We start from the raw sequence: 71,795 nt of genomic DNA, 5'->3' as shown, positions 1-71,795 counted from the left end.
GTTTAAATTTGAATTATATGGATTAAAAAGAATAAAATAATGGACAAAAATTACACATAGTGGTCGACCACTAATGAGCCTCACTAGTTACAATTTTACCACTTTATTTCAACCACTTATTCTTCTTTCAATAATACTATATTTTCTAATTTCAATCCTATAAATGTCAAAACTATTTATTTAATAATTATAATTAATTATCAAATAAAATTGCCATTTATATTATTTATTAGTTAGACCATACAGAGTCTCTTAATTAACAAATAAACCCCAAAATCTTTTTCCTTCACAATTAAGCCCTTGCTTGGTCGGACCCCATAGTCCGACCATTGGACCATGCCTTTTTTTATTTTTTTTTTATTTATTTTCAATCATTTTCAGAGAGAGGAAGAGAGAGAAGGGGGCTGGGGCTGGGGCTTCGACCGTCGTTTGGGTTGGGGCGGCGATTCGTGGGTGCCGTGGGTTGAGCGGGGGTTGGGGTTTTCGTGGGTGTCGTGGGTTGAGCGTGGGTGAGGGTCGTCGGGGTTGGAGTTTTCGTGGGTGAGGGTGGTGGCTGCCGTGGGTGAGGGTGGTGGGTGCCGTGGGTAGTGGGTTGGTGAGTTGAGAGAGTCGGCTGAGAGTTTGAGGGAGGAGAGAGAAAGGGTTTGAGTTATGAGGGGGGTATTTTTGGGGTTTTCAAAAAATTGACATATTTTTTGTAGTATAAAATGTATTGGTTTTAATTTTTTTTTTTTAAGTTTAATAAGTATAGAAAATCAAATTTCCCTTATTCTATTACTATTACCATTATATTACACCAAACCAAACACCACCTAACAATTATTTTTTATTTTCTTAAGTTGTAGGCACTAGTGCACAGTCTCGGAGTCACCGGACTGTGTCTTCAAATTCTGTGTTTCTTTCAAGACACTTTTTTCTTTTGAGGTGAGGCATGAAAAAGAAGAAAAATGGTGGGTAGGTAGGTATGCCATTTGAAAAATTGGGGAATTCCCATCCCATTCTTGCTGTATTTCTAATTCTGTGCTCATAGACATAAGACACAGTGATAGTAGTAACTGACATGAGGTGATAATGAAGGAGACTCGTGGTTGGAAGAAGAAGGTTGTCGAAGCTCGGGGGGATTCAGCTGCCCACGCGGTCGGTCATGGAGTTTCAACTTCTCTGAAGAGACGGAGAGAAAGAATAAAGAAGAGACGGGAGCGCTTCGAATTGAATGAAAGTTTGGAAGAGAAGATATATGATGGTCCGGAGTTGAAGGGTAGTTCAAGATGGAAGAATGCGCAGCTGGTGGCATCTGTTAGTGAGAGTGTGGAAATTAAGGTCGGCGATGGAGCTTCAGCTTCTGGGAATAAGCGAGGAAGAAAGCGCGCGAGAGTGAAGCTCTTGAATCAAAGTTTGGAAAAGAAGAAATGTCAGGGAAATGATAGTTCCGTGGAGGCGGTTGATCTAAGAAAGAGGAAGAAAACGAAGCTGGCGGAAGTCCTTGGGTCGAGTGTGAAATGTCACGAATCCTTAATGTGCCATCAGTGTCAAAGGAACGACAAAGGCAGGGTTGTTAGTTGTAAGCAGTGTAAGAGAAAACGGTTTTGTATACCTTGCCTAAAGAACTGGTATGCATTGATTTCCTACTTGTTGATTTCTTATGTTTCTAATGTTTTTGTTCTTTCGTCTTTATTGGTCTTGAAATTGAAAAAGTAAACAAAAGAAGTTTGTGCTGTACCGGATGATTCAGCTCGTTTTTTTCTTTAATGAGTTTGAGCATCATAGCTTTACATAAATTACAGAAGCAAAAATGAAGGCAATGTGGTTGTATCATACCTAAAGATCAAAGTATTGATTTTTGTAATAACAACTTGTGTTGTGATTGCCAATTTGTCATGGAAAAAATGTCAATTATTAATACTGAAAATGTATGAGAGCGATCTTGCAGGACAGAGGTAATTCTAATAACTATGTACATTTTGCTCATGAAGAGAATTTTTGATGATCTTGTCTCTGAAAATGTCAATTATTTTTTTTTGTGGCTGTTTTCATTGGGCATGGCCTTGTGCAGGTATCCTACTATACCTGAAGAGGACATTGCTGAGTCATGTCCTGTATGCCGCAGAAACTGTAACTGCACAACTTGCTTGCGCAATTTACCGGTAATAGTCAGTTTCTCATTTTCAGCACTTCTCATAAATGCTAAAATGACTTGATTTTACAAATGAAGTTGCATAACATTTAGTGTTGTTACTGCAGGTTTGGCCGAGGTACTCTTTTTATCCTAGTTATGATGATGAATTCATGTATTCTGGGTATTTACTTGAACAGCTTCTTCCGTTTATGAAAAGACTAAATGCTGAACAAGTGATTGAAAGAGAGCTGGAAGCTAAAAGACATGGTATATCAACTTAAGTTTATTTTTCCTTCCTGAGGAATTTCTTTTTTACTATTGGACATTGTATCAAATCTTCTCAGGTCATATGTGTAGCTCTCTGAAAAATACAAGAGAGAAACAAATGCACAATGATTGTTTCACTTAAGATGGAAGTGAATATGTCGGTCCTTTGTTTCTCCTTTTTGAAGCTTACAGGAAAAATGTTAATGGAGATTATTGACATGAAAATTTGGTGGGGTGTTCCTATTGGCAGGAATAGCCGAATCAGTACTGAAGATACAGGAGGCAGATTGCTCTGTAAAAGATCATGTGTGTTGGTAGGGCCTCGGCATAAACTAACACGTAACTTTAAAGGTTTATTTGTCATTTGCTTATCTCAAATTCAGTCGTTCTTTGCAGCAACAACTGCAGAACTTCAATTGTTGATTTTCATAGAAGCTGTCCTAAATGCTCGTATAACCTTTGCCTCATTTGTTGCCGGGAGATTCGAGATGGACACCTGCAGGGTGGTGGGGAGGATCTTGTTCGGTTTATTAACAGAGGCTTGGAGTACTTGCATGGTGGTACTGGTTTGCGGCCTTCAGACAGTGTAAAGCCAACATCTGAGTGGAAAGCAAATGGTGATGGAGGAATTCCATGCCCGCCTAAGGACATGCAAGGCTGCAGTGATAGTCTCCTGGAGCTGAGGTGCATTTTTCCGGAAAATTTTTTCGCTGAGTTGGTGGAGGATGGAGAAGAAATAGCAGAAACTGACAGTCTAATTGACATTCCTGAAACTCTTGGGCAACAGTGTTTGTGCTTCAGTGCTAGGCCTAGAAATGCGAGTGATGTGAACAACGGCACAGTAAGGAAGGCTGCTTCTCGAGAGGATTCTGATGACAATTATTTGTATTGTCCAACAGCCGTAAAAAACCAACAAGAGGATTTAAAACATTTCAGGTACCATTGGAGTAGAGGTGAACCTGTAATTGTTAGTAATGTGCTTGAAACTACTCCAGGTTTAAGCTGGGAACCATTGGTCATGTGGCGAGCATGTCGTCAGATGAATCGTAACCAGCCTGGTAAACATTTGCGAGGCAAGGCATGTCGTCAGATGAAGTGTAGCCAGCCTGGTAGAGATTTGCAAGTCAAGGCAATTGATTGCTTGGATTGGAATGAGGTTAGCTTTGTTACCGAACTTCTTTTATTAAATACCAATAATGTTACCACTGAATTTGTTTTGTTTCTAATTGCTTATTGATATATTTTTTTTTCCCTAATTGCTTACTATTACTTTTGCTTGTAGTGATTTCTTAAATGATCTAATTTTTCTTTTCCTTTTAAAATATATAAGATCTATTTTTCTTACAAAAGAGGCAATAAAGATTGGGATATATGTTTTTAGGATAATTTTCTTCTTCTTTTGTATCACTGAATAATTCATCATTTCTCATCAAGAAAAAGAATAGAAAAAGGTTAGGTGATGTTGCCTCATTAAGTTGCACTCCCAATAGCTTCTCTGCTACATCCTTTAAAATACACCACTAAAACTCTACTTTCTCTAACTCAATTTTATAGCAGACTTTTACATTACACATACATCAACTTCTGTATCTTTTCTCTATTTCCTCTCTATATCATTTAAATAATATATTTTTAATACTATTAAAACATTTTTAGAGGAGGAATAGTGCTTCTCCACATGTAGAGAAGAGTTTGAAGAAAATAGAGATCCTTTAAAATAGAGAACCCGTTTAATTTACATCATTTGTTGGAAGATGATTTTTCCATGGTTCTTTAATTTTTTTTTTGAAGAATCTATTTTAAAGGAGCTATTGGGAGTGCTCAATTATTGTGGATTATACATGATTTGATGGAAATACTAATTTCTTTAGGCTTTCATTATCTGGTAATATTCTTAAATTTGAGAACTATACTAGGAGTAAATGGTAGTTGGTCGACATATTTTCAACATTCTACATTTTATCATAAGTATCTTGACTGTTGTATATCTGTATTGCTTTCATTTTAAATGTGACATGGTTTTTGACAATTCTGATTTGAATTCCTGATATAAATCTTCTAATGACATGCAGGCAGACATTAATATGCACCAATTCTTTACTGGGTATTTAGAAGGCCGGTTTGATTATAAAAAGTGGCCTCAAATACTGAAGCTGAAAGATTGGCCTCCAAATAGCTTATTTGAAGAGCGTCTACCCCGTCATAACGAGGAGTTTATATGTTGCTTGCCATTTAAGGCATACACGCATCCTCATTATGGTTGTCTAAACCTGGCAGTGAAACTGCCCAAGAAGGGTATAAAGCCTGACATGGGGCCGAAGACTTCCATTGCTTACGGTGTTCAGCAAGAGCTTGGACGAGGAGATTCTGTAACCAAACTTCATTGTGACATGTCTGATGTGGTATGTTGCCATCCTTAAAATGCATATTTGATCTTAGTCATAGAACTTTTGTTGAGTATATGTAGCTTTGTCCTATTTCCTGACTTGCAAAATTAGTGGTGATTTAATGATTCAGAATGGTAGGACAAAAAAATGGATGGGTGACTTCTTGACTTTAAAGAATTCCATTTGTCCTTTAGGCCCTGTTTTTCTTTCTCTCACTCTCTCTTAGGGGTGAGCAACGGTTGGTTTGGTCGGTTTTTTACACAAAAAAAATCCGAAATTCGGTTTTCGGTTTTCATGGTTATAATCCGAAAACCGACCGACCATTATACAAATGTAAAAAAAACCGACCGTTTTAATCCACGGTAACCGAACTTCATTTTTTTTTTTAAAAAAAAATAAGTTTTTAAATTTTTTATAATTATTTGAAAACTAAAAAAAATTAGAGTATTGTATCAAATATCATATAATTTAAGTATAAAACTTTTTTAGTTAAATAAATAATGTAAAATAAATTTTTTTAAATTTGTTCAAATTATTTGTGTTACTAATATGGTAATGAGTTGTATTAAAAAACTTGTATTATTTTATGAATGTGTATATATAATATGTAAATGCATCAAACTATAATAAAATAAAGCAATAAATAATTGAGACTTTAAATAAAAAAGATATAAGTAAAACTAGTTTAATAAAATTGTATATTAAATATGTACAAAAATAATATATATTATATATAAGATGTATGTTCGGTCGGTTCTCGGTTTAATCAGTCGGTTCTCGGTTTAATCGGTCGGTTTGCCATTGATACTAAAACCGACCATGTTAAGGCGGTTTTAACCGAAGGTGGTTTTTTCGGTTTTCGGTGTTCGGACGGTCGGTGTATTCGGTTTGGTCGGTTTTTTGGATTTTTTGCTCACCCCTACTCTCTCTCTTGAGTTGTATACCGAAGTAGTTTTATGAATCTTCTATACCTTGTCCTTGTATGATTTAATCATTAGTGATCAAAAGATATTTCAAGGTTTGTTTGCAGCTCATAGTTTCTTGAACGACTGTGAAATTTGTATAATATAAATACTCCAAGAGGGCTTTGGATTATAATATATTAAGTTGGCAGGCTATTTATATCTCCAGGTTTGTTTTAATATATTTTTAATGCATGCAGTTGGCCTAAAATGTTAAATCTGATCATGTATTAGCTCTAAATTTTCACTGAGAAGACATTGGCATTCCTGGACAATATTTAATTTTTCTCTACGAGATGTTTATAGAATATAGTTCTTTGAATTGAGATGTCGTATATATAGTTTACAAGGTGCATTGACTATAATGTCTGTCACACCTCTCTGCACTTGTGCACCACTTGTTGTGCAATTTTTGCCTTAGGTTGTGTGATTATCTGGGTCATCATCAGTAGTATTTTCTCCTGTATTTTTTCTAAATATGAATATTATTTATTTTGCGTGGTAAAATTTTAGGTGAATGTTCTGATGCACACTGCCGATGTGAGCTTAACACCCGAACAGCTTACTATTATAGAACACCTGAAAAGGAAGCACAATGAACAAGACCGAAGAGAACTTTTTGGAAATGGTCAAATTCCGGATAACAAAGTTAATGATAGAAAAACTGAAGATAAAAGTGATGATAGTATTGAGCACTTACTAAATTGTGGAAATAAGTTGGAAAACTTGGAAATGGCTGAGGGTGGTGCGCTTTGGGACATTTTCAGGAGAGAGGATGTACCCAAGCTGCAGGAATATCTAAAAAAGCACTTCAGAGAATTCAGGCACACTCATTGTTCTCCATTAGAAAAGGTAATTTCACAGTAAATGGTTACTAAATTGTGAGATTGAAAGTTTTTCATCTTGCTTGATGGTTCAAAAGATTTACTGTAATCTTTGTTGGTTGTTTGTATTTCTAGAGTTTTAACTATTAAGAAATACAAATTACTTTTCTGGCGGTGTCTTTGTATATGTACAAATGGATTATATGACTTGTTTACCTTACCATTCATCAAGACTTAATGAATTTGTTTAAGTTAGATCGTTATTCCTATCAAAATTATAAATACCATGGTCATTACTCATTCCCACTCTGCCATGTTATAGTATGTAAATGGAAGAGTATGAGCATGCTTAATAATTTATTTGTTTTTATTGCTATAACTAAGGAATTGGTATGTAAATATATTGAACTGTATTGTGTATACCATATTTTTATGTAATACTTTCGTTATTTGTTTTTATTTTATTGAACTGTGTTGGTATGTTCTGAAATAACTAAGGATCCTTAGTCAATACCAAACATTTCTTGATTTGCTCCAATGACCAATGCCCTTAAGACATCTTATTTATATAACGAGGACTGAGCTGGATTGTTAGTGTTGCATTATAGGCATCGTTGTAGTCTGTAGTGGCTGTCATGACTCAAAGGATAAATGGACAGCCCTGAAAATCTTACAGAATTCTTTAACCATGTCAAATGAGTTTGGCTTAGGTGCGGAGTCAATTCTTTCATATTCTAAATCGTCAAAGTTGGAAAGCACAATAAGAGCTTTAGTGCTAATTTATTGTTTGTTTCTATTTGCATAATTGTAGGCCCTTCATTTACTTGAGGTTTTGTAAATACTTTTTGGTGTGCTTCTTATTTTTTCAATATATATTGCTTGTTTTGGTGCCATAGGTTATTCACCCCATACATGACCAGACTATGTATCTGACTATGGAGCACAAAAGGAAACTCAAGGAGGAATATGGTTAGTTCATTACAAATGTGTGTGGAATAGTTGTATTCATTCTTCTCACCTGGTTTACTTGCTTGTATGCTATTTAATAGGAATTGAACCATGGTCATTTGTTCAAAGACTTGGAGATGCTGTCTTTATACCTGCTGGCTGCCCCCATCAAGTTAGAAATTTGAAGGTAAAAAATGACTACATCTAGATGTTTATTGTACCAAAGTGACTGTATTATTGATGCAACAGGTGCTATACAAGCTTCTATTCTTTTAATTTTTATAAATTTAACTAGTAATCATGAAGGTTTGGATGCTGCTTGTTTTTGGCAAAAGATAATTCTTACCTTTTACTGTTCTTATTTGACATTAAATTAAATTTGTGGCTCTAATCCAATAAGTTCTTTGAGCTTGAAGAAGGTTGGCGTAAATTGTATGCATTGAAAATATCATATTTACCTATTATCTAGGGCTTTGGTATATTACTATGTTTTCATAATGAAGTTTTGTTAATTTCTACAGTTGATATTGTGTACATGCTTACATCTAGTCATGTTTATGCATTTAAGTTTGGAGTGTCATTTTACAATGTTTATGTTGTGCTGTGGCTTCCGGGAGTTGGTTTGTTGTTTATATGTTAGAAAATTACTACTACTATGTTTCATAGTGATGTTTTGTTTATAGCTGCAGTTGATAATGTGTTACATGCCCAACTACTCATATATATTTATTTAAGTGGGGATGCTTTTTGAATTGTTAATTCTGTGCAGTGGTTGTCCAAAGGAAGATATTGTCCCATAATATTTTGAAGTATATATGATGTGCTGAATATACATATACATTGATATTTGTATTAATCTGTATAGTTTGCTTCAAAAAAATAATTATTATAACTGTATAGTGAAAAATACAAAGAAGAGAGAACAGAGTTGATCTCATTGCACCTGACAACAACTAGAAATGAAATAAAGTAATCAAAGCAACATCAAACAGTTGAAAAGGGGAAAAGGGAACCCTATAAAGCTTTATATACACGGTTTGTGTCTAGATTGATACATCAGAAAATTACCTCTTTGATAAAACGTAATAACTTCTTTCCTAAATTAGCTATATCACAGCTTTACAAGAACTATCCCTGATGTAAATAACAGTTTTCATACACAAACAATGAATAATGCATTATAGAGATATCTAGGAAAGATAATCCCTAAATCCTTTTGCTTTGAAGACCTATGTTGCAACCCAAAATTTAGTCTTCACCCACAGTCCTTCCGCCACATCCTCTTTATCTTCAAAGATTCTGCTATCTCTTAACCAGACTAACCAGAAGATAGCAAGAATGGTTGCTGTCCACAATGTAGAGATCCTCCTGCCCCCTTTTAATTTACACAGGGACAATTGGGTGCCTGAACAAGACATACACCATTGTATACCAAATTATCTGATCATCTTATGCCATAGAAATTGAGAGAAGGGACACTCCAAAAAAATAAATGGGATTTAGTCTCCCCATTTTTCTTGCAGCAAACACACCACCCTGGAAACAGTACCTGATAAGGCCTCCTCTATTGTAACTTCGCATGAACATTCAGCTTCTCTATTGCTGATAGCCATCCAAACTCTTTGATTTTAGATGGTACACAACTTTTCCAAACTGTTTTAGTCCATTTTTCCTCAAGAAACAAATGATGCGAGTTAAGTCATGAAAAACTGATTTACATGAGAAGACTCAACTATATGATGTGCTTAATAAATAAGCCCATATCTGTTATGGGAAAAAAAAATTCTAAAACATTTATGTTATAGTCAAATTTTACTTGGGAAAATTTAGTTCATTGCTAGTTCACATTGTCTGGTTGTTTGGCAGAGTTGGGAATGGCTCAATCACTTCCAAGAAATTACTGTGATTGCATGGATGGAAAAATTGTTCGGGGTAATAATAAAAAGAACAAGCTTTTATGGAATTGGAGTGCTTATTGGTTCTTGTGTGCTCTAAAGAGAGTTTTGTAGTCTTTCCGAGAAAAGATCAACTTTTGAATTTCTGTGTAGATTATGAACGAGAAATAATTTAACCATTTTTCTTTCTCTGAATTGTTCGGAGGCTGAGAAGTTTATTTTAGTTGATTGGGTTTAGGATGATAACTTGTTCGTTTTCGTTGTATTTTTTTTTGTTTCCTTGTTGTAACTTTACTTATATTTTGTGGTTTCTGTGGTGAGACAGATTTACTTATATTTTGTGTGCAACTTTTTTCTTGATAAATATACTAATTTTGTTTTTTATTGGGAAAAGAGTACGATTACTATTGAACTAAAATAAAGTTACATTGCAATATAAATCAATAATAATAATTTATGGATAGTACTTGTAATTGTTGGTTTGTTCTTTCACTGGCATAGTGTAATTCACATTAATTATTTGTCTATTATAAATAACATAACAGGCACACCTTTTTCTTTTCTGTTTCGCTGCATGTATCAAATATACTGATTTTGCCAATTTTCTATCATTTGAAACATTAAAAAATAACGGGTGGTGTTATGATATTTTTTGCACAGTCCTGCATAAATGTTGCACTCAAATTTGTCTCGCCAGAAAATGTCGGTGAGTGCATTCGACTAGCAGAAGAATTCCGAGTCCTTCCCTCAAATCATATTGCCAAGGAAGACAAATTGCAGGTAGGTGATATTTCCAGGTTTCAGGGTTAAATATTGTATTAGGAAGGCCATGGTTCTAGTAGGATGGTGCTATATGGTTAATGTCTATTCTTGCTGTTCTTTGTTTATATTCTGACCACTTTATTTTACACATGCATTCCGCATTAGAGGGATTTCATGCAGGGGTTTTGTGTCATTTGTAGAGCATTGGTTGCTGACAGTGTATTTATGGACACATTTATAACTTACATAAACTCTTTTACCTTGCATTATCGAGTAGGTGAAGAAAATGATCCTTCATGCAATGAATTCAGCTTTGGAAACTTTGGTACCAGAACTAAGGTAGTTTGTCATAACTTTCTGTATGTATGTTTATTGCAAAAAAAGCTAAGGCTTGCCTTAAGCTTATAGTTTTCTTAATGGGTTTACTTGTGTAAATATATTAGTTTTTTTGAGGTATAGTTTGTTTACACAAGTTTTTCGTCAACAAATTAATCAATCAAATAACACTTGCAATGCTGAATAAAATTGCATTTATTGCTACTGCACTGTTCATTTTAGTTCCTACTGCTTTTTTACTTGTGATTCAGAATGTAAATTAGAAAAAATTTATTAATCACAACACTTTGTAAAGAAGGTTCTTATAATATGCTCACGATATTTGCAAAATTGAAAGTATGTCTCTCATTATTATTTTTTGGATAGGTAGTTGGGTATGACTATTAATTGTGGCAGCTCTTATTTTTCATGCGTGACCGTATTACCATCTGAACAGTACTGTTATTTGTCAAATGCCATTTTTGTGCATATTTGCTTTATCATTTCTAGTCTATTCGATTTTGGTTGTGTCAACTCTAATCGAGATTTTTGAAAAATGTTGAGTGTGTCGATCAATATAATTTTAGTTGCCAATATGTTGATTGTGCTATTGTAGTTTTTTAAACAAATTTGAAATGCCAGCTTACTTCCAAATCCTCTTCATGGGACGTCCTCAACTACCTTTTCATCGGCCTCTTTAGTAGTGCCTGATCACTCGGTGAACCTCTTGGACGAGAATAAAAAATCTAAGCCCGTGATCTCTTCTTCTGTCCGAGCCTCTAGAGAAAAGAGAAGCACTGTCGTCGTTGATTCTACTCCTGCAAAGAGCAAAACTGCCGGATCGATTAATCTTGGTGTTGTGGTTCAAGAAGTTGCTTTAACTTCTCATGCCCCTTCGACAACACCTGCCCCTTCGACCTCCCCAACTGCTTCACCAATCCCTATTACTCTACCAGTTCCTGCTACTCTAGAGCCTCCAAAATTTTCTCATGAGACGCCCTCAACTACCTCTGCGCCAGCACTTTCTGTACCCGATCACTCGGCCAACCTCTTGGATGAGAATGAAAGGTATAAGCTAATGATCTCTTCTTCTGTCCAAGCCTCTAGAGAAAAGAGAAGCACTGTAGTCTCTGATTCTACTCCCACAAAGAGCCAAACCACCAAGAGTAATCTCGGTGTTGTGATTCGAGAAGTTGATTTAACTTCTCCTGCCCCTTCGACAACACCTGCACCTTCAACCTCCCCAACTGCTTTGCCAATCCCTATTACTCTACCAGTTCCTGCTACTACAGAGCCTCCAAATCTTGCTCACGAGGTGCCCTCAACTACCTCTGCACCGATCATTTGTGTGCTCAATCACTCGGCCAACCTTTTGGATGAGAAGGAAAAATATGAGCTCATGATCTCTTCTTCTGTCCGAGCCTCTAGAGAAAAGAGAAGCACTGTAGTCTCTGATTCTACTATCGCAAAGAGCCAAACCACCGGGTTGACTAATCTTGGTGTTGTGACTTCTCCTGCCCCCTCGACAGCACCTGCACCTTCAACCTCCCCAACTGCTTCGCCGATCCCTATTACTCTACCAGTTCCTGCTACTCCGGAGCCTCCAGATCTTGCTCACGAGGTGCCCTTAACCTCAACACCGGCCCTTTCTGTGCCCAACCACTCTGCCAACCTCTTGGACGAGAAGAAAAAATGTAAACTCATGTTCCCTTCTGTGCAAGCCTCTAGAGAAAAGAGAAGCACTCTAGTCTCTGATTCTACTCCTGCAAAGAGCCAGACCAGGTCATTAACTTCTGTCCCGTCAACAACACCTGCACCTTTGACCTCCCCAGGTGCTTCACCAATCCCTATTGCTCTACCAGTCACTAGGACAAGCACAACTCTGAGTGATCACCATGCTGACTCCTTAGCTTTTCCTTCCATCAATAGTGGGAGTGCTTCTGTGAACTCAACTACTGTTGGTGGTAGCAGGAATCTTTCAAAATACCAGCTGGAGATGACCCAACAATATGGGAAGGCCTTCATGCAAGCATCTCAAGGGATTTCAAAAGAGGAGTGGAAGATCGCTACGAGCGTGGAGGGTTTTGATCTTACCTCTTATACAGCTAGACATGCTTTGCTGGTTAGCTTTTAATATGATGAGTTGTTTTCACAGTTCTTTCCATTCCCATTTCTAACATTATTTTATACAGGCGGCAGTCGGGATCACGCGCTCAATGACCCTTGCCAGTGAGGCAGCCGAAGGGGAAAAGAATCATCTCAAGAACGAGCTGTTGAAGATGAAGCCTTTGGCGAATAAGGCCAAAGAGTCTTTTAATCAGATTTCTTTAGAGAAAGAGGAGTTAACTGTCCAATGCTTAAGCCAACAAGCTGAAATTGAATCCTTGAAGGGTCAGAATGCTGATCTTCAAAAGATGCAGGTTCGAGTTGCTAAAGTTGAAGCTCGTTTAGCTGAAGTCAAAACATTGAGACATCAGATTGCTGAGCTTGAAGTTTTGCGAGCTCGATCTGCTGAAGTTGAGGCCCGTGCTGCTGAGGCCGAGGCCCTGAAAGCTCGAGCAGAAGAAAGTGAGGCTCAGGTCGCTTTGTTGACAAAGAAGGTTTGCAGCCTGGAGAGGAACTGCACCATTCTCACAAAGAAGACAAACGACCTGGAGTGTGATCTTGAGCAAAAAGCCAAAATCGAGGAGGAAGGGCGTTGTGAAATTGAGAAGGGACTGAGAGAGCTGGAGTCTTCGCGTGATTGCATTTTAGCTTTGGCTACTCGCAATGGAGAGCTCGAAGCTGCACTTGTTGCAGCCAAGAATAACTCTGCTCCCGCTCTTGATGAAGTTGCTATTGAGGAGCGTACTGTCGAGAGCTTGCTCTACACCATATGGCTCCAGCACCCGAATTTTGATTTCTCCTTCCTTGGAGAGGCTGCTGTTCAGACTGTAGCGGGTTGGAAGGTTGAGAACTGTAGACCCAGAGATGCTGACTCTTAGCCCCAAGCTTTTTTGCTTTATTATTATTATTATTATTTTGTAAGGGCTTGTCTTTCTACAAATATTATTTTAGTAAAGACATATCTTTGGTGCTCAATGCTCATAAAAAAGAGTACCCTTTTTGTTATAACTTATATATATGTTATATATTATTGGATATGGTGCTTGTGCTTGATGAGGCTTCTTTTAATTCAAATGCTTTGATCTTTTTATAATTTTGCGGCTGACAAAACTTACTTCATCTTAACATTCATTCATTTTTCTTGAGAAGCATCCTTCTCTGTTTTAGTATAACATTATGCCAAAATAATATTTTAGATTTTTGTTTTATTTGTGATGCCAAGTTAGGTTGCTCGTAGAATTCTTTTGTAAGTTTCAGTACTCTTTTCGCCTACTAATGGTTAATATTGTGCTTTTTGAGTTTGAATTATGATAAGAGTATTTTTGAGTTTATGATGTGGATGAAATAGTTTCTATTTTGAATACATAGGTGTTTTGCTCATATACTTTGGCTACCCTTGAACTATGTTAAATAGTCTCAATGAACTATGATGGCTAGTGATATATGATACTTCTAGTAGACTTTACTAGAATTGTTTTTAAATAATTAAATATTTTACTCTCGAATGGGATCCTCATCATATTTTGCATTCTGAACTTTTAAGTACTCCTAAAAGGAATAAATTAAAGGAGACTTTAAATTTAAAAATTAAATTAGTATATATTATTTTTTTCAAAAAAATTAATAAAATGATCAAATATAATAAATTAATTAATAAAAAATATAAAAATATATTTACTATATATTAATTTTTTTTTAAAAAATAAATACATAATAATTAAATTAAATTATATAATTATTTTAGTATTACATAATAATATATTGTAACACAAAAAAATAAATATATTAAATTATTAAATATATATAATGCATAATATATCTGAAAATTTAATATACCGTAATAATAAAATTATATATCATAAAGAAATTATAACAATATTAAATTAATACTCAATAAAAATATATCATCCTAACAAAATTATATATACCACTATTAAAATATATATACATACTAAAAAATTTATACATAACAAAAATCATATATCGTACAACAAAATTTATATACTTACAATAAAAAATAAAATAAAATAATATAATATTATGAAAAAAAAATTGTATATACCATATTAATAAAATTATATACAACCATAAAATAATTACACCATACTTACAAAATTATTTATCGTCTTTATATATAATAAATAAAAACTAAAACATGCATGATCTAACTTAAAATAATATACTATACAATAAAACATATATACCATATAACAAAAAATATATACCATACAATAAATATATATAATAACAACAAATAAAAATAAAATATATTGTATGGTAATAAAATTATATGTCACGTCAATAAAAATACAATAAAAAATAAAACTTAAATATTATTTAAGAAAAATGATACACCGTATAACAAAAAATACACATAACATTCATCAAAATATATATACTAATAACAATAAATATATATATTACTAATATATATATATTATACTGACTAAATTATATACCACAATTAAAATATAAATTATAAAATAAAATTATATACCACAATTGTATATAATAAAATAGAAACTAATTAATATTATTTAAAATAAATAATAAATCATACAATTAAAATATAAAAAAAAATTGGCTAGTTTGTTCATGATTATTGAAGACTCTTCTTCTTGATAAATAAAAATAAAAAAATAATAATTAAATATATGTAGCATGCCAATAAAATTATATACATACATTAAAATATTTGTATTATATTAACAAAATTATATACCACTATTATGCATAGCAAAATAAAAGATAAATATCATCTTTGAATGATTTTGGCCCACGATTTTAGCAATGCCAGAGATGCCTCATGTTAATAAGGAGCTTGGTGTTAGGCTATTTTTAGCTTATGTTTTGGATCAACTTTATGTTCGCTTTACGTTGTTTTAGGATGGAATTATTGCGTGTTTTCTATGTTTTCAGGTTCTTCGGAGCAATGGAGGCATCGGGATGTAAAAGTGCAGTAAAAGACGAGCGGAGCCAAGAAAAATGCCAATTTTAGGCTTGACGCACTTTTGGCCGCGGCTAGATCATTGTGGCCGCGGCTATAACTCGAAGGCAGAATGCACAATTTTTGATGCTCCAGTCGCCGCGGCGAGATACACCCTCGCCGCCGCCATAACATCCACTACAAAGAGTGGTTTTTAGAGGTTCATCTGGCCGCGGCGAGGAATACTGTGGTCGCGGCGAGAGTCTGTACGATTGGGGGTATTTTTGTCCGACGAACCCTAAAAATCAGATATAAATAGAAAACTGCGATTGGAAATCAGGAGAAGCGATTTGGAGACCTAAAACACAGTAGAAAGCGGCAAGAAGAGCAGAGGAAATCAAAGTGAAGCTCCGGAGTCATTCCACCAATAGTTTCTTTCTCTATTCCTTTTTAATTTCTTTATGCTGAATATTGTTATAGGAATGGTCATGGATAAAATTATGAACTAAATTTCCCATTTAGGGAGGATGATGATTGTTGTTTAATGTTTTTGCCTAGTTAATGAATAATTGCCATTCCTCCATTCTTGATTGTGAAATTATCTATATTTGTGTTTAATTCCATGTGTAAGCTTGATCACCTTCTGTATGTTCTATGATCTCAATTCAAAATTTGAAAAGTGAGAATTAAGAATGCTAAAATTGGATAATCGATGTTCGATGTGAAACGAGAGTATTCACATAATTTATGTGACAAGTAGATTATTGCTTAATGCTTATTTCATGTTAGTTTAATTAAGAGATTAATTAGAGAACATGTGATTTAGAACCTAAAAGATCTGAAAAGAGTTAGGTTAATTTATAATCTGTCATTCACTTCAAGAAAAGGATAGCAATTAGGCATTAACAATTGGGTAAACAAACAACAGGATTCTCCTCCCTATTATCTCATCTTGATCAATTTTTCACTTGTGTTATTTAAGTTTCTTGAATTACTTTCATTCTTTTCGAATCATAAAAACTATTGATTTGCCAAATAGAATTATAAGTATAATCTAGTAGTAATTAATCTAATTCCCTGTGGTTCGACCTCACTTGCGTGAGTTTACTACTTGATTGCGTGCACTTGCGTAGTATTTAATAATTTTCGTAACAAGTTTTTGGCGTCGTTACCGGGAAATTGTATAAAGATTAATATTACATAAAATTATACTAAATTCTGCTTTGGTTTATTTTTTTTTCTGGCTAATTGCTAATTTGTTCTTGCAAGATTGTTTTTATCTATTTCAAGAGTTTTAGGTGTATGCGCCGTCAAGGACAAGGAGTCATATTACTTGTTGATCCTGAAATCGAGAAGACTTGTAGGAGAAACAGAAGGAACAAGAGGCAAGAAAGAGTTTCAGCAACTGCTGAAACACCTGAAATCATGGCTGCTAATGCTGCGAATAATGGAGGCAACAACGGTAATAATGGAGGAGCCGTTGAAGATCAAGCTAATGGCCGCAGCTTGAGAGATTATATTCTCCCAACTCTTACGGGGGTTCAGTCATGCATCAGACCACCAGCAGTGGATGCTAACAACTTTGAAATCAAGCCTGCCATACTTCAAATGGTGCAGTCTTCAGTCCAGTTTGGTAGACTCCCTTCTGAAGATCCCAATCTGCATTTATCAAACTTCTTGGAACTATGTGAGACTTTCAAAGTCAATGGAGTTAGTGATGATGCCATCCGTCTGAGATTGTTTCCATTCTCGTTGAGAGAACGAGCCAAGAGTTGGTTGAACTCCTTGCCACCAAACTCCATAGCCACATGGAATGACTTGGCAACAAAATTTCTGTCAAACTTCTTTCCTCTAGCAAAGTCTGCCAAGTTGCAAGGAGAAATCAACAACTTCTGTCAGCAGGATAATGAATCTCTCCATGAGTCTTGGGAGAGGTTCAAGGATCTCATCAGAAAGTGCCCTCATCATGGTATTGAAAAGTGGATGCTGGTTCACAACTTCTATAATGGCCTGGTAGGTAACACTAGAACTCTTATAGATGCTGTAACTGGTGGAGCATTTATGAGGAAGAGTGCGAATGAGGCTTATGATATGTTGAAGGAGATGGCCCTAAACAATCAGCAGTGGCCAACTGAAAGAAGTCAAACGAAGAAGGTAGCTGGTGTGCTAGAGGTGGATGCCATTACAAATGCCCTAACAAAACTGATGGTTGTGCAAGCCAAACGAGCTCAAGTGGTCTGTGAGCTATGTGGAGGTCCTCATCACTCTTCTGAGTGCCAGGAAGATGTGAATAATTTGCCAATGGATCAAGCAAAAGCCATTAGGAACTATTCCCGAAATAATAATTATGGGCACAACCAACAGGGGTTCTACCAGCAGAGAAATTAGCCCCAACAAAACCAACAACAGCTGCAACAACAAAGTCCTAGTGGAGGCTCCAATATCCAAGCTGATTTATTGCTCCAATTCATGATGGAGACTAGAGCCTCTATTGAAACTCTAGAAACTCAGATGGAACAATTGGCTACTCAAGTGGCAAAACAAGCTCAAGAAAATTCACCTAGCACTAGTGAGGCAAAAGGAAAAGAGCAATGTAAAGCAATTTCCTTGAGGAGTGGAAAGAGTTATGAGGGACCTAGTGGCAAGCAACCAGTTGAAGATGGCGTTCAGGATCAACAGGCACAGACACAGGCACCAAAGGAAAAGAACACTACTGAGGGTCTTGCACCGAAAGAAGCTTCACCTCCGATCAGCATAGATCACCATATTAAAATTCCTTACCCTCAAAGACTCCGCAAGAACAACCTCGACAAGCAGTTTTCAAAATTTCTTGAAATATTTAGGAAGCTACACATTAACATTCCATTTGCGGAGGCCTTGGAGCAAATGCCAACTTACCTGAAGTTCATGAAAGAAATTTTGGCTAAGAAAAGGAAGTTGGAAGAATTCGAGACGGTGGCACTCGCAGAGGAGTGCAGTGCAATTTTACAAAAGAAACTACCGCCCAAGCTTAAAGATCCGGGTAGTTTCAATATTCCATGCTCTATAGGGGGTTCGGTGGAAACTAAAGCTCTTTGTGATTTGGGAGCAAGCATTAATCTAATGCCTTTGTCTGCCTTCAAAAGGCTAGGATTGGGAAAAGCAAAGCCCACAACAGTGACTTTACAACTAGCGGATCGTTCTCTGACTCATCCTCGTGGGATAATTGAAGATGTACTGGTGAAGGTTGGTAAGTTTATCTTCCCTGCTAATTTCTTAATTCTTGATATGGAGGAAGATGTTGGAAATATTTTACCAGGATCTAGATTTACCAACAAGTATGTTTCATTAACATCCTAATATGAATTCTAAAACAATGAAATAAACACATAAGAGCTTAAGGAAACCTTACATTGGTTGCAGCGGAATATAATGACTCCTTCCGTTCAGATCTCTAGCCCTTGATTCCTTTCTGTAGCAGAGCATCACCAAGATCTGAACCTGGATCTCTTTCTCTCCTTCCTTTGATGCTGAATCTCCTTCTTGTTGTTTGGAATTCTCCTACAGTCTTACACACTATGATTGAGATACCACTTGATGTGTGTGGGCACTCACTCATTCACTCAAGGTTCGAAATTGAAGAGGTAAAGAGAAGGAAAGTGGTTCGGCTATAGAGAAAAGAATAGGAGGCTCAGTTTTCATCTGACAAAGTTAACAAAGTTAAGTGTGAATGAGAGCCATCACTATCTATTTATAGATAACCACCTAGGTTTAAGTTAGAATTATTTGGCATTGAAATAATGAAAAAATAAATGATAAAAGCCTACAATAGTGGCTGACCTGGGCTTTGGATAATGGGCCTCACTTATGCAATTTTGCTGTTTTATCATTTCTGCATCTCTTTTCTTTACAATTTCGCCCTTGCTTAGTGAAAATTCACAAAGTAGACATACTCTAACTTTAGAATTATAATTGATTAATTAAAATCAATTAACTGAGTCTTACAAGCAGTATGGTCTCAACTAGTATGGGGACCATGTGCCTATATTTCCAAGCTTCCAATAAGTCGAACCGAATTTACCAAGTAAATTCCCTAACTTATTAATTCCTTATTGAATCCACACTTAGAACTTAGAATTGCACTCTCAGTCATATAGAACGCTCTATATGTTCCACGATATAGATACGTCATTAGTTATCCATTGTTATAATCCTAATTTGATCAATGACCCTCTAATAAATGATCTACATTGAATAGGCACTAAGTTACCGTTACACCTTCAATGTATTTTATCCTTAAAACACTTAGCTCCGTATAAATGATATTTCATCGAAGTGAAATGAGATCTCCACTATTTATCTCTGTTTAGCCAAGCTCGAAGGATATCATCGTTTCACTTCTAAATTCCTATAGAAGTTATAGATTCCTGTTGGGTTTTATGCCCTAAATAAAACTCTTTATAATCTGATTAGTTATCAATATAAGAAATTTGAAGTGATTTACGTTTGCATGAATTTTACATGCTAATGGTTTAATATGTTTATTACATTTACACACAAAATCAGTTAAATCCAGATCATATGTTTATTCACAATTACAGTATCGTCAACACAGTGGAATGTGATTGTGATCATATGAATCAAAAGACTAAGTCCTTGTTTCATCAGTATTTTGGATTTACACTAATGTGATAATCAGCGATGATGTGTACTTACACTTGGAGTAAGTGTTATGTTCTTTCCAGGACATTAGTAAAGTATACTGGTTTCGAATGTATGGAGTATACATTGGACTGGACCGATATTGCAACTTAGTTAAGATATTATAAACTTACCGTTATATCTTTCCAAGTCAATATCAGTAGTTGATCTTAAGATTAAAAGAATCTAAATCTTGATATGCTTAGGCTCCACTCAGGAGTACTATTCATGTTCTTTGATTTATTAGTTAAGCCTACTTTTGGGTCAAGGTGATACGTATATTTTGGGAACATGATAGTATGATTGAGTGGGAGTGCTGAACATAAATATGGAATCTATAGCTTCTACTGGTGTATAGAAGTCAAGTGATTATTCCCTTCGAGCTTAGCAAATAGAAGTAAGTGGATGAGCTCGTGTTTAAGTGACTAATTCTTAGATCACTAAACACCATTTACAGGTAGCTAAGTGTTTTAAGGGGCAAAATACATTGAGGGGTGAGAACGGTAAAATTATCCCATCTCGATGTAAATCATCTATATAGAGGATCTTTGATCACAATAAGATTATAACAATGGTTAAATGAGATAGCATATCTATATCGTGGAACATATAATATGCTCTATATAAGTCTGAGAGTGTAATTCTAAGTTCTAAGAGTGGATTCAACGAAAAATTAATAAGTAGGAATTTACTTAGTTATGTTCTTTCCAGGACATTAGTAATTTATACTGGTTTCAAATGTATGGACTATACATTGGACTGGACCGATATTGCAACTTAGTTAAGATATTATAAACTTACCGTTATATCTTTCCAAGTCAATATCAGTAGTTGATCTTAAGATTAAAAGAATCTAAATCCTGATATGCTTAGGCTCAACTCAGGAGTACTATTCATGTTCTTTGATTTATTAGTTAAGCCTACTTTTGGGTCAAGGTGATACGTATATTTTGGGAACATGATAGTATGATTGAGTGGGAGTGTTGAACATAAATATGGAATCTATAGCTTCTACTGGTGTATAGAAGTCAAGTGATGATTCCCTTCGAGCTTAGCAAATAGAAGTAAGTGGATGAGCTCTTGTTTAAGTGACTAATTCTTAGATCACTAAACACCATTTACAGGTAGCTAAGTGTTTTAAGGGGCAAAATACATTGAGGGGTGAGAACGGTAAAATTATCCCATCTCGATGTAAATCATCTATATAGAGGATCTTTGATCACAATAAGATTATAACAATGGTTAAATGAGATAGCATATCTATACCGTGGAACATATAATATGCTCTATATAAGTCTGAGAGTGCAATTCTAAGTTCTAAGAGTGGATTCAACGAAGAATTAATAAGTAGGAATTTACTTAGTAAATTTGGTTCACTTATTGGAAGCTCAGCATATAGATCAATGGTCCCCATTCTAGTTGAGAATATACTGCTTGTAAGACTCGTTAATTGATTCGTGATTGATCAATTATAATTTTAAAGTTAGACTATGTCTAATTTGTGAATTTTCACTAAGCAGGGGCGAAATTGTAAAGAAAAAAGATTCTAGGTTTATTTATTTATTAATGGACTTTATATGTCTAGTTAATAATTAAATTAAATGACAATATTATTTAATAATCTATTTTAGTTATTAAATAATTAGTTTTGGCATTTAAAAGGTTAGAATTGAAAAATTGGCGTTTTTGAGAAAATAGAAATAAAATTTGTTAAAACTGCAAAATCAAGTCGGCCCATTATCTACACCATGGCCGGCCACTTATTTAGGTTTTTCAAATTGATATTTTCATTATTTCAATGCCAAATAATTCCTAACCTAAACCTAGTAGTTGCCTATAAATAGAAAGTGATGGCTCAGTCAAAATAACAAGTTTTCATTATTCTTCTGACAGAAAATTCTCTCTTCAGAAAACTGAGCCTTCCCTTTTCTATACCTTGACCGAAACCTCTCTCTCTCTTTTCTTCTTAAAAATTTCGAACCCTAGTGAAAGAGTAAGTGCCCACACACAGCAAGTGGTAACTCAATCATAGATTGGAAGACTGTGAATGATCACACTCAAAGAGAAGGACATTCCGGCTCAGATCTTGATAATACTCTGCGACAGAAAGGATACAAAGGTTAGAGATCTGAGTGGAAGGAGACATTAATTTCGCTGCATCAATGTAAGGTTTTCTTAACTTTATATGTGTTTATTTTATCGTTTTAGAAAGTTCATATTTAGGGTGTTAAACAACATACTTGTGAGTAGATCTAAGATCCTGGGAAAATAATTTCCAACAATTCCATATTTATGTTAGTGCTCCCACTCAATTATACTATCATGTTCCCAAAATGTACATATCACCCTGACCTAAAAGTAGGCTTAACTAACAAATCAAAGAACATGTATAGTACTCTTGAGATCGAACCTAATCATATCAGGATTAAGATCATTTGATCTAGGATCAACGGGTGATACTGAATTGAATAGATATTACGGTAAATTTTAATATATCTAATCAAAGTTTAATATTGGTCCCTTCCGATGTATACTCCATACATTCGATACTGGTAAACTTTGCCAATGCCCTGGAAAGGACATAACACTTATCCAAGGTGTAAGAATACCTTTGTTGATTATACCATGTCAGTCTAAATCAAGTGTTCTGACAAATCAGGGAATAAACTTTTGAACATATAATCAAGATTATATTCCACTGTGCTGACAACACTATAATCATTAACAAATTTATATGTTCTGGACTTAAATAGAATTCATACATTATGTATATATAATCATGAAATAAATCATGTGAACCATGCAACATAAATTGTTATTTCTGATCTTTATTAATAAGTAAATCTGATTATATTGAAATGAGTTTTATTTAGAGCACAAAACCCAACAGAAGATTCAACTATTCCCATTATTTTGGGAAGACCATTCTTAGCCACGGGGCGAGCATTAATAGATGTTCAAAATGGAGAGTTAAAGTTGCGAGTGCAAGATGAAGAGGTCAATTTTAATGTTTTTGCCCCAACCAACATTCCTACCTGTTGCAAGATTGAGATGGTGAAGGGTTCTTTTGTTAAAACTGATAAGAATAGAGCAAAGCCTAAAGAGCGATTTCGAACGATTCGGCGTCGTTGGAAAAGATTGATGTGTGGTAGTTCTGAAGGTGAACTTACTCTTGTGCAAAACTCTAAAATCAACACTATTGGTGGTCAATTTTCTTCATTTAGTACGAGAGCTCTTTTGGATGCAAAGGGTCCACCAAACCCCTTCTGATGGGGCTCAGGTAAGTCTCTCTCAACACAGTTTTATTTTCACACATTGGGGACAATGTGCATCTTTAGTTTGGGGGAAGAGACTTAAATTTTTCAGTTTATTTCAGTCTATTTCAATTTTTTTTTCGTGTCGTTTTTAGTTAGTTTTTAATATTATTAGTGTCGTGTTTGATAGCTAAGTTGGAAGATTGATTGAACTACTGTTATTCATTTGTGCAATGGATTGAAATCTTAACCGTGTGCTTGAGTCATAACTCTTTGAATTAAATTGGATGTGTATTAGAGGTTGTTTATTTAGATGTAAAACATTTACTTTTGAGGCGTATCACTTTTGTTCTATTTGGATTGTGGAATGTTGGCTTGACATGGAATAGAATTTGTTTGACATACTCTCTTGAAGCGAAATCCTTGATGATTTTTTTTTTTTTGTTTGGAAAATAATTTAGGCAAGTTTTCTTTGGATCGATTGAGCCTTTCAAGCCGACCTAAAAAAAATTTATCCTTAGTATACCCAAAGTTGAGCCTTAGCCTATTTCAAAAAAAAATTCACCACTTTACTAAGCTGAATTCGTTATCTTTAACTATTTTCCTTCTCAACAAGCCTTATTATGCCATAAGCTGTTAATCAAGTTTTGGGGGGGGGGGGGGGATGAAAGGTTGTAAGTGGGGAATAATTTTGAAAGTAAGAGATTGGAAAATAAAAGTTGTTATGTGATGTGCCTCTATTGTAAAAAGAAAAAAGAAGAAAAAGAAGAAAAAAACAAAAGAAAAATAAATGTGATAATTTCTTCTTGAGAATCAAATGTGAACAATGAGTTAGGCACATATGAAAAAATATGTAATCTCTTACTATCTTCTTTGGGATAAAAAAAATAGATAAGTATGGGTGCTTGTTTGGTATAATTGTGCTTATGGTATAATGTAGCTTAAATGACTTCTCATCTACCCGTTTACCTAAGCCATGTTATTATAACCGAAAAAAACCTATCGATCCCGAGCGGAAATTATCAACATTAGTGGAGAGAGGTATGTCATTCAAGCTTATTGACCATGGGTTAGCGTAATGTCGGAGAGTGTAGAATGGTTGTGATATGAATGTCAAATGCGATGTTTTGTGTCTGTATGAATTGCTTACTTCTGAATTGTGCATCCAAGTTAGTTCTTAGAGTTATCGAGTTGAAATTCTGGTTATTGATTGCTTGAAGTTGTGCAGGTGGTAGTAGTAGTTCAATCATTTGAAGGTTTAGTTATCTATTGCGTTGTTTAATTTTAGTTTGAGTCTTAGCTTTACTCGAGGGCGAGTAAAGATTAAGTTTGGGGGAATTTGTTAGGCTATTTTTAGCTTATGTTTTGGATCAACTTTATGTTCGCTTTACGTTGTTTTAGGACAGAATTATGCGTGTTTTCTATGTTTTCAGGTTCTTCGGAGCAATGGAGGCCTCGGGATGTAAAAGTGCAGTAAAAGACAAGCGGAGCCAAGGAAAAACGCCAATTTTAAGCTTGACGCACTTCTAGCCGTGGCTAGATCATTGTGGTCGCGGCTATAACTCGAAGGCAGAATGCACAATTCTTAATGCTCCAGTCGCCGCGACGAGATACACCCTCGCCGCAGCCATAAGGTCCACTACAGAGAGTGGTTTTTAGAGGTTCATCTGGCCGCGGCGAGGAATACTGTGGTCGCAACGAGAGTCCGTACGATCGGGGTTATTTTTTTCCGACGAACCCTAAAAATCAGATATAAATAGAAAACTGCGATTGGAAATCAGGGGAAGCGATTTGGAGACCTAAAACACAGTAGAAAGCGGCAAGAAGAGCAGAGAAAATCAAAGTGAAGATCCAGAGTCATTCCATCAACAGTTTCTTTCTCTATTCCTTTTTAATTTCTTTATGCTGAATATTGTTATAGGAATGGTCATGGATTTAATTATGAACTAAATTTCCCATTTAGGGAGGATGATGATTGTTGTTTAATGTTTTTGCCTAGTTAATGAATAATTGCCATTCCTCCATTCTTGGTTGTGAAATTATCTATATTTGTGTTTAATTTCATGTGTAAGCTTTGATCACCTTCTGCATGTTCTATGATCTCAATTCAAAATCTGAAAAAGTGAGAATTGAGAATGCTAAAATTGGATAATCGATGTTCGATGTGAAACGAGAGTATTCACATGACTTATGTGACAAGTAGATTATTGCTTAATGCTAATTTCATGTTAGTTTAATTAAGAGATTAATTAGAGAACATGTGATTTAGAACCTAAAAGATCTGAAAAGAGTTAGGTTAATTTATAATCTGTCATTCACCTCAAGAAAAGGATAGCAATTAGGCATTAACAATTGGGTAAACAAACAATAGGATTCTCCTCCTTATTATCTCATCTTGATCAATTTTTCACTTGTGTTATTTAAGTTTCTTGAATTACTTTCATTCTTTTCGAATCATAAAAACTATTGATTTGCCAAATAGAATCATAAGTATAATTTAGTAGTAATTAATCCAATTCCCTGTGGTTCGACCTCACTTGCGTGAGTTTACTACTTGACTGCGTACACTTGCGTAGTATTTAATAATTTTCGTAACACTTGGTGAAGACAAGTGTGAATATGGAATGAAAAAGGGATTCTTGGTGAACACAAATGCCATTGATAAGGATGCAGCTCAACTTGGGAAGAAGTCTTTGGAATCATTTGTTGCTCTGAATAACAAAAAATTAGAGGATGAAGTCTTGATGGAGACAGTGAAGACTGATGTTAATAAGGAGCTGGAAAACAGATTCTTGGTGAAGACAAAGATCAGTCATAAGGATGCAACTCAACCTGAGAAGAAGTCTTTGGAATCATTTGTTTCTTTGAATAACAAAAATTTAGATGATGAAGTCTTGATTAAGACAGTGAAGACTGATGTTAATAAGGAGCGTGGTGAAGAAAAATGTGAATGTGGAATGGAAAATGAATTCTTGGTGAAGACAAAGACCAGTCATAAGGATGCAACTCAACCGGAGAAGAAGTCTTTGGAATCATTTGTTTCTTTGAATAACAAAAATTTAGATGATGAAATCTTGATTGAGACAGTGAAGACTGATGTTAATAAGGAGCTTGGAGAAGAAAAGTGTGAATATAGAATGGAAAACAAATTCGTGGTGAAGACAAAGACCAGTGATAAGGATGCAGCCCAACCTTGGAAGAAGTCTTTGGAATCATTTGTTTCTTTAGATAACAAAAACTTAGATGATGAAGTCTTGATGGAGACAATGAAGACTGATGGGAAACAATCAAAAGGGTGTGTTCAACTTGATGAAGGGTCTATGGAAGTACTTGAGAGCAAGACTTCTTGTGGGAGAAAGACTAAAGGAAATGTCCCAAAGAGAAAGCATTATCGGTGGAAGAATTCTGTTGTTTCAGATAACTTTTATGACAATCATGATGGTGATGATGAAAGTTCACCTCGACATAAAGTAAAGGAGTTTTTGTTTTTGTTTCGGAAGCTCTTGCAGGAAGATGCTGATGCAAAGGAAGAAAGACCTTGCCACAGAAGGGTTGATTATCAAATTGCAGCGAAGAGACTTGAAGATGAGAAAAAGATTCTAAACACAGACTTAAAACTTTTGGGACATGTCCCTGGAGTTGAAGTTGGCGATGCATTCAAATGTAGGATGGAACTTAGTATTCTTGGTCTCCATAGGCATACTCAAAGTGGAATAAGTTGTTCAAAGCATGGTGGTAAGAATGTTGCAGCGAGTATAGTTGCATCTGAAGACCACACCGATAATTTAGATGACTCGAGTGTCATGGTTTATACTGGTCAAGGAGGTAGTACGACAAACTCAGATAAAAAGCTTGAAGATCAGAAGCTTGAAGGTGTAAACCTTGCATTGACGAATAGTATGGTTCTAAAGACTCCTATTAAGGTGATACGATACGTGGTTGTGATCCATATAAGAGGAGATTCAGGAAATTTGTATACATTGGGCTTTATTTGGTGAAAATTTATAAGCAGGTTACGGGACCACATGGTAATCTTGTTTATAAGTTTTGGCTCGAGAGAATTCCTGGTCAGCCAGAGGTTGTGTGTAAAGAAATTGAGAGGACTAGACGATTGAAAACTAAAAAAGGTGTCGGTCTTGGTGATGTTTCTTAGGGGAAGGTTATTCCAATATCTGATGTGAATACTACAGATGAAAGACCAGAAGCTGAGAGATTTCCTAATCAACCTGAAGCTGCCCAAGAAGAAGTGAAACTAACCAACAAATCTAATGTTCATAAAGGTGTCTCTCTAGATGATATGTCTCTAGGGAAAGAGGTGGTAATGCCATTTGGTATGGATACTAAAGATGGTGAGAGACCTCCACCTTCAAACGATGAAACCGTCAAGAGTATTGGTGAAATAGAGGTTGCGCAGAAAGGTGTAAAGAGTAAAAGATTTAGATCGCGAAAAGGTGTTTGTCTAGATGAGGAAGTGATTAATGCGTGGTGTGAATCTAAAGTTGATGAGAGACCTCCATCTTCAAGACACAAAGCATCAAGAGTATTCTTGGTGAACCAAAGGCTGCACAGAAAGGTGTGAAGAGACGTAAAAGATCTGAATCAAAAAAAGGTGTTTGCCTAGATGATATTTCTCACGGGAAGGAGCTAATTCCAATACGTGTTGTGAATACTATAGATGATGAGAAACCTCCATATTTTAAATATGCAAACAATTTGCTATATCCGGATTGGTGCCATATTACTCCTCCTAAGGGCTGTGACTGTATTGATGGATGCTCAGATTCTAAAACCTGCTCTTGTGTTGTCAAGAACGGAGGTGAAATGCCATATAGCTCAAATGGGACTGTTGTTGACGGGAAGCTCTTTCTTTATGAGTGTGGTCCTTCTTGCAAATGCCCTCCTTCTTGCCACAATAGAGTGAGTCAGTACGGTCTCAAATTTAAACTTGAACATTTCAAAACCAAGTTAAGGGGATGGGGTTTGAGATCTCGAGAATCCATTCCTTTAGGTGGTTTTATATGCGAGTACATAGGAGAACTCCTTATGGATGAGGAAGCAAAAAAAAAAAAAAAAAAAAAAAAAGCTGGTTATGATGACTACCTCTTTGATATTGAAAAAAATCATGATTCGAATACCAGCATTGATGAAGGCTTGAATAATTGCGAAGATGTGGATGATGGCAGCGGGGTCACCATTGATGCAGCAGAGTATGGTAATGTAGGGAGATTCATCAACCATAGTTGTTCTTTGAATATTTATGCAAAAAAATCTTGTATGGTCACGAGGATGAGAGCATTCCTCACATAATGTTTTTTGCTGCTGAGAAAATTCAACATTTTGAATAGTCAACCTATGATTACCATTATGTTATTGATCAAGTTCATGATGCAAATGGTAATACAAAGAAGAAGAAGAGTTGCCTTTGTGGCTCTCGTCAATGCACTGGTAGATTTTATTGAGCAGACTAATAAAAGTTTGGACTAAAACTAATAAAAGAAGGTTGCATTTAATCAATAATCTTAAATCGTCTACTTTCAGTTCCAAGGAAAAGGATCATCAGTATAGTTTGAGAAAATAATATGAAGAAAAAGAAGAAAAGAAGTCAACTGCATGGATTATCTTTAGGAAAAAAAAATTGCTGTCCTCAATTCCCTATTCCCACCCTGTGCCACTAATAATTTCAAGTCATTTCATCAAAGTAGTTAACAAATTCATTAACTCTTTTTTAACGTTAACATCCATCCATTAACAATTATTCAATTCTCTCTCCAACTAAATAATTCCATTCTATCTCTCCAATAAAAATAACAATAAATTAATAACCAAAATATTATTCTCTCTCCAACTGTTTAACTTTATATTTTTTTTTAACAAATTTTGTATTCTTAATTTAACATTAATATCAATTATTAGCCTTTTATATTTCTTTTTAAACTGACATTTTTTTTTTCTATTCCTTTCCTCAAATAAAAAAAAAAAGCCAAGTCTACTTATATAATTATATATTGAATAAATTAAAATTATATACTTATTAAATTATTTACGTTTCCAGAATATAGTTATTTTTTTATTAATTTTTTTAATAAAACAATTAAATTTCACAACTAATTTATTGTATAATGACACCATTAATTATTATTCTCTCTCCTACCTCAAAAAAAAAATTATTATTTTCATCTATATATAAAATATCTCAAATGCCTATTCATTAACTAATTTGATGAAATGAATAGTATGCAAGCTTCTATCAGACAAAACAATAAAAAGTATACAAGCGTATTAAGTGTATCATTTCATAGCACTACCAATTTACATATGAGCATTGTTATTAGATACTAATAGTGTCTAACACTTTCTAAACATATCCGTCTCACGATTAGCAAGCGATACTTCTTAAAATTATTACATTAAACTATATAAAACTCGATACTTAGTTGAACCAATAACGATATTAACATATAAAAAAGTACTAAACACTACATTGGTGCGCTTTAACATTCCTCTTTGCATATTGTCTCGCATATAACAAAATAGATGCTCAATCTAAATAAAACAAACACTAATTTTACAAGTTGAACTAGACAACCTTCATTACCAATAAATTAATAGCCCAGAAAAATAAATAGATTTAAAAAGAAAAAAAGATTAGTTGCTAACACTATACTCCAATTTTTTATGTAGTCATAAATATAAATACAAATTGCAGAAAAAAATCTTACAATACCAGAGGAAAAGAATAATAAAGAAAAGATCAAAAATACTTGTAAAGAACCACATATGACAGACTTCAGGATATATTAGGGTTAGCACTTTTTAGTCCAGCAAACAGCTACAAGCCCCTATTCCTCAATTAGTTCAGATCAGAATCACAGCACCATTTTATAACAGAACCTGCAACATAGACCACCTACTTTACCGTTTCGACAACATTTTTTTTCCTTTTTTTTTCTTTTGTTCTAAATTTAATACCAAAAACTGGAAAAGAAAAAAAAAAAACTTTTCTGTTTTAGTTCAGTGTTGAATTTACAAAACAGCAATGTTCAGAAATCAAGTTCTTTGTCTGACCCGCCGACCATTGGTATCACCCCCATCTGATAGTTGTGCCCACACACTTCGGGTCTTCCCTCCACCACTGCTGCATTCCTCATCACATCCTGCAATTGTCTTCAGAAGTTCTGACTGCAGAGTTGGGCAATGTTCTTTAAGGTGCTCGAATCCGTCTGTTCGCATAACAGCTGAAATATTCAATTGAAGATGAGAACACAAAATACATGAGTAGATTGACCCTGTAATTTGCCTTCCATGGGAAGGAAGATAAATCCAGAAAATACAATAAACTCCTCCACTATGCATGTAGTTACAATTATTTTACAAGAAGAATGCATGCAGGAATATAGGATCCACAATTAACTAGTTCTGTTTTACATTTTACCCCATACTTAAAAGACAAACAAATTAATGGGACATTCAATCACAAATACTACTAAAGTTAAAGATTTGAACTACAGCAAGATGTGGTAGGATTATAACATAGCAGAAATTTGACATCAAGTCAAAGTAATTTATTTATAACACAAGCATAGTGAACTTACAACACAAGCCACTGTTCTCCCCTTTCCATTTCTCTTTTGTGCTTGGCAAAACACCCAAAGTAGAAAGAGGATATATAAATACATAAACCAGTATTTTGCAACTTGATGCAACTAACCTTAACCATTAAGCTAAACAAATTTCAAAGAATACCAAATTCAAAGCAGGAAAAAGAAAATGGATAATAAGAAACCTAAGCTTTGGAACCCCAATGTTCAAGTCTGATCAGATGATAAATTATTCAACAGAAGCTAAGTTCAAACGAAAAAAGTAAAACTAGCCTATCTGCCGGAACATTCCTCCTGGAAATTATTAACCAAATAACCTTGATCCACTCCCCCACCTGTATTTTATTAATAATAAATTAAAAAAAGAGAAAAAAAAAACTTATCAATTAGTATTTCAAATAATTCCAAGACAATACAAGTAAAGAAGGGCACGATTCACCAGAACATGAAATTCCATCACAGTATAACCTCTAAAACCCTTTTTAAAAAGGAAACGAGAAAAATGTACTCTTCTACCTTCTATAACCAAACAGCAATCCTATACCTAATCTTTCCCCCAAGAGATCATCCAACCACCAATTTGTATCTAATTGCACAAGCCAAATGCCACCAAATGAACCTTAACACCTTACCTCTAATATTCTTTTCTAAATTCCAAATTACCAACTCAACATTCAAATTCTGTAAAAATAGTCTCATGACTTGGACTTAGCAGTACTTTGTCAATCAGTGATGCATACATAAAAACTCTTATAAATACCTCTTACTGTGTCTATAGTCAGTTAGGCTAACAAACACTGATAGAAAGTGGAGTGACACAATAGGAAGCCAAATATTAATATCAAAGTCCATTCTGTAAAGTATACCATTAAGTTAACCTATCAGACACACTTATATCTTTTGTTTATTATGATACAATGCCTAATATCAACAAGTACATTCTAGGCTATATCAATATTTGAAACTAATACACACAATGCTTAGCACCTCTAATATACATTTCATTAGGCGAAAACTGTCTCATTTGCACAACATTAACTACAAATCACTTGATCTTCTAACACTTCCATGCACTAATTATCCAGTGAACTTAAAACATTAAAGCCCAATATGAAAAGGAAATAAAGACACTGGATTTCCTTGCCTAAAAGCTTTGCAGGCCAAACAAGGTTTATCAATCATAAATCCCAAAAGTAGACATCGTTTTTACACACCAGTTATCCATGCAATTACTATATTCCTTATTTGGCATTACACATCAGTATGGGACAAGTAACAGAACACTAGTTTTATCAAAAATTGTAAAAAAAAAAAATCCAATGTAGCAGATTTATCCAAACTCAAACAAATGAGCATTTCTGTTTCAACTTCAGAGAATCATCCAATCCTTACCAATTGTTTTGGAGTTATACTTTTTTAGTGTTGCATTTCAGAAACTACCCCACAAAGGATAACTAACTCACAGAAATGCCAAATTCCCCATTCACAACATCCCATTTATTTAAGAGCCACACAGAGAAACCATATAACAATACATTCTTCCAATGGAGTAATATGTACACTCAAAATATACATACAAACATCACATAGTTCCCAGTTGAAATAGATGTGATTGGTTAAAAAAACTGTCACGTCACTGTATGTAATGTTTGAGTGCATATTTTAGGTGCACCATTACTCTTATCCAATTTCTTAAAGAAACCAATTATTCATAAACTTTGGCAACTATTCTTTTTTCTCTTTTCTTTTCTTAACAACTAAAAACTGTTTTAAGAATGAAAATCACTCTACAATGTCACTGTGTATATACTTCTTTGGGAAGACATATCCATATAAGTTATCAAATACCAATTTAGAATCACATGCATCCACAATGTAATAAATTTTTAAATTAAGAGTTCCAAAGAGCATATATGTAATTGGATGCAAATCTAATGGATATCAGAGGTTATGCTTGCATAAAAATGGTCTTAGTCAATTCAATTACACAAGATTCACAGGAAAGTCAGATTGTCAAAACTAGTTCGCTAGACTTTACACATCATGTAATCTTTACTATTATAAGTTACTAAAATGCATCAATATCCATTACACATATATTGCATATCTGATTTTAGCATGTTTTGAACTTTGGCTTGCATCATGAAAATAGGAGCTTATACAACAATAAAAAATTGATATAGAAAAGCATACCTGCAAGATTTTCGGCAGCAAATCTTAGACAAACAGCTTTTAGTTCAGAGGCATTGCACCGGTCAGCCAAAGCTAGAATTTCAGCAACAGATTTCACAGATATATCCTTGCAGAGATGAGACTCACACATTAGTCTGAGCCTATCCAGACCATACTTATCAGCTGCAGCTAATAGTTTTCCAGTTAATGAGTCAGATACCAAGGATGTAGGCGACGTACTTGGTGTTTCAAGCTGCACATCCTCTGTTAGGGAATCTCTGTATATAAAATGCAACATGGCCTGTTGAATATAATAGTAAGTAGGAACATTAGGTTAAAATCCATAGAATGACAGTAATAATTCTGAAAATAGACCACTAAAGAAAAAATGAAATAACATTTCTTCAATTGAAATTTCAGACGTACCTTGAAAACTTTAGGTTCTAAATCTGTGATTTCAACCTCTGTATTATCTTCCTCTAGCCCCTCAAAGAATTTAGAACGAAATATAGGGGACCGAGCAGCCAATACCAACTTATGTCCACGAAACTTTTCACCAGCCACAACAAAACTAATATCTGAACCTTCCTTCTTTTCCAATAGCATCCCAAAATGTGTACCAATATCAGATTCTGGGACCCGAATAGAGTGTAATCGTGGACAATCTACCGCTGAAACTACAACTCCAACTGTACAATTGATTTTTAAGCAATCATCTTTCAAAAAGTCTGAAGTTTCAAGTAAAGCTCGTCTGAAGAAACGCTTGTATCCCCTAAAGTACAAACAAAACAAATAAATTAACATCTTAAAGATACATCTACATAGAAATTTTCAATGTGTGCACTCTATAATTCATTGCAGGAAGTAGCAATTAAATTCAACAAGAAATCAAAAGTCCAGGTGATCCAGGTTTGAGAGAACAAGGTAAGGCTAGCGCATGTACACATTTAATAAAATCCTTTCACATATCATTTAAAAAAATAAAAAATAAAGAAAATAAGAATTAAAATATATAATTGTAAATTGTTTTATTTGCATAATTGAAACTTAAATGGTGTGTCCTTCATATAATTTGCAAAATTTAATTTCTTAGTTTTTACCTAAACCTTACACCATAATTTTATATGTCTAAGACAACTCGTCCAAAATTTATTTTCGGGTGCCTCACTTATGGCGAAGGAAAATTGTGGTAACAAACTAAAAATTAAAAATAGATGAAAGCAAGCATAAATACATGAACACCAAAGCTCTCAGTACAATCAAATAAAACTTAGACCATGATAAGATTATCTTGGTGCAAAATAACTCCACATTCTCTAGTGAGATCTTAAAATGACATGGCCTCAAAACCTTTTGACTTCTTTAGTGAGATCTTGAAAAAACAAGCCCTCAAAACCAAAGTTGCAATTGCAACCCAGAATTTGATCTTCCCCCATGCGTCTTCTACCTCATTATTGATTCCTTCAAAGATCCTCCTGTTTAATTCCATCCAAACTGCACAAAAAATGGCAAGAATGGCTGTGCTCCACAGCCAAGAAGTTCTTCTTCCTTTAAGTTTACACAATAGCAACTATCTTCAGATTTGGGCAGTTATTTTTTAAAGAAATTATGAAGATATATTAATTATAGTAATTTGAAGTAAAATTATTTCTATAGGATATCAATTATAAGCGGTAAACAAAAATAGGTGCTAGGGGTTCTATCGTCCTTGTATAAATTACACTTGCACTGGACCCATATAAACCTGGGAGTGGGACAAAGATTTTTCAGTAAAAATAATCAGTCATACCCCTTTAACTACTTGGACGCCAGAAACCCTTCTTACAAACAAGAAACTGATTTTGATGAACGGTTAAGGACCAGTTAAGTGATTCCAAAATTGGCTTAAGCTTTTTGATCGTGTCTGTTGTGTCTTGAACCAGTAGATATCCGCCTGGTCTCAATATGCGATCAATCTCCCCAACAATTTCTACCATGTCACATCTTTGTGTAAGGTTTCCCAAGAGATAGCTGGAATGTAGTAGATAATCTTAGCTTGGTCTAAGTTTTATTTGACTTATAAACCAAAGTTGCAATTGCAACCCAGAATTTGATCTTCCCCCATACATCTTCTACCTCATAATTGATTCCTTCAAAGATCCTCCCGTTTAATTCCAGCAAGAATGGCTGTGCTCCAGAGCCGAGAAGTTCTCCTTCTCCCTTTGAGTTTACACAATAGCAACTATCTTCAGATTTGGGGCATGCACTAATGTATACCAAATTCACTAAGCACTCTAACCCACGAAAGATGATTGGAAGGGCACTCTAGAATTAAGTGGGAAGTCGTTTCCCCATTTTTCTTGCAATATACACACCAACCCAAGGATAATAAATGATAGGACCATCTTCTTTATAATATCTCATGAACATTGAGTTTTTTTAAGAGATAGACCACACTAGTGAATAAGAAAAGAGATAGGATCTCACTATTTTAGCCCACTAGATCCACAAAACTTCCCTCCTGGTCTCCCGTTAATGAAGATCAAATAGGAAAGATAAGCAGCCATCAACCACCTTCTCCACTTTGATCTGAATCCTTCTTCATAAGTACCATATCCAGAAAGTCCTAATGCACATAGTCATAGGCTTTCTCAAAGTCAATTTTGTATTCTTCACATTATGCTATCAACCTTAAATGAAGCCCATTCATACACTAACTCACTATATCCTTTTCGAAACTCTAAATACTCTTTGATTTATACTGTCAACCTTAAAGGCAGCAGCCCTTTTCGGGACAACCTAGAATTTTAGTAACTCCAGCCAATAAGAACATGCTTATTAAAACTTAGGCAAAAAGTTATAATCAAAAGTGATAAGTCTACTTTCAAGCACAGAGTTGTTTAAGTGAACAAACTGAACTTTAATAATCACTTTATTTAATCTAACCCTAAAAGGAAACCGACAATAAACATAGCACTTATATCAAACTAGCCACAAAACATAAACCTTGCCACAGCCCTCAAGTAGATATAATATATTCATGATTCACGACATTGTTAGTTACTAAGCGTGATGGCTTTGAAGCTCAGTGAGCTACAAATCAAAACATGTAAACACTTATCCACAAAACATTATCCTAAAATTGATGTTTCATACAAGAATATCTTAAAGGTGCCACAAATCAAAACAGGTAAACACTTATCCACAAAACATTATGGTGCACTACATGATATATTTTCCTACTATTTAATTACTGCAAACTAAAGAATTTTCACATCCATAGGATCCATATTCCAAGCAGTATCAAAATCACCACAAAAGTATAATGTCCATCAATAAATTAAAAAAAAAAGAAAAAAAAAACCTTATCTTCATACATCTTTGTTGTATGAAACTTAAACATATATCAAGTTATAATGCAAAATCGAATTTAGTTCAAAGATTACTACCCCATCCCCAAAAACAATTCAGCTAATTGAAACAAAAATATAAAAAGTACCAATTACGCAACAGAAATCAGAATTCAGTTCGTACCACATACTGCCCCGATACTTCAACGTGTAAGGGCCACTTTCAAGAGAACGATCGAAATGACTATGAACCTTATGCTTCTCCTTCCCGCTCTGATCGACGAGTGTAAGCTCGAACAGGGCTCTAACATCGGTACCCTCGCTGGCGAGCGCGATGAAGACCGAAACGTAGGCAGAATTGTCCTCAGGATTTTTTCCATCTGGGTAGAAGTAAATAGCCCACTGATAACCCCCAACCATGAAATTATCGCTAGCAATGTGTTTACCGACTCCCATACCCTTAGCCAACGAGTAACCCTGGATCACAAACTTGTGCGACCCGTTCACCGTCTCCGTCACCGACCGAGAGCTCGTCGGCGACAGTAATGGACTCTTGTCCCCCGCTGTGGACCCAGTCATTGATGGATAGGTCACCGGTCTGTGAATTGGAAAAGGAAATCGAAGAAGCTATACAAAGAATTGAGTGAGTGAGTAAGTGATTTAGAGGATTTCAAAGGTAATGAAATTGGGTTGAAGAAAGGGGGGAAATTAGGGTTTGTTGAGTCGAATTTTGGTTTAAAAGAAATGTGTGTATTGTTTGTGTTAGTCTCTTTGGATTTCTGATTTAATTTTATTTTATTTTATTTGTATTGTCCGAGAAAGTGAAGGTAACAGGAAAGAAGTGATAGATGAGAAAGCGTCGCAGGCTCAGACTCTCTCTCTCTATCTCTCTCTTCTGAGGTTTTTAAAGCTTTTAACTAAAATCAGCTTAATACCAATTTTCTTTCGTAAGACGAGGGAAAACATAGATAATTAAACGTTACTTACAAATAATTATTGTATTCAATTTAAATCAATAATAAGTAAAAAAATGTTCCTTTCAAAAAAAAAAAGTAAAATTGATGTTTTTGTAGAGGGGTGAATTTCTAAGGCAAAAGTGAGTCTCTTTGCTTAATTTAAGGAAATTAGACTCTATAGTCTTTTTTTTATATTGTCCTTTTTATTTTTATTCTCTTTTTTAAAATTTATTATTTTTTCCTTTTTTTTAAGAGATTTTTACACCTCATGTCAAAATTGACATCTTTTTTACATTTTTATCAATACACGGTTTTTTAAACTTTTTTAACTTTTACATTTTTCAATTTTACTTTTCAAAAAGTTTCATAATTACAAAATTACCTTTTCCCTTCTTCCTTACACACGTACACGCACGCCACCTCATAACTCCTTTTTTATTTTTTTTTTTGAATTTTTCATTTCTCTGATTCTTCCACTCTTCAAACCGTAGCTTCCCACGATCACCATTCTCAAGCCCTAACCCATTTCTTCTTCCCACGATCACCTTCTCCAAGCCCTCACCCACGTTTTCCTCAACCTACATTGTCATCCTCCACTATTTTTTTCTATATAAATGGCAACCACTAGAAGTGGTTCGAAATCACCATCTCCGGCGAAGAAAGTTTCTAAAAAATCGAAGAAGGCTCCAGCTGTTACTTCCAAAGTCGAACCTAAAATGGGGTTAAAAAAAATTGCTAAAAATTTAGTGGCTGATGTTCCAGAGACATCGGCCTCTAAGAAAAGAGCCCTTCCTGTTAAAGTAGATGCTCCTAAGACTAAGAGAGCAAAAATTTCCAAGTCTGCACGCGATGTAAGTTTCTCTTTGTTGTTTTTAAATTTTTCTTTAGTTTTTTTCTGGTTGTTTTATTTCTGGTTTCCTCATTTTCCTCATTTGATGATTTAAAGTTTTCCCCATTTTTTGTTCTAGGTTTCCTCAGATTCCGATTTTGAGGATGAAGTGCATGGTGAGGACCAAAAGCCCAAAGTTAAATCAAAGGTAATTTAAATTTGCTTGGTTTCATTTTATTGTGTTAATTTTTACATGAGCTTTTTAGGTCACTGGTTTAGGTGTTTATTAGGATGTTTTTATGTTTTTTTTGTGTTCTTTATGTATTTCTGTCATGTATTGTGGTTGATGTTGTTTTGTTGTTTTTATTCAGTTGTTGTTTGGTTGTTGAAAAAAAACCCAGTTCAATTTGTATTTTGTCACAGTTTTTGAGTTGCTTTTCCCCATTGGTTGGTTATATGTTTTTTGTGAATTTGTTTTCGGTTGTTTTACACACTATTGGTATTGAAAAGCATTTTACTAATTTCAATTGCAACCAGATCTTTCAGTTTATTCTTTAGTTTTGTATATGTTTATTGTCAGTTTTTTCTCGGTTGTTTGTCACACTACTATTTTCGACTACCATTTTCGAAATTTCATAACAACGAGTTTGTACAGTGTTGTTTTATTTTAGTTGTTTATGTTTTTTTGAAAGTTGTTTATCTCTTACATTTATCATACTGTAAGGGTTTAGGAAAACGTTGTTTTTAGGTTTTTTATTGGCTGTAATTTGGTTACTACATTTTCATATATTCATTGTTATTGTATCTAAGATTTGTTGCTTTTGTTTTTCTTTTTTGTTGCAGGTCCATGCTAGGACCTCAGTGAAGGTTGAAGGATTTGACCTACCAAAGAAAAATCCTGCTAAGGTGTCTTTTTTTTAAAAAAAAAATATTATTTTTATTATTTGTTTTCTATTTTTTTTTTAGTTTTTTTTGTTTTTGTCCTGATTTATTTTGTTTATATTGCTACAGGAATGGGATTATATATATGACCAGAAGAATCTGTTCATTGCTAAAGCCTTTTCCACTGCTACTTTCCAGGTGATAGAGAACATTAAATCTTGTCTTTCAGATGTACAGCTTGAAATCTTTTCAAAAACCTGTTTTGGTCATTTCCTTGACCTTCCCGATTTTAAAGTTCAACCCCAAGTGTTTCATGGGTTGTTGCTCCGAGAGGTTCAGCAACCTAATGATGCTGAGTTGTGGGTTATGATACGCGGTGTTAGGCTTAGGTTTAGCATTGAGGAATTTGCATTGATTAATGGGTTAGGACCGTGAAGGTGACTGTAGTGTCTTAGATTTTAAGCAAGAGGTTAATAGTCTTTGTGAAAGATATTGGCCAACTTCGTCCTCTATCACTAAGGAATCTGTTAGGGAATGTTTTACCACCAAGAGGTGGGGTGATTCTGATGAGGATGCTGTGAAGTTGGCAGTTTTGTATTTCGTGGAGTGGTTCTTGCTTAGTGGCACTAAGCATAAAAATGTACCCAAGTCTATTTTAGATGTTGTAGATAGTGGGAGGTACAATGAATTTGCTTGGGGCCGGAGTTCTTTTGAATTGACTATTTCCTCATTGAAGGGTAAGCTTGATAGTTGGGTTGAGGGGGTTAGGAAGGCAAAGAGTTCGGGAAAGAGGCCGAGTGTTTTTTACACTTTGATTGGTTGTCCTCATGTTCTACAAGTTTGGTTCTACGAGTGTTGTAAGTACATGAAAGGTAAGTACTGCCAAAAGGAAAGCTCTCGTATTCCAAGGATCACTCAGTGGACATGCAATAGTCAACCTACTTTCAAAGTTTTGAAGACTACTATCTTTGATGTTTCCAAAGATAAGGTATATCTGTTTGTTGTAATTTGGTTTTTCAGTAGTTGTTTTTGTGTTGTTTTTTATTATTATTAATCTTTATAATTGAAATTTTAATTTTGGTATTTTTTGATCAGCTGCAACTTTCAAATATGAGGCCCACGGCTGGTGAGTTCAAAGCTTTGAAACTGAGCAGTTTCAAGTTCGACACCGACTTCAACTCTTACAAGAGTCTTCCTGTCCCCGAAGAGCCAACTGTTGCTCTGAGTGACATTTCGTCAAGCTTCGAGGCCTTTTCCGAGAAATTTCATGGGTTGGAGGTCAAGATCGATTCGTTGCATACTTCCCAACAGAGATTTCATCTGATTTGGTTGAGTTGAAAGAGTTTGTGTCTGCACAGTTTGTTTCTTTTGGTGCTCAGATGGCTTCAATGCAGACACAGTTTTCTACTGTTTTTGCCGATTCCTATGCCAAGGTATTTTAGTTTTTCAATAGTTGTTTTTCGGTTTTTTTTAAGTTGTTTTATACTAATTTAATATGTCATTTCAATATAGGAAAAAGGCAGTGACTCTTCCAATGATGATGATGGAGGTGGTGATGAAGCAGATTTTGATTTAAATGAATCTGAAGAAACTGATGAAAATGAAGAAGAGAATGTTATGGGTGATGACGAAGGGGAGGGTAGTGAAGGTGAAGAGAAGGATGATCAACCCGATGAAGATTCTGACTCAAAAGAAAAAAATGATAATGGCAGTGATGATGATGCCACTGATAGTGAGGAGAAGGTAGATAAGTAGACAATGTAACTAGGTTTTAGTTACTTTGTGTGGTTTATTTTGTTGTAAGTCCGTTTTAGGTAGTGCTCTTGTAATTCTATGTTATTGTTATGTCTCTTGTTGTGTTTTATTTTTCAGAAATTTGCAACTATTTTCAGACTATTTATTTGTATTTATTATGTTATTTATATGGCTGTGTTTGTAGATTTTGTTGTTCGGAATTTATTGTTGGTCTTATTATTTTACTTGTTGTTTTTATTTTGTTATGTAGTTTTTTTTAAGTTGTTCAAGTATTTCACAAAAAATAACTTCACTTTTTTCCATTTTCTTTTTCCTTTATTTTCTGTATCAAGAATTTCGTTGATTTCAATGACGGCCCTACTCAAATAGATGTTGAGGCTACTGTTCAGTCCGGGGTAAAAGCAGTTGAGCTTATGGTAATGTTGCTTTTGTGTTGTTTTTTGGTTGTGTAAAGGTTGTTATTTTTTAACCATGCTCTAATTCCTTTTTAATACCATATTTAAACAGATGTCTTCAGATGGAATTGGTGGTGATCCTTGTAAACAGATTTCAGTTTCTGAAAATGTTGAGGTTACGGATCGTCGTCTTGTTTGTTTTGAGGTATTTTTTTTTTTTTTTTGGTTGTTTTTTAGTTTCTTCATACTTTTTGTGTTTAACACTGTCTATTTTCTTTCATTTTTGTGGAAAAAATATATTAGATGGGTGCAACAGGTCTCAATGTTGATTCTAACATTGAACTTGAAGATGACCCAATTCCCGTTGAAGAAACTCCTCTTGTTGACAAGAGGAAATCTAAGAAACCCATAGCGCTGACGTCTCCGTTTATGGAGTATGACTCTTCCATTTCTAGTTCTAAAGATGGTTCTGGTTATGGAGTTGTTAAGTATGTGGCTGGGTTGTGTCCTCTCGATGATAAGATTGGTGAAGATGTAGAACATAAAGACGAGATTGATTTTGACTTGTGGCTTGGTGAAGGACGCCGATCGAAGAAAGATCCGTAAGTGTTTATTTTCAGCACCTTTGTTGTTTTTTTGTATTTTTTGTTTTTTACTTTACTATTTATGTTTCACTTTTTTTTTTAAAAAATGTTAGGCATGATAAGGAGAAGGTTTACTTGAAGGGTAAGGATAAGATTGTTCCCCCTTTTCGTTTTGGCGTGGAAGATGTTGCAACCAAGATGTGGTTCCACAAGCTTGCATATCCTGGCCAATGTTTGACTAATTCTGTAAGTTAATTTATTTTTTCTTTTGATTTTTTTCAAAAATTTCAGTCTATAGTTTGATTCATGTTGTTTGTTGGTTGTTTTTTAGTTGTTGAAATATAATTCATTTTCTGATTTTCCAACATTTATCATTTTTTATTGTTCAGCATCTGGACATCATTTTTTACTATCTACGTAAAAAAGGAAAGTATGCAAAGGAGCCAAAGGTTAAGTTCACAACCACCGATTGCTTATTCTTCAAAACCATTCATGTTTTGTATGAAAAATTTATTGCACAGAAAAAAAATCTTTCTTTGATAACTGCCCAGCATGCCATTGCTGATTATATAAGAGGTAGAAAAATGTTATGTGGTTCCCCTTGGCATTTGTGCGATCATGTTTTCTTTATCATCCATATGGAGACTGAATCACATTGGATTCTTGGTCGATTGAATATTGAGGAAAGGCGTGTGTACATGTACAACTCCTTGTCGACTGCTATGAAAGATAGTGCTGCCATCAAAGCTTGTCAGCCATTTGCGGTGTTGTTGCCCCACTTTTTTGCTTTGTTTGATGAGTTCAAAAAGGAAAACAAACCGATTTGTTTAGACCCTTTCGAAGTTGTTAAGGTTGATGGTTTGCCTCAACAAACCTCTAAGTAAGTTGTTTTTATTTTTTATTTTCAAATGTTTTTAAAATTTGTAATGTTATTTTCCTTTTCTAAGTTTTTCTGCTGTTGTTTTTTGGTTGTTTTCAGTGACTGTGGTTGTTTCGTTGCATCGTTCGCCGAATACTTTATTGATATGAAACCGATTCCTCCCATATTTGATGTTGAGAAACACCGTGATAGGCTTGCTGTGTTGTTCTATAAGTATGCTCGCATGAAAGAAGTGGAATTTATTGATAGTGAAGATGAGGCTCCTCCAAAGGGTCCAAAGAAGAATTTGTCTTAGTTATCTATTGGTTGTTGTTGGAAATACTACTTTTTTTATGTAGCTTTTGTTTTTTCTATTACGATTATGTTCATAATCATAGACAAGTTGTTGTTTCTATCATGTTTTTTTCTTAATTGGAATTGGTTTTTAATTTGTTCATATTTTTGGATTTTTAATCTTTATATTTACTCTTACTCATGACAGCATACTATTAACAACCTTATTACAACCATCTGATAAACAACTAAATTGCATTTGTAATCACTTTATGTAGTTTATTTTTCCTTCTTATTAATTTCAACCTTCTTCAACTCATTTAATTAGTTATATATAATATTTGATGTTCTTTTGTATATTAATGATAATAATACCAATTCCCTATTATCAATATCTCTCCACATAAAAAATCACAATAAAAAAATGTATGTAACAACCAATCGTAATATGCAGTATGTGTTTTCTAAATGTTTTAATATAGTTGTTTTTTGGTTGATGTGTAGTTGTTTCCACTTCTATGTCCGTAATTCTTCTGCAGGTCTTTTTGTTATGTCCCTTTTGTCCACACTTGCCACACTTGTTTTGTTTCTTTGTTTCCCAAGCTGCTGCCATTCTTCTTTTCCTCGGCCTTCCAGACTTGATTCTCTCCTTTGGAGGCAACACTATGATTTCTTCAAAAAAATCTGGAAGTTCCCATTCTCTTACGTTTCCAACTGGGTATACTGTTTCGTCATATGTTTGCAGCCATGCTTTTGATGTGTAGTATTGTGCACAGTAGTTGTATGTGTTTATGTTCAAGTCCTTCATGACGGCGACTGCATGGTTACATGGCATTTCATCTTTTTGAAATCTATTGCATGTGCACGTCTTCTCCTTCAAGTTTACTATTCTTGTTCTGTCTTCATCTATCACCTCAAACAGGTTCTGGTTTGCTGGTTTCACCTGCAAGTTTTAAACCAACTTTAAAACAACCAAACAACTATGCAAACACAACTGTTTTAATTTTACTTTATGCGAACGATAATCCGAACTTACTGTTAGTCGCAATGACTGTACATAGTTCCCTATGAGTTTTTTCTCAGATGATGGTGTCAGCCTTGTTGTGCATTTTTGTGCCTCCTTTCTATTATTGTATGTCCACTCTTGCATTTGTGCCCTCAAGCACTCCATTAATGTTGTCACTAGTGTTTCCCTTGCTGCTAAATTTGCTGAGTTCAGTGCCTCAGCTATGTTTGATGTCATGGTAGAGTACCTACAATTTGGACAGTTTCTGTCATAGTTCTACTTTTGGAAAAAAAACGCAAACGCAACGCAAAACCAACGCAAATACAACGCTATAAATAGGTGAACATATCATTAATTTTATCCTCCTTATTAGTTTTCACCTGTTGTTTTCTGAATGATACCTTGACCATTTTTCATGGCCAATTTTCTCCGTGTACGGTCTTATGCGCTTATCCAAGTTGTCTAGCTCCCTCATATGGAATTCAAACTCCATTTCGTGTAAGCTTTTGTACCGCAAAGAATGGCACTCCGAAATGCTTTGCATTTTTCTTGAATTTTGTTTCGAGGTTCGACAAGAGGTGGAAGATGCGTAGCCATGTGTTATTTCGGGGAACACTTTCCTAGTTGCTTTGATGATGCTTTCATGTCCGTCCGATATTAGGCATTGACATTCTCGAACCCCGAATGCTTCTCTTATTTTTTTTAAGAACCACTCCCACGATTTATCGTTCTCGGAATCAACTATGCAAGATGCTAGTGGAAAAATTTTAGATTCTGCATCTTGTGTGTTGGCAGTGAGCAACGTGCCTCCATACGCGGCCTTTAGGAATGTACCGTCTACCACGATGATTGGTTTGCAGTTTGGCCAACCTTTTATAGCAGCATTCAATGCAACAAATGCATATTTGAAACTGTCATCATCATCTTTCTCTATGTCTATTAATGTTCCCGAATTTTAATCAAACAGAGTTGTTTCAAACAACATGTACTCAACGAAATAACAACTCAAAAACAACTCGTTTTTCCACAAATATTATCAAAGTAAAATTTTTAAATTTTTTTTACTCGGATTTGTTTTCCGTAGCATGTACAGGTATCTAGGCAAGAGATTGTACGACTCTTTAGCATTTCCATGTAGCTGGGTTTGTGCTCGCTCTTTACTACGCCATGCTTTCATGTAATTCATCTTTATTCCGTATTTGTCTTTCATTTCGTCTTTATGTCTGCAAGAAATGGCCGCACTTTGTTTTCGTGTTCAAGAATTTTGGTTTTACAAAGTCTGCTATCAACTTTGATGTAGCTTGTCGTTGATCTCCAAATCTTATTGTAACTGCACATGTGTGTTCTTCTTCGTAGCTCCTTATTATGAATGTTTCTGTGTTTCCATTTTTTGTAGCCTTTAAACTCCATTTGCAGTTTGTGTCCAAACACACTATGTTGTATTCTTTTGTGCAAGATTTCACTACTTTGTATTGAAATGTCTTCTTGATTGCAAAGTAGCATAGTGTACTTATCAATGTTTCTTTGTCCTTGTAAATTTGCCCCTTCTCTATTGTTTCATGTCGTTTGTCATTGATGATCATCATTTCGTGTTTGTCCACTTCCTCTTCTTCTTCCCGGTTGTTTTCTAGTTGTCGTACCATTTCGCAGCCACAAGCTTTGCGTAGCTCTGGTGAAGTCAAAATCTTCATCTACTGCCGTAGTTTTTTCTCTCGTTGTTGTCCGGTTGTTGTATGGTTGATTCGATGACATCGTTTCCGTTTCTAGGAAAAATGCATCAACTTCACCGGTATCCCATCGTCCGCGCGTATAGTTGTTGCTTGGAAGTTGTTGCCGTGTTGTTTCCGTGTTGCCGCAAGTCTTCCCGTGCTTTGCGTTGTTCTCATACGATTCCATGATCATATTGTTCCACACCATTGTTTGGTTAGGTGGTGCCGTGTTATCGGTTTTGTTCACACACAATGGGTACCTTGTGAAATCAACCTCCTTCGTTAATAGCTTTATGTAGAACAACAGACTTTTGTCATCCTTGATTTGTAGTGGTTGGCCTCCTTCCTTCAGTTGATATTTCAGTTGTAGTTGTGTTGATTCATGGTTGCATTGGAGTTCTTCCATCATTATTCTCATTAGTTCCTCAAAAGTGCACTTGGTCGAAATTAATTCTCCACTTGATTCATAATCAACATAGTTTTTTTTGTCATCCCAATGCCCATTGCTCTGCACCAATATTTGTAATGGTTCCGTTTCCTGAAATAATGTAAATTATTTACTTGGTTCAGTTTTTGTAGTTGCAAACAACTATTTTAATCTGCCAAAACAACCAATAAACAACTCTTTCCAACAATAACTTATGCATCTAACACTTTCAGCTGGCCGACTATTTATATAGGTTAAATCAACTATCAAACAACTATTTCAAAACTGATCACCAATTAATAACAGTAGATTCATATTTTCCAGTTTCTAGATCCCAAACAACTATTATTCCACTGTAAAACAACTTGTAAACAACAGTTTCAGAATAAAACACTGTAGCAACTATTTATATGCCTTAATGTTTATTTTCATGCAAACCGTTGTTGTTTTTTTCTCAGATTCATCAATATTTCATTATTTTTTCAATTTAATCCGGTTTTCATCAATTAATATCAAATTTCTATTCATCTACACTAAAATTTTTTTTCCACGTTCATGAAAAAATTTGTTTACCTTCGATTGTCCTTCTGATTCAATCATGGGTGAGTTTCTTTGATTTCCAGCTCTCCTTCTACTCGGTTCTTCTCCTCTGATCGCGATTTCTTTGTTCAATGATTGTTGTTTTTGAGTTTTTTCTGTACATCAATGGAGGTTTCTTGGTTTTTTTTTTTCCCTTTTCGTTTTTGATTTTGGATTTTCGGGATTCAGCTGGTTTCCTAGGAGTTCTACATTTTTTTAGATTTTGATTTTGCTGGATTTGGAAGAAAAATGGTTGAGATTGGGTTGTTGGGGTTGGATCGTTTGGTCAAGAAGAAGCTGCGGCTGGTCACGAAGAAAAATGGTTGAGAATGGTGGTTTCCGTTTTCTCAGCCGGTATTTTTGTAATTACCAACTTTTTAGTTTCCACTTTTGTTTATTTCCTTTTTTAGGGCCATAAATGTAAATTTCATCTATTTTTGGTCTATAATAGAAAAAATCTCTTTTTTTAAACACTTTACTAATTTTACCTCTGTCACTTCAATATAGTCTCCATATGACTCTCTTATAGTATTTTGGGTACAATAAATATAAAAAGAGGTATCAATTAAATACAAAATTAAAAGTAGATTTGATTAATTGATAAATAAAAGAGGTATTTTTCAATATACCCCATTTCCATAAGCTATCTTTTAGCTTTTAGAATTAAAAAAAAGTCATTTTAAGAGTGTTTGGAAGAAAAAAAAAATAATTTATGTTTTTTTTTAAAATAAACTAGAATTTGTAGTTTCTCATAAAAAAAATTTTGAGAAGTTATTTTTAAAATTAAAATAATTTATATGATTTTTAATTTACTCACAAAAAATCTTTTTTTAATAATATTCAAACACTTTAAAAAAATATTTTTTATTGAAAAAAAAAAACTATTCATATAATACTTATCCAATCAATAAAAATAAGTCAAAACTTATACTTATATTATATTTCTAGCTACAAGTAGAAGTTTAGCCAAACGATTACGACTCACAAATAAACAGCTCAGAAGGTCCCGCCACTACATCACATCATAATCCAAATATTAGCAATCTTAGCTAAATTATAAGCTAATGCATTATCAAAACGAATATAATGCTTAAAGTCAAGAATTCGAACATAATTATAAATAGTGAGAATGTCTGCTAAAATTATAGCAAACCCATCTAACAACTGATTCTTAGCCATAAGAGTATCACACACACGCTAACAATTGGACTCTACCTCAATATTATTATAAACCATCCGAACACAAAGCATAAGGCCATTAAGAAATGCTAACGCTTCAATAATTGAAGGAGAAGGTGAACCAACGAATAGAGAAGTCGATAAAGCAAGGCCCGCTCCTAAGTGGTCACGAACGACAACCCCGCAACCAAACATTCTATCTATAGTACGAAGCCCAGCATACACGTTCAATTTGAGCCGTCCTGACGGAGGAAGCACCCAACGAAGGGAGGAGAGCCCAACCCAAGGATAAAACCCCCTACCGTATTGTTCTCATTAGCAAAGCGATACCAAAAATCTTTAGACCAACCATACACTCCCTCATCATCCAAAAGCTTTTGACCATGTACCCACTAATTTCTCCTATACCAAATATGTCATAGTAGAGTTAAAGGAAGACACGTCTCATCTTTATGCAAAATAGATTCACATTCATGGATAAAAGCATAGAAGTTTATATTAGGCCTAAAGTTCATAACAGTCACAAAGAAAACATTAAAAATGATAGAATGGAGACTAGAGCAACCCCAAACAACATGGGAATTAGTCTCTACATAAACAACAAATCGATCAACATTTGACAATATGGTACTGGGCAAGATTATGCATGGTAGGAATCCAATTGAAACAAGTTTTCCACACAAAAACTTTAACTTTAGGAGGAACCTTAAATGTCCCAAGAACCTTCCACCAATAAGAGGGACCATTTGAAGATGCAAATTGCCCCTACCCAACAGACGAATTACATTTTAGTAGTCATTCTTCACTGTATAACCACCTGAAGCATTGTAATGCCAGATTAATTTATCCTTATGCTGTAAATAACTCAAAATGGTCAAAATTTGATTATCTTCTTTATCGAAAAAAGCTCACCAATCAAATCATAATTCCAAGTACCATTAGCCATCTTTAAAGCACTAACCATATGGACATTCGAATGGCCATGAAAGGAATGAGAAGTAGCAGCCAAAATTTTAGGATTCTAAACATCTGTCTGAATATTCACCCTACTACCATCACCAATAAGCCAACAAGCTCCATCAAGAAAAATCTCTCATGCCCAAAGAATACTTTTTTAGATATAAGAGCCCTTAGAAGTTTCCTCCACAGTAAGAAAATCCACATGAGGAAAATACATACTCTTAAAAACATGAGCAACCGAAGAATTGGGACAAGAAAATAATCTCCAAGCTTGCTTGGCCAACATTGTCTTATTGAAAACAAGTATATCTCTAAACCCCATTCCCCCATCAGCTTTATGCCAGTATAATCTTTTCTAAGTACACCAGTGCATTTTCCTTTTATCACCCCACCAGAATCTAGCATAAAGCCTAAGTAATGTAGTTTGACACAAATTTTTGATGCAAGCATACGTCATTGTAAAGTTTTAATTATAAAAAAATTGTTAAACTCACAGAGATTGATTATTAAATTTTACTAATTAGTATACTTTTTTGATTTTATGCTTTGATTAGACAATTAAAGGTAAATAATAATTAAAAACATAATAATAAAATAATTGAAAAGTAACAAACAAACAACTATTTTAATCAAAAAATAAAGACCTAGAGTATTGATTTCTCTATTTTAAACTATGAATTTCAGTTTACTAATTATCCTAATTTATTCTATAATTTGTAGTTTTGAAGAATTCTAATGTAGTCATTAACCTCTCTCGAGTGATGATAGAATTAACTTAATTAACTACCACGATATCTCTATCTAATATTAGTCAATTAATCAATATGATTCTCTTTAAATAAAATTCATAAAATTAGTAGAATCTCTCAATCTTACACTTTTCTTATATCATGCAATTCTAAGTCCGATTTTAGATTACATCTCTCAAGTGTAAAACCTAAAATATCCATACTGATTAATAGTGACCAAGCATTAAAAAGACAATAATTAACACAAAATTGCATAAAAAATAGCAAGAATAAATATGAGAATAATTTAAAAACTTTAATTCAAAATATAAAATAGTTTCATCAACATGCTAGAAAAAGTGTTTAGTTCATAATGACAAACATAATCACAACAATAATCATCTTCATAATTAAATAACTAAATAAAATAATAAAGAAGAGGAAGAATAATGGACTTTAATGATAGTTGATGATGTAAGCTTGAGCTCTCTTTGTCTTGCTTTTCAATGTGTTTTCTATTCTCAAAGTTGCTTTCTGTACATTTCTAGTCGTCCAAACTCAATTTACATCATTATTTATATAGGCTTAAAAAGATAGAAAAGATGTCATTTAGAATTAGGATTTGAATTTGAAAAGAAAGTCAGGTGATATGTTACCTAAGGCCAGGCAACATGTCGTCTGGACCTTATCTTTGAGATCCCCTATTTTTTTATCTGTCACGTGCAAAAATTAGTCCGTTTTGTAAAAGTGACGACATGTCGCCTAAGGTCAAGCAACATGTCGCCTAAACCTCGTTATCGAGATTTTGCTATTTTTTTTAATCTACATGCGCTGAAATATTCACTTTTTATAATTTAGGTGACAATGTTGCCCAACACCCAGGCGACATGTGACATGAAGCAATATTTTCTATTCCTGACTTCTTTTGATCATGTTTAACTTCCTCACTTTGACATATATCTTGATTATTATTTTTGTGCACCAAATTCATATTATTATCGTCTTTTAAGCTCAAAACTACACAACTACAACAATGTTTAAATTGTAGATTTAAGTCTCATGGTGTTTTTTTTTTTTTTTTTTTTTTGTGACGCAAGGTGTAAGCCTCAAGGTCCATTGAGGTGTAAATTGAGGTGTAAGCCTCAATTATTTAATTAAACTAATAGTTTTAGAGTAATTAAAAATAGCAATAATAAATAATGTTTTATAAATACCAAATACTGTATATCATAAAATATCTCCTAAAACAAAAATATAACATCAAATATCTAATAAAACTCAAACTTAATAAATATATTTTTTGTTTCTAGAACTAGAATCATATTCTATTATCCTATAAAAAAATCCCAACAATAATGGCATGATGATTTAGAAATCACCAAATTCATCATTGTTATTATTGCCCTCATCATCACCATTACTACTACCACCTCCATTATGATCATGAATCTCCTTCCATTCATCTTCATCAACCTCTACCAAGCACTTTCATTTTCTTAAAAAAAAATAATTACAAACTAATCAATAATTAATTAACATAATACAATATGTAAATTAAAACAAGAGATAAAGTTTACGAACCCCCTTTTAAAGTACTTTCTGCCTGGTTTGAGTTGTTAGTGGAATGAGTCGATTCCGATTCTCCAAGTTGAGTATTCTTATTCTTTAGCCTCCTTTCATTTTCATCTTTACTTTACTAACAAGTCATTCATCATCAAATGGAAACACATCGATCAACAAAGAATCATCTTCATTTGAATCTTCATTTGATTGTGTTGTTGAATTCATCTTCAAAAATCTATTTTTCATTCTTTTGTTGAACATTACGTATGCCAAATAATGCATCTTGAGGTAGTCAGTTGATTTCTTTATTTTTTTTTTGGTATGAATTTGATTAAAAGTACTCCAATTCCACTCATATCCCGATGCTAAGCAAGTAAGACCCAATATTTTGATAGCAAATTCTGTAACTCTGACGTTTGATCTCCATATTGAGTTCACCATTCCACTAAAAAAAATAATTACTTTATTATTCATATTACACATTTTGAAAAAATTTAGAAATTTAATTATCTGCTGATCGTTTTGAAATATCTGTTGAGTTAAGGTGAGTCCAAAGAACCCTTCCCTGTTGTGGAAATTGTTACATCGAAGGTTAGCTTTTATTCTGTCTTTGGAATTCGGTATAAGTTTGTCCATAGAATGAAACAAATCCAACTTGATCTCTGGATGGTTAAAAAATCCTTGTGAATAATTACAATGAAGATTCAAAAAGTATGCAGCGACATGCAAACGTCTATACAACTGAAATTCTTATTTCTCATCTATGATTTTTCATATCTCCTTGTAATCATTTTCTTCTCCACCATAAGCTTGTGCTATTTTTTCTTTTGTTGTATCCATAGCATTGTAAGTAACTCATAGTTGGTTCTTCATCACCGTCAACTAGCCTCAACACTTCAACTAAATATTTTGTGGTCTTAATGGCATAAGACACACTTGCCCAAAAATATGTGTCTTTCAAAACTATGTGTCTTGCCTCCTTTCTAATAGCTTCAGATGCCCAAGGACAGGTTGCCTACTCTTAAGAAGTAAATATAACTTCCAAATGTTGCCTCACTTAATATATGCTTTATATTGTAAGAAATGCAGTAGCAAATCTAGTGGCAACAAGTCTTATAATATCTTTTTTGCAATATTTTCTCTTCAAGTTTAACACCTATTGATGATTGTGAAAAAACATGCTCAATTTTTTTCTTTTGGACAAGACACTTTGGTGTTGTGGCAATTCACCAATTTTTTTAAGCACCAAATCAAGACAATGTGCTACATGGAGTCCAATATAGATGCTTTCTTTTCTCCATTAACAATGTGCTCGCTGCTTTGTAGGCACTGACATTATCAATGACCACTTGAACAACTAGATGCTCTCTAATTTCTTCAATGACATCATCCAACATTTTAAATAACTTTTGTGCATCCTTACTAAATGAAGAATCATTAATACTTTTAAGAAACACAATGCCCTTAGGATTATTGACTAAAATGTTGATTATGTGTTGATTTCTAATGTCTAACCAGCCATCAGACATTATTGAAACTTCCATTAGTGGCCATGACTGCTTAATATCCTCAACTATAACTTTTGTAGTATTCATCTCCTCCTTCAATATCCATATCCTAAGCTCATATATACTAGGAGTTTCCAGTTTTCTCCCATAATCTCCAATTGAGCGACACATGTTGATGAAAGAATGACTCTTAGCCAAGTAGAAAGGCAAATCATTCTTAAAGAAACGCCTCTTAATGTACATGCAAACTTTATTACGCAATTATTTTGTATTTTTGGGAGTTACTTGGGTTTGTTCAGTTTCTGTCTTTCGACCATCACTACCCATAAATGTTATATTATTTATTATATAATATAATGTTTAAGATTAAAATTGTGATATGTTATATATATTATTACATATAATATAATTGGGAATTATATGCATGTAATAATCACAATATTATGTGATTGGGAGTTACATATAGTTGTAACATATAAGAGGTGGAGTTAATATTTTGTAACTTCCACATGATCACTAATTAAGTGTGTAAAGAGTGGTTACACAACTTAATTTTTGAAATTCAAAAACTATAATTCAAATATAGTTGTTGGGGATTGAATTTTATCATTTATAATGTGTATAAGTGATATAAAATAAAGTGGGAATGGTTTGGAATATGTTGGAGTGTTATTTGCAAAAGCTGAAAAATTTAGTAACTAGTAACTAGTTACTATTTTTTTTCAGCATTAATAGTAGAACGTTTTTTGCTATTGGGATGGCTTTGAACAACTCCCATAACCTCCAAATCACTCATTTAATCCCATTTACACCCCATTAAGAAATGGTAACAGCCATTGGGTGTGTGATGTTTGAATTTCAAAGTTTGTGATCCTAAACACTATAAATAGAGGTCTTGGTTCATCCTTTGAGACACGCTCTTCTCTTCTATCTATCAAACACAAAGATAGAGAGTTCTAAGGCTTGATAATTCCTAGAAGTATTTCCACAAAGCCCTAATTGTTTCATAGAGGGGAAAATAATCTTCTTGGACAAAGGTGTAGAAACTTTGTTCAAGCTTTTGGTGATCCTCATCTCCACTTTGGGTGTTTGTTCTTCTTTCTTATTTTGTTCTATTCTCAAGTTTTATATTGTTTTCTTGTCCTCCTCTAAACTCTCCTATTTATCATATATATATATATATACTCTATTATATATATATATTCTATATCATATATATATACACTATTATTTATATATGCTTTTATATAGTTTACATTTACTTGTATCTTTGAGTTTTGAGTTGTAACTCTTTTCTTTTATTTGTATTTTGCGCTTTGGGATTGTAACTCTTTATTTAATATATTGTCCTTGTAATATTTTGTTTAGAGTTGTAATTGTCTTAGTCTTTTATTCATCTTATTTTTATTCTTCCATTGTAATCTCTCTATTTTTTCTAACAATAAACATATCCATTGGGCCTCTTACACCTCTACTAGGCATGAGAGTAGAATCATTTTAAAAATAGTAAGCACCCATCGCATTACTGTTGGCTTTTCCATCCTTTCGGGCCAGACGAATCCAAAAGAGACAAGGGGTGTTCATGAAGCCACAATCATCCTCCAGCTTCAACAACATTTGGTAGTTGTGGAAATGGTTCAAAATGTCTTCGATTTCCCAAATCGTTCCTTGTTTTTGCGGGCCCTCCGCTAACTCAAGACATGCAAGTATATTCTGTCGGTGGCTTGCCCGGTCTTCAATGTCCTTTCCGTGTTAGCCCACGAGAAGATTTTAATCTGACATTGTAAGATTTAAAAAGGAAAACGAACATCAAGCAATTAGTACCCAAACTAAGGAAGACATAGTAAGAGTATAGGAAGAGTCCTCACGGTAACTGCTTAGAAAGGTCCCCACTAAACCTTATTTACCGGAACATATAGTTCTTAGACAACAAAATCAAGAACACAAGAAAGAAAACAAAAAAGGGCTCGAAAAGCGTATTGTCTACCGCCTAAAGGGTCCCGGACACAAGGAACTTGTCACAACAATGTCATCCAAGACCTTGACAGACCTCGAAAAATCAATAGTGATGTAGAGTGGAAAAATGTAGAATTCTCAAAATATTAGAGTGTGATTGGTATAGGATTTGAATTTGATTTTATGTTTTAAAACTTAAAAAGTGTGGGACCTATACAGAAAACTTGATTGGTTTATTATTTTTGAAAATTGATTTAAAAAACAAACTCAAAATTATTAGAAGAATTTTGAAAACAAACTTTCCATGTTTTCAGTTGATCCAAAAACATGATTTTTGATTATTTTTTTCTTTCTTGAAATATCAACTGTTACTCTTTGTGTTTTTTTTATTTTTTTATTTTTTTCTTCTTTTCTTTATATTCTTTTTTTATTATTTTAGGGAAAGACTTTATTTCTGTTATTTCTTAATAAATGGTTTTTTCTCATATCTATATTTCTATTAATACACTATTTGTTATTTTTTCTGTAATATTATTATTAGACTATTTATTATTGTAAAGAGATATTATAATAAAATGTAATTATTTTTTCTAATTTATAATAAAATAGATTTATTTGCACCCAGAAAAATACACACTCTAGTTTATTATTTTATTTTTTATTATATATATTTTTAATTTATATTTACTTATATTATATTTTTTTCTTCAATCTCATTTTCTAAAAGGATAAATAACATATAGTTTAAACAAATGTATTTTAAATGCTACGACCAAAGCAAAAACTTAAAATATATATTTTATTTGAGTAATAAAAAATTAGAAGGAAAATATTAAAATTAATACAACTTAATTACAACAATAGAGTATAGGTATTTATAAATAAAAAAAAATAATAAAAATCTAGCTTTAATTAAAAAAAATAATGTTAATGTATTATTCTTATAAATTTATAACTGTAATTATTGTGAAATTAAATATTAAAATTATATAACTAAATTTACATATAAATATAAAATTTATTATCGTAGGTTATTTATTTAAAATTAAAATTATTTTCAGATTCAGTTAAATCATTCATATATTCTAATACTGTTATATTTTCAAATTATGTACCAATCACAGATTCAATTTTTTAAAATTCAAAAACTGTTTACAGACACTAAGCCAATCACATTTTTATAATCATATTTCGAATCACAAAATTAAAATTTTCATTTCAGAATACCAAATTTTGAAAACACAGTTTTTAAATCACGAACCAATCAACCCCTTAATTTTCCTAAGGCATGGCTGAGTTTTCTAAGTTCCATCGTCCCTATCAATTTCTATGTTACTGACAGGCAAACAACCTAAAACGTTGCCCTACACAACGAATCATGCAGTAGACTGTCACCGTCAAAACCATAAAAAAACTCAAAAATGCATGGCATCATAACCTAAAGTACGCTACCCATAAAACAGTTGTATTGCAAGTACAAGATAGAAGCACTTATATGTACGAGTTGATATTGGCAGTGTTAGGTTCTTTTCAGTGGGATGAACCCTCACCGAAAAAGCTTTAAGACACCTTATCAGCTTATCGATGTTCGCGTGGAAGTCTGGCGACAATAATACAGTAGGTCAATTGGTCTCTAAGAGTGAGTCTGCTTCTGGAAAGTACTTTGACCAGAGTTGGAGAAGATGGTGGGGAAGTCCGATCGCGTAATTAGACGTCCACCAAAATTTTTTGGGTGTTTTGGGTGGTTTACTCTCTCGGAAAGCTTGAACAAAAATTCGAAGTAGCAAAAAGTGATTACAAATGAACCCCTCACATATTTATATTCAAAAATGGTGATTTGCGTATATCACATTTAAGGAAACACACCTTTCAACAGTGCGAGAATACTAAAGGTTGTCATTAAATGCGATGTACGGAATTAAGACGTAATGATGATTATATTTGCCTCGACAATCTCACTGACGTCATCAGTCATCAATTTGTAAACTGAGGCCTCACACACTTCCCCATGTCGCGTGACACACACAGACCAAGATATCGATGGCTTGTGTATTCCACTCATGGAATATGAAAGGCTCACAAACCTCCGTGACCTTCCATCTTGAAATTTTCAAAAGGCCTAAGTTGCTCATGGCCCCACACACTACAACGAATCTGGATGGTGGCTACAAGCCTCCACGACTCTCGAGCCCCTAAGACTTGGGAGTAAATCTTATCCATATTTTTTGAATAGCAGACACGTGTGTTTTGTGTCCTAAATTAACTTACGGGCCCATTCACAAAGCCCATAAAGACCTCGACCCAACCCAAGAATGAAGTCGGATGAGAGGTCCAAATTCTCAAGCCTTAGTTACCGGTAAAGCTAAATCGACGAATCTGGAAGGCTAACACAGCCAGACAAGTAGTCCAAGGGGTCGTGTCACGAAAGTCAACCCTTTGGGTATACTCAAACGTGGCATACAACTGACTCTAGATCTCACAAAATTAGGAATTTGTCCCATGTGTCAATCCTTGGAAAGGCGCACAACACAAAAAGCAAATTACCTTTCTAACAACAACTGTACACAACTGTACATGATTGGTGGCGCATGGCCACCTGTCAACATCAAGTTGTACGAGCCCGTACGGATGACGATTACCCTTCAATTGGGCCTCACCTACTCGGCCCAAAGTTAGTATATATTGTATTCAGGGACAGATGTACAGTATAATTGGGGGGCATGGTGTCAATTTTATGTTATTTTATAGAGTAGCCCCCCCCCCCAAAATATAGATAAAACTAGTAATTTAAGAGTTTTTTTTTTATTATTTTGTAAAAGAATGTGAATAGACTTCTCACTTCTCTGACAATGCATTAATTATATTTATCAAAAAGAAAAACAACATATTTACTATACATTACTATTATAATATATATTATTAAAAATTTTCAATAAAATACTACCATCAAAGAGAATAGGAAAAGTTAAAATTTAAAAATTTAACTAATTTATTTTAATATTTATATTAATCACTTTCTACAATATAAAATAATAAAAAACACTATCTTTTTAAAACTTTCAAACACTACTTAGTTTACTCTGCTCTATTCTTTAAAGAAAAAAAATTTGTTGTATCCATACTACCAGCAAAGCAAGCAGAGCTGCACAAGTACAAATACTGACCAAGACCCACCATTTTTGTATTGGAAATTATTTTACCAGGATCTTAGATCTACTCACAAGTATGTTGATTAACACCCTAAATATGAACTTTCTAAAACGATGAAATAAACACATATAAAGTTTAGGAAACCTTACATTGGGTGAAGCGGAATTAAATGACTCCTTCCGTTCAGATATCTAGCCCTTGATTCCTTTCTGTAGCAGAGCATTATCAATATCTGAACCGGGATCTCTTTCTCTGAATCTTTGATGCTGAAACTCCTTCTTGCTGAAAGTCTTTCTTCACGATCTTCCTCACTATGATTGAGGTATCACTTGCTGTGTGTGGGCACTACTCATACACTAAGTATTTCAAAATTTGAGGAAGAAGAAAGAGAGAGTGGGTTCGGCCAAAGATAGGGAGAGAGAGAGGCTCAGTTTTTTCTGAATCAGAAGTGTCAGAAGAAAAGTGTAAATTTCCTGAAGCCTTCACTATCTATTTATAGCATTCCACTAGGGTTAGCTTTGAATTATTTGGCATTAAAATAATGAAAATATGAGAGGGAAAACCCTACAAAAGTGGCCTGCCCTATACATGTGGATTTGGGCCTCACTTTTTGCAATTTTGCAGTTTTATCTTTTCTTCATCTGATTTTCTCAAAAACGCCAATTTTCAAATTCAACCATTTAAATGCCAATTCTAACTATTTAATAATTATAAATAATTATTAAATAATATTTTCATTTATCATATTTATTAATTGAACCATACAAAGTATCATAATTAACAAATATGCCCCTAAAACTCTTTCTTTACAATTTCGCCCTTACTTAGTGAAAAATTCACAAATAGACATAGTCTAATTTGAAAATTATAATTGATTAATCAAAACCAATTACATGAGTCTTACAAGCAATATTATCTCAACTAGTGCGGGGACCATGGGTCTATATAACCGAGCTTCCAATAAGTAGATCAAGAATTTAGCACTAAAATTCACTAACTTATTAATTCTTCGTTGAATCCACGCATAGAACTTAGAATTGCACTCTCAGTTATATAGAATGCTCTATATGTTCCACCATATAGACACATCATTAGTTATCCATTGTTATAATCCTAATGCGATCAATGATCCTCTATATGAATGATCTACACTGTAAAGGGATTAGATTACCGTTACACCCTACAATGTATTTTATCCTTAAAATACTTGATCCCGTATAAATGATATTTCAGCTTATGTGAAATGAGTACTCCACCATTTATGTTCGTTTGGTCAAGCTCGAAGGAGACCATCCTTTGCTTACTATTCGCCAGATAGAAGCTATAGATTCCATGTTTATGATAGCACTCCCACTCAATTGCACTACCGTGTTCCCAAAATGTACGTATCACCCTGACCTAAAAGTAGGCTTAACTAACAAATCAAAGAACACGAATAGCCTTTCAAGATTGAGCCTAATCATAACAGGATTAAGAACATTTGATCTAGGATCAACTAGGCGATATTGACTTGAATAGATATTACGGTAAGTTTAATAAATCTAATTCAAAGTTCAATATCGGTCCCTTCCAATGCATACTCCATGCATCCAACCTGAGCTTTACTTTAACCAATGCTCTGGAAAGAACATAGCATTTCTCCAAATACAAATAAACTCCGTTGTAGATTATCATATCAGTAAAACCCTATGTCTGATAAATCTACGAAACTTTATTCACATAGTCATGTTTACTATCCAATGTGTTGACGGCACAATAAACAGGATCAAGTATGTGAAAAGGGTTTCAGATGAATTTATACATTATGTACATATAATCATGAAATAAATCATGTGAACCATGCAACATTAAATGTTATTTCTGATCTATATTAATAAGGAAATCTGATTATATTAAAATGAGTTTTATTTAGGGCATAAAACCCAACATTTTGTCACTACAAAGTACAATCTACAATATGCACATCATATTTTTTATTTAAATTATTCATTTTTTTTTTTGCTTGACATTACTTTAGTTTTATAGTTTTGGAGTATTTATATTTTTTTCATAGATGAATGATGATTTTTTTTTGTTAATTCTATTATTTTCAATATTTTTTTATTTATGCTAATGCTATGAAACTATGCTATATTACACATTCAGACTTAAATTTTTATATTAGTTTATTTTTATAATAGTGTTGAGAAAATATTTTATTATTCTTTTGTTTTCTTCCTAAGAGATTGAAAATTTAAAAGTATTCATCTACTGCTAATACAATGGTTATTGTTATTGATTAGAGTCTTAAATAAGTGTAAAGTTTTTTTTTTTTTGGGTAACCGATAAAGGTTAAGATAACAACGGTAACAAAAGTTACACAGAAGGAGGGGGGATTTCTTCCATCCAAGAAAGTTCATTGTCTATCCTAAGGGCATGGTTAGCCAATCTATGAGCCTCAACATTAAAGTTGCGGCTAACATGAGAAAGAGATGCCCTAGGAAAACTAGACAATAGGACTTTAATATTAGAAAAGATAACCCCCAGTTCATTTAAATACACAGTCTGGCCCTCCAAAGCTGAGACCAAAGAAAGTGAATTAGAAAAAACTTTCTCCACGGGAAGTCCCACATCTTGAGCCCAACGCAATTCTACTAGTAAAGCAACTGCTTCTGCCTGGAAAACTGAAAATGAACCTGCAAATGAGATAGTTAAACCAATAAGTTCATTTAAATTTAAAACTCAAATTTTTGAGTATAATTGTTATAGAGTCAAAACCAAAGGGAAACCCCTTTGGTTTGACTCTTTATCTAACTTTTAACATGATAATATAATAGTATAAATTTAAATAACCCATACGCTAAAAGGATCATATATCTATTTTGAAAAACCATAACTATTAAAATTCTTTAAAGTTAATCCAGGTAAAAACCATTTATAATTATTTAGTTAAAATATTTAAGTTGTATTCACATTTATTATTATTACATCGTTTTATACCTGTATAAGTAAATTTGAAAACATAAACAGAAAACTTAAAAATAGACCCAAATGATATTTACTATGTTATTTTAAAATTGTATGTATTATCCCTGTCCTTGCTATAAGAGACATAATACTTAGTAAAGTTGGACTGATTTACCTTGTAGTGGTTTAGATAAGGCTGCATTCATTTGTTTATCTGAGGAGAAAATGATTGCTCCAAAACCAATCACATTTTGAGGGGTTGATATCGCTGCGTCCACATATAGTTTATAGCTATTGACTTCTGTCTCTGTATTACTTTGCTCACTAGTACACCCAGTTGAAACCTCTTTTTTAGTTTTATTTCTTTCTCGACATATTTCATTATAATAAGAAGAGATCCATAACTTGATTTGGTGTGGAGTTCTTATAGTGTAAAGTTTATAATTAATACAAAGCAAATTATATTTTATACTATTATCTAATATATGAATTACAAAAAAATAGTCTTCTTTAGATTAATAATATTAATTAACTGTTTATGTTTTATATTTATGTATATATAATATGTATTAAAATGACTTTGGATATTTAAGTACACATTTAAATATATTCTGTATTTGGAGTTTTTTTTATAACATATTCTGTATTTGGAGTTATGATGGTATAATTTGTTCGTCATAGATTATGTCAATTATTTACCGTGGTTATTAAATATATTTATGTATGATTGATTAGAGGCTTATTTATATTTAGTGACACTCAAATACATTGTTTATGAATATTAAAGTTTGATTAGTCTATTTTTCTTCAGATGAAAAAACCATCTACAATCGATTCATTCTTTAAAAGGAAGAGCACTGAAGTTCCAATATCTAATGACTCATCCAATCAATTAGTAGATCTTGATAACTTGCATTCAGAATATTGTACTGAAAAGTCTATAGAAGTTCAAATTATAGAAGGGTTTGATATCAATTCATTAGAGCGAGATCCAAGATTACGACCACAAATATGGGAGTATCCAATTGAGAAGCAAGATGAAGTTCGCAGAGCGTACATTAAAGCTGGTCCATATCAATGTATACTTTCTAAGTACCGTAGAAATAAAGAGACGCATAAGCGTTGTTTTCAGTCATCATGGTTTAACTTGTTTCCATCTTGGTTGAAACATTCTCCTAGTAAGGATGTGTTGGAAAATATTTTACCAGGATCTTAGATCTACTCACAAGTAAGTTGATTAACACCCTAAATATGAACTTTCTAAAACGATGAAATAAACACATATAAAGTTTAGGAAACCTTACATTGGGTGCAGCGGAATATAATGACTCCTTCCGTTCAGATATCTAGCCCTTGATTCCTTTCTGTAGCAGAGCATTATCAATATCTGAACCTGGATCTCTTTCTCTGATTCTTTAGTGCTGAAACTCCTTCTTGCTGAAAGTCTTTCTTCACGATCTTCCTCACTATGATTGAGGTATCACTTGCTGTGTGTGGGGACTACTCTAACACTAAGTATTTCGAAATCTCAAGGAGGAAGAGAGAGAGGGAGTGGTCGACCAAAGATAGGGAGAGAGAGAGAGAGGCTCAGTTTTTTCTGAATGAAAAGTCAGAAAATTTAGTTGAATTTTCCTGAAGCCTTCACTATCTATTTATAGCATTCCACTAGGGTTAGCTTTGAATTATTTGGCATTAAAATAATGAAAATATCAGAGGTAAAACCCTACAAAAGTGGCCGGCCATGCAATGTGGATTTGGGCCTCACTTTTTGCAATTTTACAATTTTATCTTTTCTGCAACTGATTTTCTCAAAAACGCCAATTTTCTAATTCAACCATTTAAATGCCAATTCTAACTATTTAATAACTATAAATAATTATTAAATAATATTGTCATTTATCATATTTATTAATTGAACCATACAAAGTATCATAATTAACAAATATGCCCCTAAAACTCTTTCTTTACAATTTCGCCCTTACTTAGTAAAAAATTCACAAATAGACATAGTCTAAATTGAGAATTATAATTGATTAATCAAAACCAATTATATGAGTCTTACAAGCAATATTATCTCAACTAGTGGGGGGACCATGGGTCTATATAACCGAGCTTCCAATAAGCAGATCAAGAATTTATAACCTAAATTCACTGACTTATTAATTCTTTATTGAATCCACGCATAGAACTTAGAATTGCACTCTCAGTATATAGAATGCTCTATATGTTCCACCATATAGACACATCATTAGTTATCTATTGTTATAATCCTAATTTGATCAATGATCCTCTATATGAATGATCTACACTGTAAAGGGATTAGATTACCGTTACACCCTACAATGTATTTAATCCTTAAAACACTTAACCCCGTATAAATGATATTTCAGCTTATGTGAAATGAGATCTCCACCATTTATTTTCGTTTAGTCAAGCTGGATGAAGATCATCCCTTACTTACTATTTGCCAGATAGAAGCTATAGATTCCATGTTTATGTTAGCGCTCCCACTCAATTGCACTTAGTGTTCCCAAAATGTACGTATCACCCTGACCCAAAAGTAGGCTTAACTAACAAATCAAAGAACACGAATAGCCTTTCGAGATTGAGCCTAATCATAACAGGATTAAGATCATTTGATCTAGGATCAACTAGGCGATATTGACTTGAATAGATATTACGGTAAGTTTAATAAATCTAAGTCAAAGTTCAATATCGGTCCCTTCCGATGCATACTCCATGCATCCAACCTGAGCTTTACTTTAACCAATGCTCTGGAAAGAACATAGCATTTCTCCAAATGCAAGTAAACTCTGTTGTAGATTATCATATCAGTAAAACCCTGTGTCTGATAAATCTAGGAGACTTTATTCACATAGTCATGTTTACTTTCCAATGTGTTGACGAAACAATAAACAGGATCAAGTATGTGAAAAGGGTTTCAGATAAATTCATACATTATGTACATATAATCATGAAATAAATCATGTGAACCATGCAACATTAAATGTTATTTCTGATCTATATTAATAAGTAAATTTGATTATATTGAAATGAGTTTTATTTAGGGCATAAAACCCAACAAACTCCCACTTGCACTAATATAAAACAAAAAGTGCATTTCAAATAATCTCAACATCTTGATATACAAATCAAGTGTAGTAGTAGTAAACTCCTCGTAATAGGATCTGAAAGGTTGAATTAAACACAACCTTTTCTCCGCCATTACTCTTCCTTAATCACAAAATCATTGATAATGTGAAATTCCTCTCTATATGTCTACTCTTTTTGGGATACTGGATTCTATACCTTTGGCAACTACTTTTGGTTAATCAGCAAATTAATACTAGCAGTTTAGGCAATTTGGAATGGTGCCAAAAATGTATAGAACTTTCCTTAGACTGAATAAGTACCTTTCCTGCAACTTTAACATTCAGTCTCTCTCTGGTAGACCTAGAGACTTCAGATAGGTTTTTACACTTCTCCAAAATCACTATTCCAACCCAGAGTAATCACCATCTTATCAGAAAGATTTTCTAGCACAAAGGCAAATTTCGAAATCTGATGTGGTGTAGTCTAAGAGTTTTAAACACACCCGTATAGACTAACATATAGTTCCTCTTCTTTATCTTAAGATTTACTTGATTGTCTTCCAATGTTCTTCTCCTGGATTAATCTGATACCTACTCATTACTCCCACTCAACAGCAGGTGTCTGGTCTAAGGCATACAAAAGCATATCTAAGACCTCTCACTGTTGATATAAGAAATTCTTTCATTGCTTTATCTTTTCTGGAATAGTTGAGACTTTTCCTTAGATAAATAAAATCTATGCCTAGAAGTCGAGAAGCTTCTATAGATTGCCATTAGAAAGAAAATGCTTCAGCATCTTACTAAAGTAAGTTGCTTGCATTAGAGTAAGTAATTACCAGGTATACCACAAGCCATAGGTTTAGATAAACTCAAACCTATAATACTAGGAATAGGAAGTTTTGTTAAGTCCATTGAATAGACTTATACACGAACTTCCTTTTATGTCGTTGTAATAGAAAACTTTAGGTTACTCCAATAGAATGGATTAAACCATAGTTCTATTGGCTTTTCTTCTTAGTTTCTTATCTTGACAATCCATTACTTGTTTAAACTCACAATGGATTTTAATCACTAGTGTCTTCCAAGTCATAAGAAGGTGAGTTCCTAGAAACTCTCCCACTACGATAAGGTACCGTGAATTATGTCTAAGAAAACTAAATGGTATTGACCTCTTCGGTTGTGACAAGACAACAGAGGCAGTGGGATCATCATATGTCAAATAAGATGATAGAACACTTTTGGAATCAAGAAAAATATCTCCTTTATTTGCTACTTTATTTTCAGACTTAGTCATTTTCTTAGAAAAGTAGTATTTGTTTGAACAAACACTTTCTTATCTATTGACTATGGGATGGTCCACCCCTAATCACTTAGAATAGCTAACAAACCATGGTTGATAGTTCTAGCTTTTCTTAAGATTTTGATTAGGTCATCCATGAATCTAGTAATGATTTACATTAAGTATACAACCATTACATCATTCTGAAATTGTATTACCATAGAAGGATTTAGGCAACGACTAGTAACTAATCATCAATATGCAAATCGAAATTTCTGGGGAGGTAAGTTTGGATATAATTCAAAAATCAATTTAATGATCTTTGAACTGCATATCTACTAACTATTTCTCCACCCCTATCAGTTCGCAAGATCTTTAACCACTTACCTTAATGGATTTAACCATTGCTAGAAATTAATGAAATTTTTTTAAACATTTCAAATTTCTTTGCATAAGGTATAATCTAGAGTTATCGTTTAAAGAATACAACGTAAAACTCATATCCACCCCTGAATGTACATCCATCTGCGAATGAGTTGAACTACTTTCAGTGGATATATGCATATTAACTCTTTGCAGAGATTGATCTTGTCAAAACCACTATGAACAAGATACAAATGCCATAGAAAAAAAAATGGTTGTGTCCTTTTGATGACTAAAGTATAGTTACATCAAAGAGTTCTTAGAATAATGCAAGTGGATCCTGGTCACAGAATATTAAACTCATATTCCATACAGTTTGAATCCATTGATAGAAAATGGTTATTAAACACTTGTCGAAGTGTAACTGTATTGTATTCTGGAATTAGAAATATAAGAAAATTTCTGTTTGGAATCTAAAATTAAAGTCAAAGACTTAAATTTATACCAAATATAATGAGTAATTCTATCTTGGACCACCACTACTAATTTAACTCTAAGTCTGATTGCCCATACAAGTAGGAAATTTCTAAGATTGAGGATTTATATCAATTGGGAATAGAATTTCGGGATTATAATCATATGCGTCATTTAATTTCTTAAGAGAAAATATAATGACATGTAATGATTTATAGACCATTCATCCAATGATATGTTATTGAGCTAATTCGAAATGAATAAGCTAAGAGGAATTAGGATAATTTCGTTTATAAATAAGAATCCAACGATGCTTCGATTAGCGAAAGTCAAAGTAATCTTATTATACAATCTTCTTGTTTCATATCGTAAAAATACTAGTCTAAGGTGTCATCTATTGATGAACAGTTAGATGTCGCATATACAATATTTATCTTTCGACATCTAACACTATTATGTATGTCTAATGGTGAAAATCCATTAGGGATTTATCTCATTAGATAAACAAACCAAGTTAGACCAACATTGAAGATTCAAAATTAAACTACAATTTACTAACAGAAAATAACATGGTTCAATATAAATTCATACACTATTCAGAAATTATTAAACATGTAGCAAGTAGGAATGACAAGTGAAAATACTAAAACATACAATCCTAAATAATTTCCAAGGTTTTCAACAAAGTGATATCAGTGTCCTGTTTAGGCGAGAGTCAAAGCTACCATCCATTGAATAGAGTTGTCAGCTCATCTAAAATGTTAATTATTCTAGCAACCTTTTATTCGATCAAGCTTGGAATTCAGCGTTGTCCCGTTTAGGCGAGAGTCAAGGCAATTCTATCTTATGAGCTTCCACCATTGTTTCATAATTTGCAAGTCAAATATGGTCGCCACCATTAGGGTGATCCATACCATATAAAACACTTACAAACTACTTATCTTTCGAGATTAAACGGTGTGAAATTGCTAATGAACGTTCCTCCATTAGGGAGGATTACTCACTAAAACAAACGCGATGTAAAACCAACAATGAAGATCGAATATCTTAATAATAAAGCTCATTATTTAAAGAGAGTTGTATTTTCTTTGATACTTATTTTAATCTATTTATTTTTAAATATATATTTATTTAATTAAAATTTCCAATTTAGAATGAAAAATTCTAAATATAAATTTTAATTTAATATTTATAAATTTTATTTAGATGGATATGAAAATAACATGAATTTCTTCCATCTTAGTAATAATTTCCAATAAATATTTAGAAAAATATTCAATTTAAGTTGTTACAAAATTAATTTAAATTAATTTACAACTCAAATTTAATTTTCTATAAATATATATTGCCTTTCGAAAAATTAAAGTATTTAAGAATACAATTTTCGAAAATACATGTTAAAATAAAAAATAAATCCTGGAAAAATTATTATAATTTAATGTTGGCCCAAAATTAATTAATAAAATTAATTTACAACAAAAAATATAATTTTCCTATTTAATTAATAAAATAAAAATTTCAAATATTTAAGTATGATGATGAAAATCAACTTAAATATTAATTTTCTATTTAATTAAATACACTAGAAAAATACTTCAAGCAAAAACAGATAATCTCTATCTAGATTTTCATGGACTAATTAATTCAATTTCTAATAATATACTTTAATTCATTTATTTTAAATTAATCAATAAATGAAAAAATCATTAATTTAAGTTGGTCCAAAATTCATTAAAATAAATAATTAATTTACAACTTAATCTATTTTTCAAGATAAAATTCGAAATTCCAGCATTTAAGAAATGCAATTTCGAAATTTGATTAATAAAATAAAGAAAAACTATATTTTGAAAATTATTTAAATTTAGTTGAAAAAATAAATTTCAACTAAAAATAATTTTCTATTTAATTAAGTGTCATGAAAAAGAAATATTTAAGTATCATGATAAAAATCAACTTAGATATTTAATTTTCAAATTAATTAAATGTATTAAATTCAAGAAATAAATAATTAAGTGTAGAGAAGACTTAATTATTAATCTCTAGTTTAATACTAGGAAAAATATACTTAAAATAAATTGTACCAAAATTAATTATATAAATAATTAATTTCACAATGTATAATATTTTTCTATTTAATATTAGAAATAATAAGTAGTCTAGAAATAACTATCTAGAAAATATCTTATTTGACTAAGTATCTTTTCCACAAAATTTGAAAAAATATCTAATTTAATTTGTATTAGAAAAAATCTAGAACTTAAATATTTTTCAAATTTAAATTTAATTAAATATCAAAAATTAAGTTATAACCACTTAATTTGAAAATATTCCATTTTAAGTTAATATTCGAAAAGATATCAACTTAAAAAATATCTAAAAAATCTTAATAACCAATGCCTCCTCAACTTAATTTTGAAATTTTAAATCCAAAAGACATTCAGATTTAAGTTGATTAGTTAGAGATAACTAAATATCAACTTAAATAGGAATATTTAATGAAAAATTTAAATTAAGCTTCAGAAAGAATCTAGATGGTTATAATTCTAAATTTAATTAAATACAAGAAAATACATATAGTTTAGCTTAGAATAAAATTCTTTAAACTATGATTTTCTTAAATTAATTTCAAAATAAATGAAATTAATTATGTTGCTAATCAATTTTATTAGGTTAAACTAGTTTAATTAACCTAGTACAGTTATTCAAATCAGGCAAATGGGCCTTCACAATTGGGGTAGTTCATGTGAGGGGGTGCTGGGTTTAGTATGTCGTACCCACTACTATGGTTCCCAACTCTCACACAAGGCCCAAAAGAGAGGAATTTAACCTTAAAATGAACAACTGTTATTAATTGAATAGGCCCAAAAACTAAATGGGCCTAAATAAAATCTATCAAGAACTATGATATTTTATTTAGCAACAATAACCTATATGCATCTATAATAAAATTAAACACATAGGCTCACACAGACACACAATTTGGATGGATCCTATCATATTGCTAGGTCATACACAGATGAAAGAAGATTGTAAATATACCTGTTACAAATTATTTACTTGACCAAGGGAGCCCTGAGTTAAAATCAGATCATTGGATCTGTCAACAAGTTAACCATGACTATTTGCAATAAAGCAATAATAGGTTTTAAAAAACTTACAAACAAGCTAAAACATATACTCCTGCAACAAGGTTAGTTGGATAGTTGGATGTAAGATTTATTTAATTTTAAATAAATAATTTCGAAAAATTAATTAAATATAAAAAAAATTATTTTCGAAAATTAATAAAATAAAATTTAAAAAAATTTCGAAATTAATATTATAATATTTAAAATTAAACCTACAATTTTGAAAAATTAGGTTTCAACCAACCTAAATATCATTTCAAAATTTGCTAACTACTTTTAAAAATTTAATGTTATTTTATAAATTAAATATTCAATAAAAATAAAAAAGATAAATAAATATCTTTTTCAGATTTTATGATTTAATTTAAATAAATAAAATAACAAAATTTAAAAGTTAGCAAAATATCTTACATCTTTTTAAAATTACATGATTATAGTTATCTTATTTTAAATTTAAATAAGGTCAAATTATTTTAAAAAAAAAATTAATTTAAAAAATTTAATATCTAACCTTAAATTTAAAAATAAGATGAGATATAATTAAATTTAAAAATAAGATAGATAATTAAGCAAAAAAGATAGATATTTACTATTTTCAAATTCAAATTACACTAATATCATGAATTAAATTTAAAAAATATTAATTAATTTAATTATGATAATTAGAATTGAATTAGGAATAGTAAATGTATAAATACAGAACTACACAAAAAATCGGAAGTTAAATCCATGAAAAAGCATGAAAAATCGAAGAAAAACGAAAAAAAATGCGAGCTGTACGGACAGTATGCATTGCATACTGTCCATGGGCGCGCAAGGGCTGGTCTGACCGTGTAACCTCAGCGCAGGAGGCTGCTAGCAGCCTCTCCGCGCGCTCACGTGGTGCAGTGACACCACCCCGATATTTTCGAAACTTCAAAAAATCATAACTAATTCAAATTAAATCGAAATTCAGTTCTGTAAAAAAGTAAATTGCTTAATTTTTTCCATACTATCTAATAAAAATAATTCCAGAAACTGATATTAAATTATTTTTCACGAAAATTCACAAACATCAATCAATCATCATATAACACTCAAGACAACATGATACCATCCAAAACATCAAACAATCGTTTGAAAGTCCAAATTTCTTGCAAGCAAATCAATTACCATGGCTTTGAGGCCAGTTGTTGGAAATTATTTTACCAGGATCTTAGATCTACTCACAAGTATGTTGATTAACACCCTAAATATGAACTTTCTAAAACGATGAAATAAACACATATAAAGTTTAGGAAACCTTACATTGGGTGCAGCGGAATATAATGACTCCTTCCGTTCAGATATCTAGCCCTTGATTCCTTTCTGTAGCAAAGCATTATCAATATCTGAACCTGGATCTCTTTCTCTGATTCTTTAGTGCTGAAATTCCTTCTTGCTGAAAGTCTTTCTTCACGATCTTCCTCACTATGATTGAGGTATCACTTGCTGTGTGTGGGCACTACTCTAACACTAAGTATTTCAAAATCTCAAGGAGGAAGAGAGAGAGGGAGTGGTCGGCCAAAGATAGGGAGAGAGAGAGGCTCAGTTTTTTCTGAATGAAAAGTCAGAAAATTTAGTTGAATTTTCCTGAAGCCTTCACTATCTATTTATAGCATTCCACTAGGATTAGGTTTGAATTATTTGGCATTAAAATAATGAAAATATCAGAGGTAAAACCCTACAAAAGTGACCGGCCATGCAATGTGGATTTGGGCCTCACTTTTTGCAATTTTACAGTTTTATCTTTTCTGCAACTGATTTTCTCAAAAACGCCAATTTTTTAATTCAACCATTTAAATGCCAATTCTAACTATTTAATAACTATAAATAATTATTAAATAATATTGTCATTTATCATATTTATTAATTGAACCATACAAAGTATCATAATTAACAAATATGTCCCTAAAACTCTTTCTTTACAATTTCGCCCTTACTTAGTGAAAAATTCACAAATAGACATAGTCTAAATTGAGAATTATAATTGATTAATCAAAACCAATTATATGAGTCTTACAAGCAATATTATCTCAACTAGTGGGGGGACCATGGGTTTATATAACCGAGCTTCCAATAAGCAGATCAAGAATTTATAACCTAAATTCACTGACTTATTAATTCTTTGTTGAATCCATGCATAGAACTTAGAATTACACTCTCAGTATATAGAATGCTCTATATGTTCCACCATATAGACACATCATTAGTTATCCATTGTTATAATCCTAATTTGATCAATGATCCTCTATATGAATGATCTACACTGTAAAGGGATTAGATTACCGTTACACCCTACAATGTATTTAATCCTTAAAACACTTAACCCCGTATAAATATTATTTCAGCTTATGTGAAATGAGATCTCCACCATTTATTTTCGTTTGGTCAAGCTCGAAGGAGATCATCCTTTACTTACTATTTGTCAGATAGAAGCTACAGATTCCATGTTTATGTTAGCGCTCCCACTCAATTGCACTAGCGTGTTCCCAAAATGTACGTATCACCCTGACCCAAAAGTAGGCTTAACTAACAAATCAAAGAACACAAATAGCCTTTCGAGATTGAGCCTAATCATAACAGGATTAAGATCATTTGATCTAGGATCAACTAGGCGATATTGACATGA

At 33.2% G+C, this 71,795-nt stretch overlaps 5 protein-coding genes, 1 non-coding gene and 1 pseudogene across 8 annotated transcripts; 3 read left to right on the top strand and 4 right to left on the bottom strand.

The window, feature by feature from the left end:
* The first annotated feature begins 827 nt into the window (after window positions 1-827).
* LOC133028944 (lysine-specific demethylase JMJ26-like) lies at window positions 828-13,635 on the top strand. Its single transcript, XM_061110157.1, has 13 exons — window positions 828-1,610; window positions 2,054-2,144; window positions 2,242-2,383; window positions 2,634-2,697; window positions 2,780-3,539; window positions 4,456-4,785; window positions 6,246-6,584; window positions 7,453-7,525; window positions 7,606-7,691; window positions 10,060-10,179; window positions 10,439-10,500; window positions 11,119-12,598; window positions 12,669-13,635. The coding sequence occupies exons 1-13, from the start codon at window positions 1,072-1,074 to the stop codon at window positions 13,458-13,460; spliced, it is 4,878 nt and encodes a 1,625-aa protein (XP_060966140.1). The 5' UTR covers window positions 828-1,071; the 3' UTR covers window positions 13,461-13,635.
* Window positions 13,636-17,375: 3,740 nt separating this feature from the next.
* Window positions 17,376-17,481, bottom strand: LOC133035283 (small nucleolar RNA R71). The gene has a single exon (XR_009686559.1). It is a non-coding gene; the product is annotated as a small nucleolar RNA R71 (small nucleolar RNA).
* Window positions 17,482-26,027: 8,546 nt separating this feature from the next.
* LOC115719892 (histone-lysine N-methyltransferase, H3 lysine-9 specific SUVH6-like) lies at window positions 26,028-29,052 on the top strand (annotated as a pseudogene).
* A 992-nt stretch (window positions 29,053-30,044) lies between these two features.
* LOC115719307 (BTB/POZ and MATH domain-containing protein 4) lies at window positions 30,045-37,490 on the bottom strand. Of its 3 annotated transcripts, XM_061110159.1 has the most exons (5): window positions 36,726-37,490; window positions 33,639-33,984; window positions 33,234-33,513; window positions 31,314-31,375; window positions 30,537-30,677 (listed from the first exon to the last, which is right to left on the bottom strand). In XM_061110159.1, exons 1-4 carry the CDS (start codon window positions 37,118-37,120, stop codon window positions 31,314-31,316), a joined length of 1,083 nt encoding a protein of 360 aa, XP_060966142.1. In that variant the 5' UTR covers window positions 37,121-37,490; the 3' UTR covers window positions 30,537-30,677. The 3 variants fall into 3 exon arrangements, with proteins under 3 accessions (XP_030504148.2, XP_060966142.1, XP_030504149.2); XM_030648288.2 differs by lacking the exon at window positions 31,314-31,375 and having other exon boundaries at window positions 30,045-30,677; XM_030648289.2 differs by lacking the exon at window positions 30,537-30,677 and having other exon boundaries at window positions 30,974-31,375.
* Window positions 37,491-37,560: 70 nt separating this feature from the next.
* On the top strand, window positions 37,561-43,170 carry LOC115696731 (uncharacterized). Its single transcript, XM_061109172.1, has 14 exons — window positions 37,561-38,348; window positions 38,466-38,534; window positions 39,170-39,232; window positions 39,338-39,630; window positions 39,698-40,196; window positions 40,304-40,433; window positions 40,520-40,641; window positions 40,721-40,951; window positions 41,296-41,379; window positions 41,471-41,563; window positions 41,662-41,960; window positions 42,056-42,188; window positions 42,332-42,822; window positions 42,922-43,170. Exons 1-14 carry the CDS (start codon window positions 38,112-38,114, stop codon window positions 43,115-43,117), a joined length of 2,940 nt encoding a protein of 979 aa, XP_060965155.1. The 5' UTR covers window positions 37,561-38,111; the 3' UTR covers window positions 43,118-43,170.
* A 268-nt stretch (window positions 43,171-43,438) lies between these two features.
* On the bottom strand, window positions 43,439-44,271 carry LOC133034770 (uncharacterized). Its single transcript, XM_061110158.1, has 2 exons — window positions 44,132-44,271; window positions 43,439-44,038 (listed from the first exon to the last, which is right to left on the bottom strand). Exons 1-2 carry the CDS (start codon window positions 44,264-44,266, stop codon window positions 43,484-43,486), a joined length of 690 nt encoding a protein of 229 aa, XP_060966141.1. The 5' UTR covers window positions 44,267-44,271; the 3' UTR covers window positions 43,439-43,483.
* A 206-nt stretch (window positions 44,272-44,477) lies between these two features.
* On the bottom strand, window positions 44,478-45,311 carry LOC115710939 (uncharacterized). Its single transcript, XM_061109171.1, has 2 exons — window positions 45,167-45,311; window positions 44,478-45,037 (listed from the first exon to the last, which is right to left on the bottom strand). The coding sequence occupies exons 1-2, from the start codon at window positions 45,309-45,311 to the stop codon at window positions 44,478-44,480; spliced, it is 705 nt and encodes a 234-aa protein (XP_060965154.1).
* Window positions 45,312-71,795: the final 26,484 nt, after the last annotated feature.

This window comes from Cannabis sativa, chromosome 2, assembly GCF_029168945.1.
Source record: "Cannabis sativa cultivar Pink pepper isolate KNU-18-1 chromosome 2, ASM2916894v1, whole genome shotgun sequence".
Classification (NCBI taxonomy): Eukaryota; Viridiplantae; Streptophyta; class Magnoliopsida; order Rosales; family Cannabaceae; genus Cannabis; species Cannabis sativa.
This window is presented reverse-complemented; position numbering and strand designations above follow the sequence as displayed.

Excerpts from the sequence above, each read along its gene's own strand:
- LOC133028944 (XM_061110157.1), top strand. The coding sequence starts at position 1,072 with ATGAAGGAGACTCGTGGTTGGAAGAAGAAGGTTGTCGAAGCTCGGGGG. Across the intron at positions 1,611-2,053 it reads ATACCTTGCCTAAAGAACTG|GTATCCTACTATACCTGAAG; the intron begins GTATGCATTGAT and ends GGCCTTGTGCAG. Across the intron at positions 12,599-12,668 it reads CAGCTAGACATGCTTTGCTG|GCGGCAGTCGGGATCACGCG; the intron begins GTTAGCTTTTAA and ends TATTTTATACAG.
- LOC115696731 (XM_061109172.1), top strand. The coding sequence starts at position 38,112 with ATGGCAACCACTAGAAGTGGTTCGAAATCACCATCTCCGGCGAAGAAA. Across the intron at positions 38,349-38,465 it reads TTTCCAAGTCTGCACGCGAT|GTTTCCTCAGATTCCGATTT; the intron begins GTAAGTTTCTCT and ends TTTTTGTTCTAG. Across the intron at positions 40,642-40,720 it reads TTGCCGATTCCTATGCCAAG|GAAAAAGGCAGTGACTCTTC; the intron begins GTATTTTAGTTT and ends ATTTCAATATAG.
- LOC133034770 (XM_061110158.1), bottom strand. The coding sequence starts at position 44,266 with ATGGAGTGCTTGAGGGCACAAATGCAAGAGTGGACATACAATAATAGA. Across the intron at positions 44,039-44,131 it reads TACAGTCATTGCGACTAACA|GTGAAACCAGCAAACCAGAA; the intron begins GTAAGTTCGGAT and ends TAAAACTTGCAG.
- LOC115710939 (XM_061109171.1), bottom strand. The coding sequence starts at position 45,311 with ATGAAAGACAAATACGGAATAAAGATGAATTACATGAAAGCATGGCGT. Across the intron at positions 45,038-45,166 it reads GCTACGGAAAACAAATCCGA|ACATAGAGAAAGATGATGAT; the intron begins GTAAAAAAAATT and ends GAACATTAATAG.
- LOC115719307 (XM_030648288.2), bottom strand. The coding sequence starts at position 37,120 with ATGACTGGGTCCACAGCGGGGGACAAGAGTCCATTACTGTCGCCGACG. Across the intron at positions 33,514-33,638 it reads TAGAACCTAAAGTTTTCAAG|GCCATGTTGCATTTTATATA; the intron begins GTACGTCTGAAA and ends TATATTCAACAG. Across the intron at positions 30,678-33,233 it reads TGCTGCCGAAAATCTTGCAG|CTGTTATGCGAACAGACGGA; the intron begins GTATGCTTTTCT and ends TGAATATTTCAG.